The 72,089-nt window shown below is 44.4% G+C and overlaps 1 protein-coding gene across 2 annotated transcripts; it reads right to left on the bottom strand.

Annotated features, from left to right (window-relative positions):
• Positions 1-27,864: 27,864 nt before the first annotated feature.
• LOC144495679 (GTP-binding protein GEM-like) lies at positions 27,865-64,680 on the bottom strand. 2 transcript variants are annotated; one of them, XM_078215978.1, is made up of 5 exons: positions 64,414-64,680; positions 63,404-63,747; positions 56,026-56,102; positions 47,673-47,877; positions 27,865-31,739 (listed from the first exon to the last, which is right to left on the bottom strand). In XM_078215978.1, exons 2-5 carry the CDS (start codon positions 63,723-63,725, stop codon positions 31,462-31,464), a joined length of 882 nt encoding a protein of 293 aa, XP_078072104.1. In that variant the 5' UTR covers positions 63,726-63,747; positions 64,414-64,680; the 3' UTR covers positions 27,865-31,461. The 2 variants fall into 2 exon arrangements, with proteins under 2 accessions (XP_078072104.1, XP_078072105.1); XM_078215979.1 differs by having other exon boundaries at positions 28,531-31,739; positions 47,686-47,877; positions 64,414-64,538.
• Between the last annotated feature and the right edge of the window lie 7,409 nt (positions 64,681-72,089).

Here is a 72,089-nt window from a genome sequence, read left to right as displayed (position 1 = left end):
CACCATAGAAAGCATTATTTCCAGTTGTATCATAGCTTGGTATGTCTCCTGCTCTGTCCAAGACTGCAATAAACTACAAATGGTCGTGAACGAAGCTCAGTCCATCACTCAAACCAGCCTCCCATCCATTGACTCTGTCTACACTTCCCGCTGCCTCGGAAAAGCAGCCAGCATAATCAAGGACCCCCGCACACCCCGGACATACTTTCTTCCACCTTCTTCTGTCGGGAAAAAGATACAAAAGTCTGAAATCACGTACTAACCAACTCAAGAACAGTTTCTTCCTTGCTGCCATCAGACTTTGGAATGGGCCTACCACGTATTAAGTTGATCTTTCTCTAAAGTAAAGTTTATTTATTAGTCACAAGTAAGGCTTACATTAACACTGCAATGAAGTTACTGTGAAATTTCCCTAGTCGCCACACTCCACCGCCTGTTCAGGTCACTGCACCTAACCAGCACGTCTTTCAGACTGTGGAAGGAAACCGGAGCACCCGGAGGAAACCCACGCAGACACAGAGAGAACGTGCAAACTCCACACAGACAGTGACCGAAGCCAGGAATCGAACCCGGGTCCCTGGTACTGTGAGGCAGCAGTGCTAATCACTGTGCCACCGTGCCACTCCACCCATGCCTCTACAACCTAGATATAACTGTAACACTATATTCTGCACCCTCTCCTTTCCTTCTCTTTGTACTGTATGTTTTATCCGTATAGCGTGCAAGAAACGATACTTTTCACTGTATACTAATACATGTGACAATAATAAATCAAATCAAAATAAACCAGAACCTTCCTTTCAGAATGCCTATTAACAGTTCTGTTTGAATTCTTGATCTTTTATAATAATCAGTGTATCTCACTTCTGACATCATGAACAATGAAGGCATTGTTCCAAAAGGCAGTTCTGAAACTTGGCCTTCACTGGTGTTGACCTTGGATCGATGCTTTCATGCCTTTGATTGTATTGCTGTCTACTGGATCTTGCTGTTCATAAATTAGATCGTGAATGTCCCCCCCAGCCATAACAACAATGATTGCCTTTCAAATATAATTCATTGGCTGTGACACAATTTGGAACATCCTTTTTTTAAGGTTTTGTATTAATGCAAGTTCTTCACTTACTACACTGTAAAACAGGGCAAGGGAGTTTTTGGAGGTCAAATGCATCGATCACAACAGATACCAGCAGATTCCGCAATCGCATGATGGAACTGGCATCTGTAGTGGCACAATAGTAGAACATGCTGGGTGTTTTGGTGAACAAAATTAGGAGCCTTGGCAGCCAGGGACCAATATTGTTGAAGTCATTCTGAAATCCTGCAACTGCCAAAATTATGCAATGACAAACAGCATCTTAATGACTTGCTTTATGCTGGACTGTTCTTCGGCTGATAAATAAATTTAAAGTTACGTGTGACAGATTGGAAAAAGTGAGCTTCCTTACAGCAGGATGCACAATCCTAGTTCCTGGGTAAAAGCAAATTACTATAGATGCTGGAATCTGAAACCAAAAGAGAAAATGCTGAAAAATCTCAACAGGTCTGGCGGCATCTGTAAGGAGAGTAAAGAGCTGACGTTTTGAGTCGATATGACCCTTTGTCAAAGCTAAAAGGCACAGAAAGTGGGAGATATTTATACATGAAAGAAATGTCAGAGGTAATAGTGGATGCGTTAGTGGTTATTTATCAAAATTCGTTGGATTCTGGGGTAGTGCCGGCGGATTGGAAAACGGCTAATGTTACGCCACTGTTTAAAAAAGGAAATAGACAAAAGGCAGGTAACTACAGGCCGGTTAACTTAACGTCTGTAGTTGGGAAAATGCTGGAATCCATCATTAAAGAAGAAATAGCAGGCCATCTGGATAAGAATGGTTCGATTAAGCAGACGCAGCATGGATTCATGAGGGGAAAGTCGTGCTTGATGAACTTGTTGGATTTTTATGAAAATGTGATTAGTGCGGTTGACGGAGGGGAACCGGTGGATGTGGTGTTTTTGGATTTCCAAAAGGCGTTTGATAAGATGCCTCACAAAAGGTTGCTGAAGAAGATTGGGTCACACGGAGTTGGGGGTAGGGTGTTAGCGTGGATTGGGGATTGGCTATCCAACAGGAAGCAGAGAGTCAGAATAAATGGGTGCTTTTCTGGTTGGCGGATGGTAACTAGTGGCGTGCCGCAGGGATCGGTACTGGGGCCTCAACTATTTACCATTTATATAGACGATCTGGAGGAGGGGACTAAGTGTAGGGTAACAAAGTTTGCAGACGACACAAAGATAAGTGGAAAAGTGAATCGTGTGGAGGGCGTAGAAGGTCTGCAGAGAGAGTTGGACAGGCTGAGTGAGTGGGCGAGGATCTGGCAGATGGAGTATAACGTTGACAAATGCAAGGTTATTCACTTTGGAGGAAATAATAGCAAATTGGATTATTATCTAAATGGAAAAAAATTACAACATGCTACTGTGCAAAGGGACCTGGGGGTCCTTGTGCATGAGACGCAAAAACCCAGTCTGCAGGTGCAACAGGTGATCAAGAAGGCAAATGGGATGTTGGCCTATATCGCAAGGGGGATAGAATATAAAAGCAGAGATGTCTTGCTGCATCTGTACAGGGCATTGGTGAGGCCGCAGCTGGAATACTGTGTGCAGTATTGGTCCCCTTATTTGCGGAAGGATATATTGGCCTTGGAGGGAGTGCAAAGAAGGTTCACCAGGTTGATACCAGAGATGAGGGGTGTTGATTATGAGGAGAGACTGAGCAGATTGGGTTTGTACTCGTTGGAATTTAGAAGGCTGAGGGGGGATCTTATAAAGACCTATAAGATAATGAAGGGGCTGAATAGGGTAGAGGTGGAGAGATTCTTTCCACTTAGAAAGGCAGCTAGAACTAGAGGGCACAGCCTCAAAATAAAGGGGGGTCAGTTTAGGACAGAGTTGAGGAGGAACTTCTTCTCTCAGAGGGTGGTGAATCTCTGCAATTCTCTGCCCACTGAAGTGGTGGAGGCTACCTTGTTGAATATGTTTAAATCACGGATAGATGGATTCTTGATCGGTAAGGGAATTAGGGGTTATGGGGATCAGGCAGGTAAGTGGAACTGATCCACTTCAGATCAGACATTATCTTATTGAATGGCGGGGCAGGCTCGAGGGGCTAGATGGCCTACTCCTGCTCCTATTTCTTATGTTCTTATGTTCTTATGATGTGGAGATGCTGGCTTTGGACTGGGGTAAACACAGTAAGAATATTTATACTGCAGGGTGAGAGAATGAAAGATGAGTCATAGCCACAAAAACAAGGGGAAAGACTGCTAATGGCTGTCCACAGAGAGAATAGAAGGTGTGAATGGCCAAACGGCAGGGAAGCTATCAGCTTTTCCCCTTGTTTTTGTGGCTCTCTATGGACTGCCATTAGACAGCTGAAAGGAGACATGGGTGGCAGGATCCAGCAAGCAAGATCTTAAGACCATAAGATATCAGAGCAGAATAAGGCCATGGCTGATATGTTTCTCAACCCCATTCTCTCACCTTTTCCCCGTAACCTTTGATTCCCTTACCAATCAAGAACGTATCTATCTCTGTCTTAAGTATACTCAATGACCTGGCCTCCACAGCTATCTGTGAAATTCCACAGATTCACCACCCTGTGGCTGAAGAATTCCTCCTCATCTCAGTTCTAAAGGATCGTCCCCTTACTCTGAGGCTGTGCCCTCAGATACTAGTCTCTCCTTCTAATGGAAACATTCTCTTCACGTCCACTCTATCCAGGCCTTTCTGTATTATATAAGTTTCAATGAGCTCCCACCTCATCCTTCTAAATTCCATTATGTACAGACTCAGAATCCTCAAATGCTCCTCATACGTCAAGCTTTTCATTTCTGGGATCGCTCTTGTGAACCTCCTCTGGATCCTCTGCAAGGCCAGCACATCCTTGCTTAGGCACGGGGCCCAAAATTGCTCACAATATTTCAAATGTGGTGTGACCAGAGCCTTCTAAAGCCTCAGCAGTACATCCCTGCTTTTCTATTCTAGTCCTCTCGAAATGAATGCTAACATTGCTTTGGTTTCCTAACTACCAACTCAACCTGCAAGTTAACCTTAAAACAATCCTGAATTAAGCCCCCAAGTCCCTTCGAACTTCTGATTTCTGAATTGTCTCCCCTTTCCCAGCGGGCCAAACAAGCAGGAGTACTTCTTCCATAGCCTCCAGGATACACTGCCTTGATCAGTCATATGCCCAATTGCAATGAGCTGACTGCTCCCCTCTCTCGCTCACTGTTTATCTCCAATCACCAAGCCACCCCACACCAATCTCCAGGAAGATTCACAATCTTCCCCCGACCTCAAAACTTGAAACTCCCTCCACAGGAATTTCTCACCCAGTCTAGGATCTGAGGCCCGGCCGCTCCTCCCCGCAATCTCACCAACCTGTAATCTTCCTTCTGTGATGTTCATCCCCACCTGCCCATTCTTACTTCCCTCCTTTCCACTCCCAATCTATAGTCTCCTTCTCAATATGACTGCCTGGACACAGGCTGGGAAATGGGAGGAAAAAAAATAAAATGAGTTCCTTTTGCAGGTTTTCAGATGTCCCGGCTGCTAAAACCCCCGCCCTACCCTTCTGCTCTTTGCCTGCCTCCCTGTAAATGCCAGGATCACTATTTAAGAGGCAGAACTAAAATGTGTAATAAGTTGAGACTATAGTTTCATCTTTATCAGCTGGTCCCAGCAAGAATCAAGTCAAGTTTATTAGTGTCATTTGTAGGCTTACATTAACACTTCAATGAAGTTACTGTGAAAATCCCCCAGTCGCCACACTCTGGCGCCTATTCGGGTCAATGCACCTAACCAGCACGTCTTAACAATGCTTGTTTTACTCAGGTGCTCCTTAGGAGGAAGTTGGGAATTTAGGAGACATGAGGTCATCCCTTTGGACTCTTTAGGTGTTTATTTGACTCCCCACCCTCACTTCCAGTAAAATTTGTGATGCAGTTTAATTGGATCGGGGAATCAGCTGATTTGGTTTCCTCCCCCAAGTCAGACCACCCACCCCCTGGCAAAAGGACCACCAGCATTGCGATCTCCCTAAACCTCAGGAATCTCAGCCTCAAAGGTCCTCACAACAAAAACATGAATAATTATAGGGCTCAAAAACCCACCCTCGGTTTTGTTAAAGGCAAGTCTCTGTTTGTCCTAAACTAAAGCAATTAGCATAGGAAGAGGCAGGGGCCTAGGGCATGTACTCTCTGCCTGGGAGAGCCTGCTCCGTCAGCCTAGGAAACGTCAGCGAGAGGATCTGTTGCAGAATCAGCCTCGAGGAATGGCCCACCTCTGTGAGTGCTGAATACCTGGGGATTCAGGTGAAATCAGAAGATCCCTCCGAGCCCTCTATGAAGGGGGGTCTCTAGGTTATTATTAAGATGCTGTTGGGGAGGCTGCAATGAAACTCTCCCAAAGTGGTCAGCGTGAACTAGAATTCCTGGCCTCTCCCAAACAGGCAGTCACCTAATATCACCTGAAATGACTAGGAATACTGCCACTAGCATTTAAACGAATCTCCTGACCCTTGAACCTTTGGCAGCGTTGACCTCCGAGGCTCTGATGGGGACCATCCTGCCACTCAAATCTGGATACGCCTCCCGCCCGTGAGGATTTTTCATCACTATATATTTCCCAGGAACCTGTTTAAGGTTATCAATAACATCGTCTCTCATGTATTTCAATCATTTCATTAACGATATGGTCCATCAGGCCCTCAACCTCTCCCAAAAGCCACAACAATATTATTTTGACACACAGTTATTATTCTGTTAGCTTCAGGGAGGTGGCACAGGCTAAGCCTTCACAGAATTTCCTCTCATGCACGAATAAGATCCTGTCAGTACAAATGGCAGGCTGCCTAAAACTGCAAGATATATCCCTGCAGCGATATTTGAATCCAACTGTAAACTGTATTTTCCCAGATAAATTTCTGTATGTTGTGAACTGGCAAGCTTCAGATCAGATAGGTAGAAAAGAATTACAGAATCGTGACAGCACAAAAGAGGGCCATTCGGCCCATTGTGTTTGTGCTGACTCTCTTAAGGAGTAATTCACGTGCTGTCATTAACCGCCCCACCCTCATATCACACCACCCGCGCCCCCCACCCCCCCCGCCCACCCTCTCCCCACACCCTCTCCCCACACCCTTGCACATTCTTCCCTCCCAGGTGTTTTGAAAATGCAGAAACACCTTTTTAAAGTTTATTTATCAATGTCACAATTAGGCTTACATTAACACTGCAATGAAGTTAATGTGAAAATCCCCCAGTTGCCACACTCTGATGTCTGTTTGGTTACACTGAGGGAGAATTTAGCATGGCCAATGCACCTAAACAGCACATCTTTCGGACTGTGGGAGGAAACCGGAGCACCCGGAGGAAACCCACGCAGACATGGGGAGAATGTGCAGGCTCCGCCTAGACAGTGACCCAAGCCGGAATCAAACCCGAGTATCTGGCGCTGTGAGACAGCCATGCTAACCACTATGCCACTGTGCCACCGTGCCGCCACTTACGGGGCAGAAGGAGGCCACTCCTCCCATCATGTATAGCATGGAGGAAAATTGAATTCACCACATCTGGTTATAATAGTGATCGTTTCTCACCCACTCCTGCTTGGTGTCCACCTGCCACCATTTCAACAGGGCCCATTTCTTTATCTGCGGAGACATTCACTTGATGGATGGAACATTCATTAACATATGCTAACCTGAGCCATCAACAGGACCTTGCTGGAATATTAACAGCCTGCCGGGAAGGCTGAATACTATGAACACCTGCTTACTGAAATCTGGCAAGGAAGAAGGGGAAGCACCCTAAGCTAGGTCAGATACTTACCTTAGTGGGGTCAGAAGGCAGTAAGTGCCCTTCCAAGTACCACAATAAAGGTATGCACCTCTTCTGCCTCATGTTTCCTGCCCTCCCCACTCGCATCACTGCCACTGAACCTACCTTGGTGCTGGCATAAAGCAGACTGCCCCCATTATTTTAGCCTCCTTGAATCCAGCTAGCTGCCTTTTTCCATCTGTTGCAGGGAAGAGGCTGACCAGCACACTGTAAACGAGGCCTGCTTGTTAAAATCAACTGAATCTTTCCGTGAAAATTCTCAAACTTTGCCCTTGATAGATAAAATCCAGCCTCATTACTCAGCCATGAAGGCAGATAAAGAGAGAAACAGAACGGATCTGTCCAATTGCCAGATGGGATCATCATTTAGGTATGAAATGATGGACAAGAGGTTCTGCATATCATTTCTTAATCTTTGTATAAACAGCATATCCATCATTAAATCTACCCATGAAAATTGGCAGCTCAATGCTGCTAGTCAGTAATAGATAGCCAGCAGGCTTTTGGTCCAAAAGATCCACAAAAACACACCTTTTAAAGATTGCTGATGACCTAGCTTCAAGTCTCAAAAGAGATTAAAGTATTGCATGGAAATTTAGCCTTCAACAAAGTTCCTCATGAAAAGCTCTTGTTCAAACTTCACAACTACGGAATCAGGGCTGTTAAGTGGATCCAGGCCAGATGATGAAGTACAAAACAAGCCACAATTCTTTGCCTTGATAGTATGTTTATTCACAGGATTCAGCCTTACAAATCTATGCCTCCTAACTACTATCCCGTGACCCAGCTGACTCACTGGGCCCTATTTTACCATTTTGATTCTAAGTGCTGATGGACTTGAAACTGGGAGTGCTTCGGATTCGACTTTTAGACCCGTTCTCAGGCGCCCGCATACGCACTCTGCCTGCAAAAATATCAGCAATTCTGAATCACGCCCAAAATCATGCAGCTCCGGTTGGCGCCTCCAACTGCACACGCGCAGAGAAAAAAATGATAGAATGCTGCTCCCCTGCCACATCCCTCCCAGGCCAGATGATGCCTCCCCCTGGCCCCCACAGGCATTGCTCCACCCCTGCAACATTACTGACCCCCTTATTCCCCCACCCCAGTGCCACCCAGACCGATGGCGGGACCCTTCCCCCCCACTGATCACAGGCAGAGTGGCAGCAGATCCCCCTTCCCCCCTTCCCCCACTGATTTTAGGCAGAGTGGCAGTGGACCCCCCCTTCCCCTCCCCCCCACCGATCTCAAACAAAGAGGCGTCGGACGCTTGGCACCTACCTCCTTACTAACTGGAGCACACGAATCAGACATCAATGGAGTATGTCTGCTTCGTGCCGATTCTGGATGGGCGAATGCGGTGGTAAAGGGGGAAGTGCTGGTAAAGCTGGGCTTGCAGCCCATTAAGTCAATTTAAATGCATGCAAATGCATTTATGTGGCCGTTGCGCCGTTTCGGGCGCAGTCCCAATCACGGCCATTTTCAGGCCTTGTTAAAGGGGAAACCGGTGTGGAGGTGGGCGCAGATTGCGCGACTCGCCTCACGCCCGACTTTACCAAGTTTTCGCGCCAAAAAGGGCACAGTTTGATGGTAAAATTGGGCCCACCGTTTATGTGATTCCAATCCTTAGTCCAGTGGTTCCCAAACTTTTTTCACTGGGCCGCACTTTCGGAATAAAAATTTGCTCGCGCTACACCGAATTTTTTATTGATAAGAAATACATTCAAAAACAAAAAAAAACAACTCCTAGCAGTGCTTGATTCATAACATAGAACACAACTAGTTTATAATATGATCCAGACATCCAGAAAGTATAAAACAATGCAACACTTGATGCTCTTGATCTCACTTTGGAAAAATATCTATCCATGTTTAAATGTTTCTTTGATTGTCCTTGAATCTTCCCGCCACACTTGCCATCCTCTCTCGCCGCACCAGTGTGGCCCGCCTCACCCTTTGGGAACCACTGCCTTTGTCTAACAATGCCCATCATCTGTACATCTTTAACATAATCAACCAACCACCAACAGATTCCCCTTCCTTTCTTTAAACCAAAAAACATTATAACAGAAGATACAAAACACAGGAAAAAAATGGTTTTCCATAATTCTTACAACTCATCATAACCTCTCCCTTCTATAGCACCCAACAATCCCTTGGAGCAAGAATTTCCCTTTGTAAAACAGTCTGATAATCGGTGACTTGTGTTGACACATTTTATTTTAGAAATCTATTTTTTTTCCAACATTTCCCTCATAGTAGAAAGGCCAATACTCAACCTTTACTCAGTGACACTCTTTGTCGAATGAACGTTATCCCAAAGTAAACCATTTTATGGATAAACTTATATCAGAATGCCCCTCGTTTTAATTGTTTCTACTAGCACCAGTGTTTCTGCAGCTAAGGCGCCTTTGACCACCTTTATACTTTCTTAGTTTCCCAGGCCGCGGCACAACACTTTCTATTTTTTTCCATGAAGAATATGATAAACCTAACTGCGCTCAAATATCCATCTGGAAGATTGGCACAGGGAGCATTGCTAAAAAGAACTAATTTCATTTATTTCGGGACATCCAAGGCGGGAAACTTGAGTGCGCATTTCTTCAAATTTATTCTTTTATGGTTTTATTTGCCATCAAAACCTCCTCAGCTGCAACCTGTTTCATTGTAGTGCTAAGTTCCAATACATCATTATCGGCATCAGATTTTGTCCAACTGCATAACCAGTTTAACCATTCAATCAAACTCCTTAATTGGTCTGTTTCTTCCTTGGATACAAGATCATTTCTCTGTGAGGACCTGGCTTGATTTATCGGGGTACGATTAATACTTTCTAGATGTGTTTGTTGATTCAAATTTACTCTTGATCCAGTCTGATTAATGTCTAACCCTATATACTTAAAGGCACGCAAAGCATGACTTCCAATCTTAAGTTCACCTTTTATCTTATCTATAACAAATTGCTCAAATTCCACAGAACCTCCCCACAGAAAATGAGCAACATAAAGATTTCTGCAAGTTTCTCTTTGTGATGCCAGTGGATCCTTGCAGGGTCTGCTTCCAGCTGCATGCAATTTACTTTCAGCAAGATAGACCTAAGTAATACCATACACTTGATGCATCATTTAGCCAAAAAACATTTCTTTAATTTTCATAGCTTCCCTTCCACATCACCTGTTTCTTTAGGTGGTTTCAAATACACTTCCCTTTAAAATTCTTCACGCTGCCCTGAAGCAGCTTTTATATTTACCAACTTACATGTCCAAGAACATGTGAGAGAACTAAGAAAATTGTCAAGATCACTTGGAGGAATCCGTTCTAACATTTTGATTACTAAGTCTTGCACCAAAACTCCAACAAGCTTAAGCTTTAGCCTTTTATAAGTCACATCAGGAAATTTGTTCCCCCATACAAATCCAGCTGTGTGCTAAGGCTGGATGTCCCTACCTGGCACTTCAGAGCGTACACCAATTTTTTTCCAACTCTTTTTGTTTTGCATCTCTTATCAATTTATCTTCTCATTTGTTTGCAGACGGTAAAACTTCCCGATCATAAGGGATTCTGCTTCCGGTGACATTGCTTGTTTGTTGTATTCTTGTTGTTCTAGTCAAACTATGGTCTCAACTTGCCTTCCTGGACTATTACTACACGGCCTCTTTCCCCCACAATCAGAGCTTCTGTTGCCAGTACATGATCTTTTCCTAGGACCAGAGTCATTTCCAGATCCATTATGGGAACAGGCACTCTGTTTCACATTTTCATCTCATTTTGACAGTCCATAGATCTTACATCTCGAACATTCAGCCAATGTTTGAATTTGCTGATGGCGTTCGGTTTTTGCCCTACAATGGTTACACCTCTCCATTCACTGGACTCTTCTGGCATGCGTGTTACCCTTGTGCTGACATTCAGTAGTTGTCCATTGGGATAAATACTGTGTGTCAGTATTACTTTGCCTGCTGTCATCCAGCCTGTTATCTATCATATTTTGATTTGATTTGATTTGATTTATTATTGTCACATGTATTAACATACAGTGAAAAGTATTGTTTTTTGCGCGTTATACAGACAAAGCATACTGTTCATAGAGAAGGAAAGTGGAGAGTGCAGAATGTAGTGTTACAGTCATAGCTAGGGTATAGAGGAAGATCAACTTAATGCAGGGTAAGTCCATTCAAAAGACTGACAGCAGCAGGGAAGAAGCTGTCCTTGAGTTGGTTGGTACGTGACCTCAGACTGCTCCTTATAACTGTCAAACACAAGCATGTGAAGTGCATGTGACCCATCACCTTCTACTAATTGCTCAGATTCTGCAAGTTAAATTGATCAATCCCGATCAACCTAAATGAATGCACCCTAATAGTCTGACTATCATGTCAGAGAATCCCATCACACCTTACCATTTTACCAAGAACTTTCCATTCTTTCTAACCCACACTTTTATAGTAAGCTAGTTCATTAAGGTCTCATGCTAATGGGAGACCTTTGCCAATCACCCCCCATCTGCTGATCACCCCCCTTGCATACCCCCGTGGAGAGCTCCCCACCTTGCATATCCCCTGTATAGAGCTCTCCCCTTGCATATCGCCCGTGCAGACCTCCCCCCTTGCATAGCCCCATGCAGAGCTCCCTCCTTGCATACCCTCATGCAGAGTTCCCCCCCCACCCTTGCTTTCCCCCCTCCGTCGTCGCCCCACCCCCACTCTGGACCCACCCTCACTCAGGCCCCACCCCCTTGGCCCGGCCATGCCCCCGAACACTTCAATGGCCTCCAATCCAACAAGAGAAGTTCAAGAGGGCAGCTGGCCACCTCGTTCTCAAGGGCAGTTATGTATGGGTGCACGCACGCATACTTGCACGCACAATTGGCAGCCCAGAAGTGGCAGCGATTTCCGCTGCCAGCCGCGATCGGAACTGACACACGATTTCATGCTGGCTGGCCAATTAAGAGCCAACCTTCAACAAATGAGCCTGGACAATGACGCAGTGCTACTGGCAGAGCTGAGTGTTGCAGCGCTGCGTTCAGTGGGGACCCAGCAGGGGATTTAATTACAGGCAGCCTGCAGAGATCACCAGGCGGTGCATAGGACACTGAGGGAGCTGGCAGGAAAGAACTCTGCATCCTGGAGGTGTCATGGTGTCTGCACCCATTCTACACAGTAAGAAGTTTAACAACACCAGGTTAAAGTCCAACAGGTTTATTTGGTAGCAAAAGCCACACAAGCTTTCGAAGCTCTAAGCCCCTTCTTCAGGTGAGTGGGAATTCTGTTCACAAACAGAGCTTATAAAGACACAGACTCAATTTACATGAATAATGGTTGGAATGCGAATACTTACAACTAATCACGTCTTTAAGAAACAAAACAATGGGAGTGGAGAGAGCATCAGGACAGGCTAAAAAGATGTGTATTGTCTCCAGACAAGACAGCCAGTGAAACTCTGCAGGTCCACGCAACTGTGGGAGTTACAAATAGTGTGACATGAACCCAATGTCCCGGTTGAGGCCGTCCTCGTGTGTGCAGAACTTGGCTATCAGTTTCTGCTCAGGCCCATTCTACATGCCAGGCAGCAGAGCAATGCCAGTGGGCACTCTACCTCTACTTCTCAGATGATTGCCTGCTCATTCTGTTGAAGGCAGAGAGTACCCGGTGGAGGCACAGAGTTCCTGGTGAGACATACTCTTCCCACAGAGTGGCAAGAAGAGATCACCACAGCAGATAAAGAAGGCCAGAAGAGAAGCTATAATGCTGGGCATTAGGTCCTCGGTTCAGTTGGTAGTGCACTGTGGGTTGGGCATGAAGAGCTGGCAGAGGCAGCAAGTACCAGGTGCCAGTAGTCAGAGGATTGCGGGAGACCAGGACCCTGTTAAGTCCGAGGCTGGTGACAAGCCTCTGGAGGTGTTTACCGGGTGGCAGGTGCTGGGTGTCCAGCGGGATGTGTGGGAAGATCTGGCAGAGATCCCCGAGGGTATGCATGGCTAAGTCTCTGTCTTGGGGGAGTCCACGAGAAGTGTGATTAACCATTGAACCCCTACAATGCAGAAAGAGGCTATTCGGCCGTTCGAGTCTGCACTGACTCTCTGAAATAACATCTTACCCAGGCCAACCCTGCCTGCCCTCCCTGCCCTATCCACGTAACCCCGTGCATTTACCATGGCGAATCCACCTAACCCGCACATCTTTGGACTGTGGGAGGAAACCAGAGCACCCGAAGGAAACCCACGAAGACACGGGGAGAATGTGCAAACTTCACACTGACAGTCCACCAAGGGCTGGAATTGAGCCCAGGTCCCTGGCGCTGTGAGGCAGCAGTGCCGCCTGTTCAGCACAAACACAAAACAACTTCTAATGAGAGTGACAACACTCACGCAGAGGCAGCTCCAGAAACAGAGTCGGAGTTCAGACACAGGCAGTGAACTCAGGAGGTCATTGCCAGTGTGAGGTATGATTGAGGCAGCAAGTCTCCCTGCTGGGTGCAATTCCATCAACGGTAAGTAGGATGGTCCAAACCCAGCTCACGCTGGTGGATGGGCTGTCTTGTTGTCTCTGCAGGCTTCTTTCAGGGCAATCCGCATGCTAACAGCAGATCCTCCGCACGACTGTCAGTGACCATGGCATCTGATGAGGCTGTCGGAACTGAGGAGTGCCCACCCATGCTCAGGTCCCCTCTGCCAAAGGATACCACCAAGGTCATCAGGGTTGATACGACCGCGGAGTCAGCAAGCTGCCTCCAATGGTGCTGCCAGCGAGAGGTAAGGGGGGGAGGGGGGGGGGGGGTTTGGGGAGTGGGGGCAGCAAAGTGTAGCATTCATAAGTGTAAATATAAAACACTGTGAGCATACAACGGGGGTTTGACAGGTGACATTCTTTCAGTGTTATGTATTATTTTTGTGTGACAGTTATTTTTAACGTTCCTTTTTTGGTTACTCTGGAAAGGAGATCAATATGGATTTTGTTTTAATGACATGTTTTCTGTAGGTGCAGGGCATAGCAGTGACTTATGAGAGATGGCAAGGGGCTGCAAACTTTATTACAGACTTTGCAATTTGATATTGGGGTTATAGGACTGCCTCATCAGAAATGTTTGGTAAGGCGACAGCAGTTCAAAGCCATGCCTTGGCAGTCTAGCTGAAGGTGCATCATCTTTCTGGTGACACTGCCTCCCTGAAGCTTCCTTCCGTCTGACTCCATGTCCTGACCCTGTGCCTGCCCGGGCTCCTTATCCTTTGCAACCTGCGGAGCTACCTCACTGTCCTTTGCGGGGTGGCACGGTGGCACAGTGGTTAGCAGTGCTGCCTCACAATGCCAGGGACCCGGGTTCAATTCCCGGCTTGGGTCACTGTCTGTGCGGAGTCTGCACGTTCTCCCTGTGTCTGCGTGGGTTTCCTCCGGATGCTCTGGTTTCCTCCCAAAGTCCAAAAGACGTGCTGGATGGGTGCATTGGCTATGCTAAATTCTCGCTCAGTGTACCCGAACAGGTACCGGAGTGTGGCGACTAGGGGATTTTCACAGTAACTTAATTGCAGTGTTAGTGTAAGCCTTACTTGTGACAATAATAAATAAACTTTAAAACTCAGCTTCCAGTGGGATCCCCCCCACCCCTCCCACCCCCGCCTGACCAGTGCCAGATGTGCAGAATGCAGCAGACGATGAGCGGTACACGCTCTGGAGGATATTGCAGTGCATTCCGTAATTGGTCCAGTCAGAACCTCAACTTCCAAAAACCAATGGTCCTTCCAACCACCGCCCTTGTCAAGGCGTGACTCATATTACACCTCCCCTCTGCCAGAGTGTCACCCAGCAGCCATCGCTGGATGTATGCTGCATGTTTGCTGCCATGGTACCTTGCACAGGCTTGTTCAGTCTGTGCCTTTTGATCACAAACTATCTGCACATTCATGGACAGGAAGTCCATTCTGGTCATGAGGCTGTGAAGTCTCTGGCTCACTCAACCTGGCTGGATTTCTTCATCCAGAAATGAATGAATGTCTTGATCCATCTGAAGAGAGCGTCAGTGACCACAGTGAGACAGTTGTGGGCAGCTTATTGGGACACATTAAACAGATCCCCCACTGACCCCCTAGGAAAGATCTGGAGGAAAAACATTGAGGGCTACTTTGATCTTCAGAGCCACTGGCATTGGGTGGCCACCCACACAGTTGGAGATGATTTCCGGCCCATTCAGTTGGGATATGGAATTTACAGTCTCCCTGGAGAGGTGAAGCCTCCTTCAGCACTGGACCTCAGACATGTTGAGGTAGCTGGATCACTGCCTGTACACTCTGGCAGGAGGATAGTGGCTTCTTCGGCAGCCCCTTCTGCCTTGCACTCCCAACTGGCCCCTCACCCTCTGTGCCTGCACTTCTCCTCCCACAGGTCGCTTCCTCCACCCTGTCTGCAGACACCTGGCATTCTCTCCCTTCTGCCCCTCTCCTCTTCAGTGGAAGAGGTCCCACTAGCGGAGTAAATAATCCCCATTTGCTGTAACGCAGGTGGAAATGCCTTGTACACTGAAGGCTGCATTCGGCAGAAATTCTCCAAGAGAGTTGACAAAACAAAGAGTCCCCAAAACATAGCTAACAAAAAAAAGACTTCAGCAGAAACCACAGGGAAAGCTATCGAATATCAGCAAAGAATGATCAGTGAGCTCTAGTTTCAATTCCTAACAACTTGCAGAGCCAATGTTCCTTTTCTCCCAGCCTGGGATGAGAAATCCATCAAAATGGAATGGCCGCCTGCCGGCGTTGCCTGTGCAGTGAGTACAAAACCACAATGGCAGTTTAAAATACAGTGCACTTGGCTTAATGTGTTTAATTGCCTGTTTAATTATTGGCGGGCGTGCTTCTGACTCAGGGCACGTCTGTCAACCATAACATTGCACAACGGCGCAAAAACATCGGGACACAAGTCAGGCATTCTCTTGGACAATTTGATGCCAGTTTGGGTTGGCCATGTGCCTGCAAAAGCTGCTTAAAATGCTGGTCGTTGTAACATTAAGTTAAAGAAAAGAAGCATTTCAGTTATTTCATAACTTCCTTGTTTTCATTTGTTGTTGTGCTGTTACCTCGGCCTTTATTTCAGTTGCTGCAGTTTGTTTTATATCAGCATTATTACTGGCACCGATTCATTTCCCCCATGCCAATCACTTTATCCTACATGTTTAGAAGAGGATGCTCCAGCTGGAATCCTGCAGGATGGAATATTGTAAGAAGTCTCACAACGCCAGGTTAAAGTCCAACAGGTTTATTTGGTAGCACAAGCCACTAGCTTTTGGAGCGCTGCCCCTTCATCAGGTGAGTGGGAGTTGTGTTCACAAACAGGGCATATAAAGACACAAACTCAATTTACAAAATAATGGTTGGAATGCGAGTCTTTACAGGTAATCAAGTCTTAAAGGTATAGACAATGTGAGTGGAGAGAGGCTTAAGCACAGGTTAAAGAGATGTGTACTGTCTCCAGCCAGGACAGTTAGTGAGATTTTGCAAGCCCAGTCAAGTTGTGGGGGTTACAGATAGTGTGACATGAACCCAAGATCCCGGTTCAGGCCGTCCTCATGTGTCCGGAACTTGGCTATCAGTCTCTGCTCTCTGCGTTGTCGTGTGTCGTGAAGGCCGCCTTGGAGAACGCTTACCCAAAGATCAGAGGCCGAATGCCCGTGACCGCTGAAGTGTTCCCCAACAGGAAGAGAACACGCTTGCCTGGTGATTGTCGAGCGGTGTTCATTCATCCGTTGTCGTAGCGTCTGCATGGTCTCCCCAATGTACCATGCCTCGGGGCATCCTTTCCTGCCGCATATCAGGTATGATGTGGAGATGCCGGCGTTGGACTGGGGTAAACACAGTAAGAAGTTTAACAACACCAGGTTAAAGTCCAACAGGTTTATTTGGTAGCAAAAGCCACACAAGCTTTCGGAGCTCTAAGGGGCTTAGAGTTCCGAAAGCTTGTGTGGCTTTTGCTACCAAATAAAGCTGTTGGACTTTAACCTGGTGTTGTTAAACTTCTTACTGTGCATATCAGGTAGACAACATTGGCCGAGTTCCAAGAGTATGCACCGTGTACCTGGTGGATGGTGTTCTCACGTGAGATGATGGCATCCGTGTCGATGATCCGACACGTCTTGCAGAGGTTGCTGTGGCAGGGTTGTGTGGTGTCGTGGTCACTGTTCTCCTGAAGGCTGGGTAGTTTGCTGCAGACAATGGTCTGTTTGAGGTTGTGCGGTTATTTGAAGGCATGAAGTGGGTGTGTGGGGATGGCCTTGGTGAGATGTTCGTCTTCATCAATGACATGTTGAAGGCTCCGGAGAAGATTTCTTGGTTCTCCGCTCCAGGGAAGTACTGGACAACAAAGGGTACTCTGTCCGCCATGTACCGTGTTTGTCTTCTGAGGAGGTCGGTGCAGTTTTTCGCTGTGGCGCGTCGGAACTGTTGATCGATGAGTCGAGCGCCATATCCTGTTCTTATGAGGGCATCTTTCAGCGTCTGGAGGTGTCTGTTGCGATCCTCCTCATCCGAGCAGATCCTCTGTACACGGAGGGCTTGTCTGTAGGGGATGGCTTCTTTAACGTGTTTAGGGTGGAAGCTGGAGAAGTGGTGCATCGTGAGGTTATCCGTGGGCTTGTGGTACAGTGAAGTGCTGAGGTGACCATCCTTGATGGAGATGCGTGTGTCCAAGAATGCAACCGATTCCGGAGAGTAGTCCATGGTGAGTCTGATGGTGGGATGGAACTTGTTGATGTCATCATATAGTTGTTTCAGTGATTGTTCACCATGAATCCAAAGGAAGAAAATGCCATCGATGTAACTAGTGTATAGCATCGGTTGAAGGTGCTGTGCAGTGAAGAGTTCTTGTTCGAATCTGTGCATGAAGATGTTGGCATATTAAGGTGCGAAGTTGGTCCCCATGGCTGTTCTGTGTGTCTGGATGAAGAACTGGTTGTTGAAGGTGAAGACATTGTGGTCCAGGATGAAGCGGATGAGTTGTAAAATTGCATCTGGAAACTGGAAGTTGTCGGCGTTGAGAACTGAGGCAGTTGCAGCAATGCCATCGTCGTGGGGGATGCTGGTGTAGAGTGCAGAGACATCCATTGTGACAAGGAGTGCTCCTGGTTCAACTGCTCCATGTGTGCTGAGTTTCTGTAGGAAGTCCGTAGTGTCGCGACAAAAGCTGGGGATTCTTTGTACAATGGGTTTCAGGATGCCCTCGACGTATGGAATGGAATGACGGATGGAATATTGTCCAGGGATGTCTACTTTTGCAGATAAATTGATTGCAGTGATCAATTAAACTAACTGATGGGAATTGAAAATGTGAAATCCTGAGATTAGGTAGCAGTGATATGTGGATTCGATGTGAAAATGCTTGAAGCAGCAGAAGGGGACAGAGATAAGTTCACTTGGCAGTCAGGAAAGAAAATGAAAGTTTGGGTTATAACCTACTAATTAATTGTATCTAAGACTGTAATTTATAAATCTAAGGAAGTGGCACCTTGTCTTCATGGGGCCCTGTCAGGAGTCTTGTGTCCAGTCTTTAGTTTCAAGTATCATTCGAAAGGTCAAGGGCCAGATTCCTGACCTTTTCAACAAGTGACACCCATTTCCTCAATGGAACAGAACTCATAATAAAAGTAAAGTTTATTTATTAGTCACAAGTAAGGCTTATATTAACACTGCAATGAAGTTACAGTGAAATTCCCCTAGTCACCTGTTCAGGTCAGAGCACCTAACCAACACATCTTTCAGAATGTGGGAGGAAACCGGAGCAGCCAGAGGAAACCCACGCAGACATGGGAAGAACAAGCAAACTCCACACAGACAGTGACCCAAGCTGGGAATCAATTCCCTGGCGCTGTGAAGCAGCAGTGCTAACCACTGTGCTACCGTGCCGATACAAGGGTGGATCCTTTTGTCGCATTTCCACCCCTTTCCCATTGCCTCGCCTGCCTCACCTGCCCCACAGGATTTCTGTGACTTTGTCAAGGAACCGGGGCAGAGATGGGCCTGTACAAGCAGCAGACTTCAAAAACAATGCCGACCCCTATTAAAAAATCCTTAATTGTCAAACTGCAACATGTTCAAACAGTTAGTTACAGGGACCTTGTACCTTAAGCGGTAGTGATACACAACATTCCCTTGTACATATAAACAAATGGAATAAAAATTCTATAGCCTCACCTGAATTCTTAATTTGAGTGCCTCTTTACAAAGGCTGCCTGACCTGCTCAATATTTGCATCATATTCTCCTGTCATTCTTGAACCTATGTTGGATGCTCAAAGAAAACACAAGTATATAACATTCCAAGGTAGAGATTACAAATGCTGTGGGTGGAAATTGGTGGTGTTATGACCAGGTGAGAAGGGGTGAACTGCATTCCCTCTATTCAGCTTCCACAGCTGGTCACAACAAAGGTTTCAATTTCTTTTTATATTCTTTCTTTTCCAAATCAGAATGTATTTAACTATTTCAGCTGTCAGCATTAAGAAGCCAATCAAATGAGGTTTTCTTGAGTCAAAGAGAGAGCAAATGTATCAACAGCTAAGCCCAAGAAAAATAATAAAATGGTGATGTCATGCATTCGCCCCCTCACACAGTCATAAAGCTCCTTCCCCCACTCCCCCCCCCCCACACACACATGCACACACACACATGCACACACAAACACACATGCACACGCACACACACACATGCACACACACATATGCACATGCACACACAGGCACATATACACACAGATCAGAAATAAGGGGAGCTTGACTCCGTAAATAAAGAGGCAAAGTAATATATGGTGAGGTGTCCTTCAATTGTCCCTGAGGCATAGATTTTAAACAGTTCAGTCAATCTAGGATGGCTGGTTTCTTGGATGTGATTAGAAGTAGAAGGTGTTGCAATTATTACAAGATCCCAGTTCATTGGCAAGTTTCAGTTAGAGTTGGCTTCTCTAACCAGATGACACATTTACTCCAAAAGAGAGAAGGGGAGAGAGTGAGCAGCCCTCAGGTTGTTTCCTCTGCTGAAGGCTTTCTGGACACCAGCAGTGTCATTTGCAATCTCTCTTTACTGACTGGCAGCCTTGCCTTTAAATACTTCACCCATTGTGTATTTCCAGGAGGTTTTGGGTGGGTCTATCTGTGGCAGCCATTGTTTCAACATCCAGCACTTTGCATTTTTAATGTCTCTTCCTTGGACAATTATGAGTTTCGATGGGTGGTTGGATTATAGGAAATGTCCCTCCCTTCACACTCCCTTAAGGGTGTTGGTTTCCCACCTTCACCTTGGAATGTGGCCTTGCATTTTTAAGCAGTTAGTTCTGTCTCAGTTCAAAGTGCAAAAGTTCCAGTCAGATGAAAGTTGAAAAATCAAATTTCAAAACTAAAGGGGCATAGCCTCATAACAGCAGTGCATTTCATAGGAGTCCAAGAAGATGCATTATTGCATTTATTTCAGTAACCGCATTTTGGTTAAATGGAAGCACTATAATACTTTATCATTCTTAAAAGGAGAAACAGTCATATTTAGACTTTAGCAGACCAACTAGACTGTTGTTTTATTTTCTTTCAAAGGAGGTGAGCATCACTGGCCGAGCCAGCATTTATTGCCCAGCCCTATTTGCCCTTGGGATAGTTGTGATGAGTTGGTTTCTTGAACTGCTGCAGTGCAGGTAGTGTAGGTAAACCCTCAGTGCTGCTAGGAAGGCAGCTCCAGGATGTTGACCCAAAGACAATAAAGGAATGGTGATATATGCCCGAATTTTACCACCTCACCCCGAGGCTCATAAGATCCCGCCCGAGGCTAACGGAGAATGCCGTTCAGTGAGCCTAAAATTCCGGCCATAGTTGTGCAAGTGATACCTCAATACTGCTGCATCCAACCCTCCCAATTGCATTAGCAAAGACATGGTCCCCATTGAATTCCCCACCATTTTGTAGAAACACCTTCACATCTTTCAACATTCCAGGCTCCATCTTGAAATTCCAATCCCTTCATCCCTATCCATTTTTCTCCTTCCTTCACCCCTCAGTGAAAACCAATTTGACTACTGCTGCGGAAGGAGCATTGCCAGTGAATAGAAAACATCTGTTCTCATGAGATTCCCCATCACCAGTGTGGGAATCATTTCAAAGCAGGATTTAGTTCAGAGCAGTGTCCAAGGAACAGAGGCAAGGTTGGTGCTGATTTTTGCCAGCAAAAGCTGAGGTGTGAGTTGCCCCAAAACACTGAATGCCAATGTGAATTGCAATCAGTTGGCATGTATATGAAGTCAAACGCATGACCGTCTAATTTCCAGGAGCAAATTTATTCCTGTTTTTAAATGATGGGACCTCCTAAACCATCCTCTAATCCTTGGGAACTACCTTAATGGGCCAGTGTCTTATATATGAACTCCCAATTTCCTCAGGGATATATATGCATTATGTCCAGCAGCACTATCTGCATTGCATTAATTTTCACTAAAACTGTAACTGTTGTTAATCCTACTGAAGCAATTGGAAAAATGCCATTGGCCTCAGAAGTAAAAGCTGTGGCAAAATAGCTAGTTGCTTATCTTTATTTTCATTCCCAGCATGTCCTGACAGATCTATCAAAGAACATAGGTTGATTTGGTTTGATTTATTATTGTCACATGTATTAACATAGTGAAAAGTATTATTTCTTGCGCGCTATGCAGACAAAGCATACCGTTCATAGAAAAGAAAATGAGAGAATGCTGAATGTAGTGTTATAGTCATAGCTAGGGTGTAGAGAAAGATCAACTTAATGCAAGATAAGCCCATTCAAAAGTCTGACAGCAGCAGGGAAGAAACTGTTCTTGAGTCAGTTGGTACATAACCTCAGACTTTTGAATCTTTTTCCTGACGAAAGAAGGAGGAAGAAAGAATGTCCTTAATTATGCCGGCTGCTTTGCTGAGGCAGCGGGAGGTGTAGACAGAGTCAATGGATGGGAGGTTGGTTTGCGTGATGGATTGGGCTACATTCACAACCTTTTGTAGTTCCTTGCGGCCTTGGGCAGAGCAGGAGCCATACCAAGCTGTGATACAACCAGAAAGAATGCTTTCTATGGTGCATCTGTAAAAGTTGGTGAGAGTCATTGCTGAGAAAGTGTGGTGGGCTTTCTTAACTATAGTGTCGGCATGGGGGGAACCAGGACAGGTTGTTGGTAATCTGGACACCTAAAAACTTGAAGCTCTCGACTCTTTCTACTTCGTCCCCGTTGATGTAGACAGGGGCATGTGCTCCTTTATACTTCCTGAAGTCGATGATAATCTCCTTTGTTTTGTTGACATTGAGGGAGAGATTATTGTTGCCGCACCAGTTCTCTATCTCATTCCTGTACTCTGTCTCATCATTGTTTGAGATCCGACCCACTATGGTGGTGTGGTCAGCAAATTAAAAATCAAATTGGAGAGAATTTGGCCACACAGTCATTGATGTATAAGGAGTATAGTAGGAGGCTAAAAACACAGCCTTGTGGGGCACCGGTGTTGAGGATGATCGTGGAGGAAGTGTTGTTGTCTATCCTTACTGATTGTGGTCTGCGAGTTAGGAAGTTCAGGATCCAGTCACAGAGGGAGGTGCCGAGGCCCAGGCCACAGAATTGGGAGATGAGTTCCATGGGAATAATCGTGTTGAAGGCTGAGCTGTAGTCAATAAATAGGAGTCTGACATAGGTGTCCTTGTTATTTAGGCATTCCAGGGTTGAGTGCAGGGTCGGGGAGATGGCATCTGCTGTGGACCTGTTGCAGCGGTAAGCAAACTGTAATGGATCCAGGTAGTCCGGGAGGCTGGAATTGATTCATGCCATGACTAGCCTTTCGAAGCACTTCATAATGATGGATGTCAGAGCTGCCGGCCGACAGTCCAATAGGTATTCCTTGATTATTCTCCAGTTACTAAGCTGACCCATAAAGATTTTGCCGTCACGCCGGCGAGAATCACTGCTGCTCTGCAGTAGCAGAGACCAGGCATCATGGCCATGTGGGGGCTTGGCTGTGAGGGGACATGAATGGACATTGTCCATTTGGGCAGTGACAGCCTGGTATTGTCAGATGACACCATAACTGTGCCAAGGAAAGGGCCAAGGGGGTGAGGCCTGAGTGGGGGTAGGGCCTGGCCGGGGGTGGGCTATGAAGGGAGAATATGCACAATGACGCGGGAGCTCGACAAGGGGGTGGTCATGCGGGGGGGTTCTGCGGGGCGGAACATGCAGCGGGGGCCTACAGAGGTGGGCTGCGAAGGAGGTTGTGACAGGGAGGACATGTCGAGACTCATCAGGAGGGTCCCGATGCCCTGATGCTAGTGACCCATGTTGGTGTGGGGGAGGTGAGAATATCACCGATGATGGTGGTCGGGTCCGATGTCCATGAGGGGGTGGGTGGGAGGTGATTTCCCAGTTCAGTAAGAGATCAGGACACCCCATGTAACAGTGCCCAAGCGCTTTGAAGCTGGCTTCCCCCTTATACTTATGAAAAAATTCCACGCCCCATTGTCTAGTTTATGGTCTCCAAAATGATGCTATCTAAACAAGATTGCTTACTGACCGTACTTTGACTTGATAGACAACAATCACAGTGTCGATGGAACTGGCTGCTAACGAGGCTTCACATTTTGGTGCAGGAATGAATATCCACAAATGGGAACTACCCACCACAAGTCAAAACAACAACAAGCATATCACAGATGTGCCAAAATGGCCCATTCTGTGAATGAATGCTGGAGCAAGAATAGTCAATGAAAGATGAATGGCAAAAATGGGTCACATTGCAAAAGCTTATTTGGCTAGATTGATCCTCTGTATAACATTGTACAGTAAGAAGCTTCACAACACCAGGTTAAAGTCCAACAGGTTTATTTGGAATCACGAGCTTTCAGAGCGCTGCTCCTTCCTCAGATGAGGAAGGTCTCAACCCAAGTGCCCACCCCAGTCCAACGCCAGCATCTCCCACATTATAACATTGTAGTAATTGTTGTCATGACCATAGAAGTAAAGGGGGGGAGGGATGTTATATATTTAAGTGGTTGCATGATTGCTTTAAGAACTGGTCATATGATTTGATTGTAATGTCATTGGGATGTTTCTCAGGCTCCTGTTTTAGTTTCATTTTCTAGTCTGTAGAGGCAACAGCTCCTGCAACATAAACCTGTTGTTGTTATTTTGAATTTACGTTTGCAAACCGCATTTTTTTTTGTTTAAAACCCACAATCCCTAACATAGTTAGGACATGACAGTTTTTTTTCCCTAATATATATTAATGATCTAGACCTTGATGTACAGGACATCATTTCAACTTTTGTAGATGATATGAAATCTGGAAGAATGATGTACTGTGAGGAAGATAGTGTAGAAATTTAAAAGGGCGTAGACAAGTTGGAGTGGGTGAGTAATTGTCAGATGAAGTTCAATGCGGAGGAGTGTGAAGTGATTCATTTTGGGAGGAAGAACACAGAGAAACAATATAAAATAAAGGGAAAAATTCTAAAATGGGTGCAGGACAAGAGGGACTTGAGTGCATATTTGTGTAAGTCTGTGCAGCAACAATTCTGTGATAAGCAATAGGAACATAAACAAATGCAGCCAAGTATAAATGGCATGATTTTTCAAACAAACTAAACAGTGAAGGTGAAAGCTTAACCCACCAAAAACTTGTTTTTATATATATATCTTGAAAGTGAAACTTGAATTGTAAAATGACACACATACATGCACAGTCTCATTGTAGGACTCTGAATCACAAATGTTATCTCAATATATGATGATTGAACTTTGGTCCCACCATTTTTCTCTGCTATAAGAGTCTGTTACTATAGCACACATCTTGTCACATTAGCCAACAATACTTTATGGCTCCCAAGGTCAGATTCACAGTAATGGTAGAATGAGGAAATCAGATGGTAATAATGCACTTGATCAGCGGATAATATTGAGTGGCTCAGAAGCCTGGGTCCACTATAGACAGTTCATACAGGTACCATCACAAAATAGTTTTTCACCTGACACCAGAAACATGCCAGCATTTAAATCCATGGTTTATGGCCAATAAAGTATTATCTGCTAGACTGACAAAGCAAACTATTCCATTACACTGGTATTTTCTTAAAGGTGCAGATCCTTCCAAATCACTATCACTCTACTCAGTCAAAATTCAGATTTCTTAGAAGATGCCTTCCGGCTGAATGAGAATATGATACATCATCTCATTATTAAGATCTCTTTTGAAGTTAGTTAACAATAGTATACTAAGGTGACTTCCAGAAAGCACAACTTCAATAATAATATGGGAAAATGCTGAATCTAGGACCTGAGAGCCTTATACAACTGGATAAAAACTATGGCTTGAATTTTGCATATGTATCCAGCCAGCCTGGAAGCAGCCGCCATTTCCACTTCCACTTGCAATTGGAACCAAAATGTGATTTCACCCTGGCTGGCCAACATCTGAGAGCATGCAAGGTTCGGGGGGGCAATGCTGCTCGGCACTCTACCCATTGCTTTCCGGATGAGTGCCTGCGCACTCTAATGGAGGCAGTGAATGCCAGGCTGGGCATTCTCATGTGGCAGGATGGCAAGGGGAGATCACCACACTGGACAAAGAAGACCTGGTCAGAGGTGGCAGCCCAGGTCAGCAGGCATGATGTGACACACTACGCTAGGACTCTGTGCCACAAAATGTTTAATGGTTCTTTGCACTCAGCAAGGGTGAATACTGAGTTGGCATGGCACTGTGTGGATTTGTCTTGAAGGGTTGCCACCCTTTGTGGCAAAGAGGGGTGTAAGATTCAGAGTTACAAAAGGCACAATATACCTGTGCCAGCCAAGGCTGGGAGGTCTGTCCACTAGCTTCGGGGGTATACATGGTTCAGATGTGCAAAACTGACATGCACCTCAACCTGGTTCTCCGGGTGAAGTAGGGCGGCTGGGGGAGGTGGATAGGGAGGGAGGTGGAGGATGGGGGGTGGGGGGGGCAGGGTGCAAACCTGGTATGAGGTCGAAAGAGAGGGTGTACTAATGAGTGTATTTTTGTCAATATAGGGGAAGAGAAGTGATAATGCTGTGGAGCGCATGGGAATGGGCGGTGGGTTGGCCAACCTGCTCATATTCTACAAATTTGAGATGGATACCCTCGAGTCAGAGTGCAAGTGTGGAGCAAGGTCCTCAAAAAGTAGAGAGGCAAGGCTCTCGGAGAAAGGTAAGAGTCCAGTGGACAGATGGGAGACTAGTAGAGAGTGCAAACAATGTAGGGTCACCTCATCTCAAATGAGAAGTTCTACGCAAGAGTCCCCAGTGATCCTTCAACCACAGGACACCAGCACCACACTGGGTCAAAGGCCGATGATGAGCCTCTGGAGTTGTTTATCAGACAGTAGATGCAGGATATGTTGGAAGATCTGGTGAAGATCCCTGAGGGGTTGTGTGCTAGTCTTTAACGGGGAGGTTCATGCGAAGTGTGAGCACGATGTTGAACCTGGGCACTGAGTGCGCAGCCTCCTTCATTGAGCGTGGTGACTCCCATGGAGGGCAGTTTTAGAAAATTAATCAGGGGTTCCAGGTGTCATGCTTGGGCTGGCAAAAGCCACACACTGGCAATGAACACAGCAGGTCACTGCCAGACTGAGAGATACATGAGGCACCCAGTCTCTCTCGTTCAACATTCAAACAAGGCCACATTTGTATGTTCACCTTAATTATTGTTCCAGTGTTTCATAGGAACATAGAAGATAGGAGCAAGAAGAGGCCATTTGGCCCTTCGAGCCTGCTCTGCCATTCTTTACGATCATGGCTGATCATCCAACTCGGCCAGCAATTTTTCTGCAACCAATACCAAAAATCAATTAGCTGTCATTCATTTCATTGTAGCATCTGGAACCTTGTTTTTCGTAAATGTGAATTATGTTGGCCTAGATAACAAAAGCCAATATGGGCATGATTTCCTATTCTTCATTAATTCTGTGGTAATGGCACTTGACGGTTGCCTGGACTCTTTCAGCAGAACTGCAGTTGAAATCTTAAAAGCTTCCAGTTTGTCCTCCCTTGGCCAAGAACCCTCTCTGATGTTGTCTCTCAAAGTTTTTCCTGGGGTTTCTGGATCCTGCCACCCCAGATGGCTGCTTACAGCTTCTTTTATACAGTTCAAAAAGACAAAAATGGCTGCAATCTTAATTTTCAATAAGTCACTATTTCAAACAACGAGTTAATTACATTGAGATCCTTTAAGTCACTCCTTATGTGCTGTTTGGGTTATTCAATGGGCATCCCCCTGGAGGAGTCTTTGCATTTTAATCACTCTTTGTAGCCAGCTCTTCAGATAAGAGTCTGACAAGGTTTGAACACACACAGAATGGTGCCATGTTGTTTGTCCATGCTTCCGTTTTGAAAAAGGCTTTTAAACTCACTGAAAATGGGAATGTAACTTTAAAACAGTTGTTCTTAAAATCTGTAATGTCATAACTGCATGTTTGTGTCAAATGTCAAATACTTTTATCCACTTCAGACCTCTTAATCCTATACAAATAAACGCATAGGCTGTGAAAAAGCTCTTCAAATAAACAGCAAGTTATTACAAGAGAGATATCTGTCCAAAACAAAATCTCAGTTCCGTCTGCAGGAACATTGTTTGCTGAGGTCTCTAACTGCATTAGCCATTCTTGGAGCTCAGCCAGGCATTCATAATGAGGCCATCCATCAGTACCATTGGTTCAATATTCCAATATACAGAAACATGATGACCTCACTATGTGTCCAACTTAGGTGAGACTTAATTCTATCCCGTCTTCCTGGAATGAAAATATGACAGGCACAGGAATTTTTAAAGGAGACAGGTCTATAGTCAAGAAGTTCCCCAACTCAATCTTCCCATCTCTTGCATGAAAATGTGGCTTTAAATTAATTATTTCAGGTGTACAAAGTCAGTTATGATCAGTGCCCACTTCTAATCAGAAGTAATGCAAAAGAAGTAATGACAATAAAATGCGCAGCCATGCATATTTCTCTTTAAAAAACATTTTATTAGATATCTGCATATCGTTATAACTATGATATACTTAAATGATCTAAAGCAAGAATGTTCCAGTATAAACATGAAATTATAAATTTGCTCATTGAAATGCGGAAATGAAATATTAAATATAAACTAAATTGTCAATTGAATGAAGATCTTGAAACTGAGAAAATTACATTAAAGAAAATAATTTATTTCCAATAAATTTTATAGGTGGATGTTTCAAAACAGATTCAAATAGTGAAGGGCTAATTTCAGGGCCAGAATTATATTCATTCAGTCATATTTTATACCTCATTTTCTCTATTAAAACATCATGCAGGAGAATTGTTTAAAAAAGAAAACTAACAGATTTAAAATAAAGGTTCAATTGGACCAAAATAATTTGATTTTTTTCATTTCTCCAGCCTATCAAAAATAAATCGGTCATTGCACTATTTTTGTAAATGAATTCCCTTGTCATTATTTTTAGTAAATGAATGGCTTCTTACTATTTTTCCATCACTATAAATAACAAGATGCTTTTCATAGTTCTTCCTGTGTTTTTTGAAAGTGATAATCCAATTATTGAGAATCAATAAAGATGTCTGGGTTCATTTTCATACACACTGAAGGTTATTGATTAAGTAAATTCCATTCAAAGTAAAAAGTAATTGCCATTCAACATAAGCTGTTTATTCATGAATGCATGGATTAGTGATTGTCTCAAGCAACCTGAATCATTAACCAGTTTTTTATTCATTAGCTAGCTGACTTTAACTTCCACCTCATTCCCAATCAACCAGAATTACCCATACTCATTTAAGTGTCAGCATATCCCACTGAATGTCAAAGAGGAGACAGCTGCACTCAGTTTGAGACAAGTTGAACTAGAATGTGAAAAGAAATGTTAAGTTTTCCTTCAATTAATGATAGCTGTTTTGTCACCATGGTAAGAAGTTTAACAACACCAGGTTAAAGTCCAACAGGTTTATTTGGTAGCAAAAGCCACACAAGCTTTCGAGGCTCTGAGCCCCTTCTTCAGGTGAGTGGGAATTCTGTTCACAAACAGAACTTATAAGACACAGACTCAATTTACATGAATAATGGTTGGAATGCGAATACTTACAACTAATCCAGTCTTTAAGAAACAAAACAATGGGAGTGGAGAGAGCATCAAGACAGGCTAAAAAGATGTGTATTGTCTCCAGACAAGACAGCCAGTGAAACTCTGCAGGTCCACGCAACTGTGGGAGTTACAAATAGTGTGACATAAATTCTGATTCTAGGATCGCATGATAAAGACTCAGGAGGAAAAAAGCAGAAATATTTATGTGAAATAGTGTGACATAAACCCAATATCCCGGTTGAGGCCGTCCTTGTGTGTGCGGAACCTGGCTATCAGTTTCTGCTCCGCGACTCTGCGCTGTCGTGTGTCGCGAAGGCCGCCTTGGAGAACGCTTACCCGAATATCAGAGGCCGAATGCCCGTGACCGCTGAAGTGCTCCCCAACAGGAAGAGAACAGTCTTGCCTGGTGATTGTCGAGCGGTGTTCATTCATCCGTTGTCGCAGCGTCTGCATGGTCTCCCCAATGCATGGGGCATAGGTTGAAGCATCTCTTACCAAAAAGCTCCTATTCAGCAGTGAATCGCACATCATTGTTAACATTAATTCCTACAATGTTTAACTTCAAGAATCCATAAGAGTGTGTATTATGAAATGAAAGATGAAATTGTCGAGTAGTTGATAAAAAAAGAAAAATAACATTCATGTTAAATTTCTTTCCTGCGCTAAAGGTTCTCTGTAACCGATTTGGAGAATTTTTGTAAGTTACTTTGTCTGGAGAGGGTGGACTAGGTTCAGTTTGAGAATCCAGGTTAATGACTCGAATGCTTAGAAACCAACAGTTTCAACAGATCTTCCTATGCGATTACACACAAAGAATTGTTCAAAGTACAAACCAGCATACTTTAGGCAAAGAAATACATTGAAGGTAATAACAATGTTTCATAATAACATTAATAAAGTACATTATTTTGCTTGAAAGTAGAATAAGTAGAAACTTACAAAATAAATACAAAATATTGTTATAAAACACATCTGGTTGAATTGTTGGTAATAAATAGACAAATCATATCTGGAAAAATATAGTAGAATATATCTAGTAACGTAGTTAAAACTAATTTATAAGGGATATCATGTAGTTCAGAAAGACATTAGTTTGTTCATCTTATTTGCTCACACAAACAATTGTGTTTTAAATGGAACACAAGCTTAATACTGACAGTAAGAAGACTGAACATCTACAAAGATCTAATATACATCAATAAATGAATGATAGCTTTCAGGGGGTCAGAACAAAGATACAAGTTTTTTGGGCTGAATACCCTCCTTCTATAGTATAAAAATCAACAATTCTGTTTTCGATCTTATGCCCTTAACATCCATTTTTCTGTCTAATATGGCTTAGGGCATAGCATGTTAAGATATGAATGCGCCAAATAAGCAGATTCACTCCTCTCTTTGCAATTCCACATCTAGGCCACTAGAGATAGGTTGAACAATAAGATCTTTGTTTTGTCATGGAAGGAGATGGGAACAGTCAGATATTCCCCACTTTCTTCCCAGTGGCTGGTTTCAGACCAACAATATCAGAGATCTTGAAACAAATCTCTTATTCACCTTCTTAAGTGGGGAAAAAAATGCTGGAAATTGACAATCTTACAACTGTGGCAAGTTTTTGTCCAACAGGCACTCTCTGGATAAAAACTCATCTTGGTTCACTAGGAACACATGCACCCTGCGGTTTTATTGTTGACATTTCCAATCACTAGCCGTTGGTAGTATGGTCTGAATTCTCAGGAGAGCTTACCATGTCTGACAGAGCTCAACTTATTTGTCACTTTTAACAATAATCCACTACCCCAACACTGCTTAAAAGTTCTTTCACTTGTAACTAGAAAATAATGATCTAATGTGATAATGTGGTCACTGAGCTGAACTATAACTGTTGTGTTCCACCTTGTGTGACAACACAGAGAATTTGTGACCAGAAAGCATGTTTAACCTTCTCTGAGCAACCAGATATACAATGCACGACTTAGAGAATACCACAAGCAAGTGAAACCTCTATCTCACCTTCTTGGTGATTCTCTCTTTCTATAAACAAAAAGACACTTTATCAGGTCGAAAAGCCTTTTCATGACAGAATTGCATATAGTTTAAAGCTTTACTGCTACAATTCATTTTGGGAACACGTAACTCTAAGCAAGTCCACCTATCAGGCACAATATCATAACCTGATATTGAAAGTTCCTTCTGGACAAACAAGGTGGGAAATTCACCAACACAAAGTTGTGCCATTATTAATTCAAACACAACTGTAAACCAATTGCGTCCAACAGATTGAAATCTAATATAGATTGATTAACCCATAACCCTTCCAATAATATGAGAGCAGGAGGCTCGGATGAAAGGGTATCGACCTGAAATGTTTCACTCTCCACAGATGCTGCCAGACCTTCTGAGTATTTCCAGCATTTTCTGTTTTTATCCCTCACTACAGCTCGACGATTTAACAGTCACCATTTTAATTACATTTGTCGATATTTCTTATAGTACAGAAAGGTCATGGCAAGATTTTGATCTCACTTTATAAGCCATCTTTTTATTGTTCTTTGCTACTAGTCTATCCAAAAAGCGTCGGGCTTTCCTGGGAAAGCTCTCTCTTCTTTTGTACTGGGCCATTCTTCGTTCATTGACTTCTTTGCTGTCCCTCCTGAGCCGCACCTGTCGCACAATTCCTTCGAAGAGTTCTTGGACGTTATGCTGGACTGCAGCAGAGGTCTCGATGAACTTGCAGTCAAAAACAACAGCACAGGATCTACCCTCTGCAGATGAAAAAAAACATTTCAAGGCTTATTTTTCAAAACAAACACACACACGTCTTCTGCTTATTAAAGTAATGTGTGCTTTGCTCTTTGGCTGTGACCAACCTGTTGCTCAATAAATGCTGCCACAATTCCTAATGTGAGATTTTTTAAAATATAAATTACAAACTCCTTGAGATGAAGGTTAGCTTTGTTTTACTTCGAGAAGAAGGGAGATAAAAAGCTACTATATTCTGCCAAATAAAGTGATTGCGACTGGAAATAAGCACGATTTAACTGTCCGTGAACTGTGCACTATGACTATTACTAGGGGTGGCACGGTGGCAAGCACTGCTGCCTCACAGTACCAGGGACCTGGGTTTGATTCCCGCCTTGGGTCACTGTCTGTGTGGAGTTTGCACGTTCTCCCTGTGTCTGCGTGGGTTTCCTCCAGGTACTCCAATTTCCTCTCCAGTCCAAAAGATATGCTGGTTAAGTGCATTGACTATGCTAAATACTCCCTCAGTGTACCCAAACAGGTGCCAGAGTGTGGCAACTAGAGGATTTTACAGTAACTTCATTGCAGTGTTGATGTAAGCCTACTTGTGACAATAAATAAGTTTAAAAAATACACTGGTGGCTTGCTCATACATTGATTGTTAAATCATGTTTAAGCACTGTAATAGTAATAAAGCACTTGCATGTATATTGTGCTTTATCATGTCACAATGGGGGCGATCTTGAGCCTGCGCTCTGCGTCCGTCGGAATGGCGAATGGGTTCAAGATCCGGCGAAACCTGAAATAGGGAATCTCGTCAGCAGGCATGAGCCTGATTTTAATACATTTCAATGAATTTTAATATAATTAAATGCAGGTAATTGGGATTAGTTTAGGGGTTTAAAAAAAGGGCGGCATGGACAAGTTGGGCCAAAGGGCCTGTTTCCATGCTGTAAATCTCTATGGCTCTATGATGCTAAAGAGTCCCCTTGCTGTATATATTGAGCCACGCCATATTTTCATGAATGAGACTTGAACCTGTCGTGGGAATCCTCTCAGGAGCATAAAGGTGAGTATAGCCCCCAGAGAGAGGGACTATGGCCAGGCAGTGCCCTGGCACTACCCCCTGGCATGGGTTGGCACTGCCAGGTTAGCACCATGTCAACCTGGCAGTGTCAACCTGTGCCGGGGGCAGTGCCTGTGACTGACCTAGCGGCAACCTCATGGAGGGGGGACACATTTATTTGTGGTGGTGGCAGGGAGCAGACAAGGGAGTGATGGGGATGCTGGCAGTGGTTGTTTGTGGGGGGAGGGGGAGGGGGGGCAGGGAGGTGGTGTCCAATGCTGGTGATGTTTGGAGGGAAAGGGAGGTACGGACGTCAGCGATGATTGTTTGGGGAGAGATGCCACCTTTGATTGTGTGTGTGTGTGTGTGTGTGTGTGGGGGGGGGGGGGGGCGGGGGGGGGGGGGGGGGCGGGGGGGGGGGGCGGGGGGGGGGGGCGGGGGGGGAGAGGGGCGGTGTGCGGTGCGGAGATGCTGGTATTAATTGTTTGGTGGAGAGAGTGAGCAGATGCCAACTGTGATCACTGTGGGACTGGGGGGAGGTTGATCTCTGGAGAGAAACACAAGGTTTTCAGTCAGCCACTGACACTTTGCCATTAATAAAAGCAAATTACTGCGGATGCTGGAATCTGAAACCAAAAGATTTGCTTTGCTTTGACAAAGGGTCATCTGGACTCGATACGTCAGCTCTTTTCTCTTCTTCCAGATGCTGCCAGACCTGCTGAGATTTTCCAGCGTTTTCTGTTTTGGGCACTTTGCCATTTTTTGGTAGGATTCTGCCCAAATGTAATAAGAACATAAGAACTAGGAGCAGGAGTAGGCCATCTGGCCCCTTGAGCCTGCTCCGCCATTCAATAAGATCACGACTGATCTTTTTGTGGACTCAGCTCCACTTACCCGCCCGCTCACTATAATCCTTAATTTCTTTACTGTTCAAAAATCTGTCTATCTTTGCCTTAAAAACATTCAATGAGGTAGCCTCAACTGCTTCACTGGGCAGGGAATTCCACAGATTTACAACCCTTTGTGTGAAAAAGTTTCTCCTCAACTCAGTCCTAAATCTGCTCCCCCTTATTTTGAGGCCATGCTCCCTAGTTCTAGTTTCACCCGCCAGTGGAAACAACTTCCCTGCTTCTATCTTATCTATTCCTGTCATATCTTATATGCTTCTATAAGGTCCCCCTTCATTCTTCTAAGCATCTCACACAATGAATGACTTTTGGAGTGCAGTGCCAATTTTTATGCAGGCCAACAGCCAATTCCTCCACAGCCTCCAATCTCATAGTCACCCAATCTTGCACAATCCACTTGTACCTCCTTCACAAAATCCACAAACAGAGCTGCCCCACCAGATCCATTGTATCAGCTTTTACCTGGCCCATGGAACTCATTTCTTCCTATCTTGACTCCATCCTCTCTCCCCTCGCCCAATCTCTTCCCACATACATTTGTGATTCCACCGATACCCTACATCATGTCAACAATTTCCAGTTCCCTGGCCCTAACCACCTCCTCTTCAATATGGATGTCCAATCTCTCTACGCCTCTAACCATGGGGGTCTGAGGACTTTCTGCTTCTTCCTTGAACAGTGGCCCGAACAATCCTCATCCACCACTATTCTCATCTGACAGGCTGAACTTCTATCACTCAACCATTCCTTTAACTTATCTCATTTCCTGCAAATAAAAGGTATGGAAATGGTTACCTGCAAGGGCCCCAGTAAAACCTGTCTTTTTGTGGAGTATCTGGAACGTTTCTTGTTTTAGTCCTTCTCAAGTCCCTCTCCAGTAACTCTTTTTCCATTACATTAGTAATTGTATCTGTGCAGTTTCATGCTCTCATTTGGACCTAGAAAAATATATTGATTTTATTCCCAATTTCTAAACCTCTCTCACCTTCACATGGTCCATCTCCAACATTTCACTTCCCTTCCTTGGCCTTTCTATCTCCATTTCCAGTGATAGACTGATCAACAATATTCATTACGAACGCATCAACTCCCACAGTTACCTTGACTACAGCTCTTCATACCCCACTCCCTGTAAGGACTCCATCCCATTCTCCCAGTTTCGTTGCCATCCTCAAATCTGTTAATGTCTGTCCTTTCTCTTAATCAAGATTTCTCCCACACTGTGATTGACAGGGCTCTCAACCATGTCTGACCCATCTCCCATAACTCTGTCCTCAACTCTTCCCCTCCTTCCCAGGACGATGATAGGGCCCTCCCCCCGGTCCTCACTTTTCAGCCCACCAGCCTCCGCAACCTCTGCCATTTTTGCCAACTCCAGCATGATGCTACCTCTAAACAGATCTTCTCCTCAAACCTCTGTCATCATTCCGCAGGTACCGCTCCCTCTGTGACACTCTGGTCCACTCCTCCACTCAACCCCTTCCCATACAATTACAGAAGGTGCAACCTGCCCCTTTACTTCCTCCTTCCTCACCGTCCAAGGTCCCAAATGCTCTTTTCAGTCGAAGCAGTGCTTCACGTACACATCCTATAATCTGGTCTTTCGCACTCGCTACTCCCAATGTGGTCTACTCTACGCTAGAGAGACTAAATGCAGAGTAGGTGACAGCTTTACAGAACACCTTCGCTCTGTCTGCAAGCATGACGCCAACCTTCCTGCTGCTTGCCATTTCAACTCAGCATCTTGCACTCATGCCCACACATCTGTCCTTGGCCTGCTGCAATGCTCCAGTGAAGCAGTAACGATTTGGATGAGAATATAGGGGGCGTGGTTAGTAAGTTTGCAGATGACACCAAGATTGGTGGCATAGTGGACAGTGAGGAAGGTTATCTCCAATTGCAACGGGATCTTGATCAACTGGGCCAGTGGGCTGACGAATGGCAGATGGAGTTTAATTTAGACAAATGCGAGGTGATGCATTTTGGTAGACTGAACCAGGGCAGGACTTACACAGTTAATGGTAGGGCGTTGGGGAGAGTTACAGAACAAAGAGACCTAGGGGTACATGTTCATAGCTCCTTGAAAGTGGAGTCACAGGTGGACAGAACGGTGAAGAAGGCATTCGGCATGCTTGGTTTCATCGGTCAGAACATTGAATACAGGAGTTGGGACGTCTTGTTGAAGTTGTACAAGACATTGGTAAGGCCACACTTAGAATACTATGTGCAATTCTGGTCACCCTATTATAGAAAGGATATTATTGAACTAGAAAGAGCGCAGAAAAGATTTACTAGGATGCTACCGAGACTTGATGGATTGAGTTATAAGGAGAGGCTGAATAGACTGGGACTTTTTTCTCTGGAGCGTAGAAGGCTGAGTGGTGACCTTATAGAGATCTATAAAATAATGAGGGGCATAGACAAGGTAGATAGTCAATATCTTTTCCCAAAGGTAGAGGAGTCTAAAACTAGAGGGCATAGGTTTAAGGTGAGAGGGGAGAGATACAAAAGTGTCCAGAGGGGCAATTTTTTCACACAGAGGGTGGTGAGTGTCTGGAACAAGCTGCCAGAGGTAGTAGTAGAAGCGGGTACAATTTTATCTTTTAAAAAGAATTTAGATAGTTACATGGGTACGATGGGTATAGAGGGATATGGGCCAAATGAGGGCAATTGGGATTTGTTTAGGGGTTTTGAATAAAAAGGGTGCCATGGACAAGTTGGGCCGAAAGGTCTGTTTCCATGCTGTAAATCTATGTTCTATGTAAACCTCTATGACTCTAAGCCCAATGCAAACTGGAGGAAGTGCATCTCATCTTCCAATTAGGCAAGTTACTCTCAAAGATGTGCAGGTTAAGTTGATTGGCCATTCTAAATTGCCCCTTAGTGTCGGGGGTAAATACATAGGGTTGAGATAGGGCCGGAGTTAGATTGTTGTTGATGGAGGCTCGATGGGCTGAATTGCCTCCTTTTGCACTCGAGGGATTCTATGAGAACAGCCTTCTGGACTCAACATTAAGTTCAACAACTTTAGGTTGTGACCTTTCATCTCCATCTTGACTTTGTTTTTTTGTCCCAACTAAAACCCTGCCCCCTTCCCCACAGGACCATCTGTCACTTGCTCTTAAGTTTTGCCTTCACTCAGCACTGACTTTTGTCCTCCCAGCAATACCTTCTGCTATCTTACCTTTATGCTGCTATCACACTGAATTAACACTTCTTTTGTCTTATGGCCTTGATGTCTTTGTGCAATATCTCCAAGCTTCCACCGACCTCTGACCTTCTACACCTGCCGCACCCTCTCTTATACAGTATATAATCCATTACATTCTCCCTCACAGCTCTGAAGAAGTCATACAGGCTCGAAATATTCATTCTGTTTCTCTCCATTGATGTTGCCAGACCTGCTGAGTTTTTTCAGCATTTTTCAGTTTTGATTTCCTCTTTCCAGCATCCACACGCAATAGTAAAACAGCCAATCCGGAAGAATAAAAAATAATCATGAAATGAAAACTACAAATCAATCTATTTTTTGATGATATTTGTTAGGGAAGAATGGTTGCCCAGGACACAAATAGAGTGGCACGTGGCACAGTGATTAGCACGACTGCCTCACAAAGCCCGACTCGATTCTGGCCTTGGGTGACTGTGGAGTTTTCATATTCTCCCCATGTCTGCATGGGTTTCCTCCAGGTGCGATGGATTCCTCCCACAGTCCGAAGGTGTGCAGGATAAGTGGATTGGCCATGCTAAATTGCCCCTTTATTGTCCAAAGATGTGTAGGTTAGGTGGATTAGAAATGGTAAATGCATAGGGTTACAGGAACAGGGCAGGTGGGGGGGGTGGTGGTGTGGTTGTGGGCCTGGGTAAGATGCTCTTTCGTAGTGTCAGTGCAGACTCGGTGGGCCGAATGGCCTCCTTCTGCACTGTAGGGATTCTATGATTCTATAAACTCGCTGGTCTTCTTAAATAGTGATGCAAGATGTTTAACATCCACCTCAAGAAGCAGATAGGAACTCAGATTCATGTCATTATCAAATAACAGCACCTCTTTCAATGTTGTACTTCCCCAGTACTGCACTGGAGTGTCAACCTAGATTATGTCTCCGGCCTAGTATGGATCTCAAAGGGGTCTCTGTGCCCTGTTTGAGAGCAGATTTCCACTCCATCTGACGAAGGAGCAGCGCCCCGAAAGCTAATGGTATTTGCTACCAAATAAACCTGTTTGACTTTAACCTGGTGTTGATAAAACTCTTACTGTGTCTCAAAGGGGTAGACATAGAGATAATTTAAATAAAATATATAGGATTGTTGCTACATTAAAATGCATGATATCCTATTCAGGTAGTCACAGCTTACAATACTCCATTCCCAGAGACAAGATGATTAATAATAAGAACCATGACACTATCATTTTAGTTGCTGGAACCCCATATTATTGGCACGAGGCTTAAGGCCCGCACTATGCCTGCTGCCCCAAGTACAGTAAGAAGTCTTACAACACCAGGTTAAAGTCCAACAGGTTTATTTAGTAGCAAAAGCCACTGGGCCCCAAGTACTGGCAGGAGGTGTTTAAACCACTGTACAGAGATTAATCATGGCTACATCTGCAATGCAAATGTGCAATTATGACTCAAAAGACTAATTTTTCCAGATGACATTATAGTCCACCTCTCAAGGAAACTGCTATTCTATTTAATGTACCAAAAGCTTTATACATGCCACTGTCAGTAAAAATCCCACCTTCACACTTCTGTCATGAAGAACATACTGGCAGCAACATTTAACATTCAAAAAAGCTGACATCGCAATCCCATTGCTGATACAACAGGACTGCATTATCAGTGCTGGAAACACACCACAACCTCACAAAGTTGAAAGGTTATTGATAATTATCTTGATAGTTCTGTTTATTCACTGAGTAACTGAGCCATACAGATGAGCAAGCCCCGGGAGTAATCAATACTGGGTCAGCTGACATTGGACTGATGGTGGAGGCACAACGCTTGGCCTTAGGGCTTCTGAGCTAGGAATAAATAACACAGCTCTCCGCTCGAGAATGTTATCCAGTGACCCCTGGTGGAGGTGTGAATCTCTGGATCTTCAACAATGGCACAATATGGACATGGCTAATAGTGTCTCCCCAGACAAACAGCCTTCTGACGCTTATTGTCAAGGTTGATAAATGAATAATGCTAACTTGGGAAAATAACAAAGAGCTTCCAGTGCTATGGAATCCAGTCAGGAGATAATGGGCGGGATTTTACCGCCTCGCTTGAGCGAGACCGGAAATTCCGTTATTGGACTCTCACCTGCTCCGATTCCGTGGCGGGCGAGGTGGTAGAGTTCCGGTGAATATCTTCAGGAGTAGGGGAATGTTCAACACTGGTGGTCAATAGTTGGATAAAAAAGAGGGGATCCATTAAACCAGGGGATGTATAGAATGGTTGGAGAATTCTTAAATTGATTGAAATGACTTTGAAGTTAAGACTCTCTGTGCAATAATAATTTTGAACACTGGTCGTGAATCTTTAACAATAATTCCTCCAAGATACCAGAACAACCACACACATTCCTGAAAATTGAAAAATCCGTGCAAGTGCTGAAATGCATTCATCCTGACTCAATTAGATTCCGTGGGGAAAGTCCAGCGTTTACATCTTTGGTGGTTTAGGGTCTAATCTGGAGCATTTCTCTTGCTGGAGAGGTTGGGAAATCGGGATAGAGTCCTGGGTTGGAGTAAAGTGACAGACCTCTTATAAAAGCGACTCTTAAATATAAAAATGAAACACATTAACTGTTTCAATCTTTTCAAATACTTTTTGTTTATTCATCCATGGGATGGGAGTGCTGTTGGCTAGGCCAACATTCTTTGCTCACCCCTATTTGTCCTTAAGACAGTGGAGGTGAGCAGCCTTCTTGAGCCACTGCAGTCCACGTGGTTTATGGTACACCCACGGCGTAGGGAGGGAGTTCCAGGGTTTTAACCCAGTGATAGTGAAGGAATGGTGATGCAAACTGTAGGTGGTAGTGCACCCACACATCTGCTGCCCTTGCAGGTTTAGACGGTCATCTTTCTTTGCATATTGCTACACCTTCCCTTTCAAGTGTTCCACACAGGTTCTACCTTGAGAATTGAAGACCTTGAACTCTAGTAGTAGAGGGCATTTCAGGAGATGTTTCATTGCGTGGGATGCCTCTCCCCAGTCACAGTTGACAGAATTCATTTGGCAGTATCTTCATTTTTGTTCAGGACCTTGCAGCAGCCAACAGCAGTTCTGAGGGAATTGAGATACAACAATGTTTCACTGTCTCCTGATGGAAGGAGCTCCTCTGGATTATTATACATCTCCTGTTCCATCATCCCAAGATGTGTTGACCAATCAGTAGCCATGGGTGGCGGGTTACAGTCTCGGGACTGGACGTCATTTACCTCCTTATGGCAGGTGAAACAATGCCAGCGAGCAAGTTTGGATCATCCACATTAGTAGGCTTCAGCCATCCAGCAATAGCTCTGCAAGCTGCACTGAGGACAGAATCCAAATTCTTGGCATGGGGAGAATGTCCCCAAACAGGGCAGGCATATTCAGCTGCTGAGCAGCACAGGGCAAGGGCAGTTGTCTGTAATGCTCTCAGATAAGTTCCCCATTTAGAGTTGGCCAGCTTCCTTATGTTTCCGGTTGTGGCCTTTGCCTTTACATTGATGACATGACCATTAAAGCTTTGGGCACAATTTAGCATTATACGGAAGTATACTGGCTTGTGCCAATATTCACTCATCCCAACATATGTTAAGTTCTTGATCTGCATCTGTATTACTAAAATAAAAAGAACTGATGTGTCTTTTCAGGGTTGTGCGTGGAGATTGAGTAATTGCATTGTCATTGGCTGGTTCAGCTTTAATGAACTCTTGGTCCTCAAATGTTAAGCAAAGGTCATCAGCGTGGAGAAAACCTCAGGCATGTGGATTAATGGGTTTGGCCGTTGGTATAAAGATTGAATAGCAAGGGTGTGAGAACACTATCTTGAGATAGGACATTTTTCTGTCTGCTTTGCTTCCCATTTAGGTCAACAAAGAAACTGTTTTCTGTCTGTTGGCTAGTGCGTTGCTGTATGGTATTACTTCTGTGCAAGGATCGGATGGATGATTGACCATGTCATGTGCAGCAAACAAATCCATGAAGACTGTGCTTATTATTAGTCCTGTCTTGTACCCATCCTCAATGAATTAACTGAGAATTAGAAGTTGGCTTGTGCAGGATTTCACTGGCCTGAACCTGCTTGTTCAGGAATGAGACATTCATCCACAAAGAGGGCTAAACAATCGGGATGAGTTTCTTGAAGTCTCCAGCTGTGGCATAGCAGGGAGATTGGCCTGAAGCCCTTAGGGCTGATCTTTGCCTGGTTTCCGAATTGCCACATTCTTGCTTGTCTCCACAGCTTTGGAATCATGTTGGCGACTATAGTTACATATGTGGAGTCACCATAATACAGCCACAGGTGTGTTCACATTAAAGAAACATCAGGTCAGGGGTTTGGAAGCCGCTATCGATGGATGGTGTAGGAAATGTATGTTTGAACTGTTGAATGGGGAGCCAATCAAACGGGCTGTTTTGTCTTGGATGATGTTGAGCTTCTTCAGTGTTGTTGTTGGATCTGCACTCATCCAGCAAGTGGAGCGTATTCCATCTCACTCCTGACTTGTGCTTTGCAGATGTAGGTTTTGGGGAGTCAGGAGGTGAGGCATGTCATAAAATTCCCAGCCTCTGACCTACTCTTGAATTTATATGGCATTTCTGATTAAGCTTCTGGTTAGTCTCACTGTCCACAGGGATGGTGCCAGAGGACTGGAGAGTGGCGAATGTTGTTCCTCTGTTTAAGAAAGGGAATAAAAATGACCCTGGTAATTATGGGCCGGTTAGTCTTACTTCGGTGGTTGGTAAGTTGATGGAAAAGGTCCTTAGGGATGAGATTTACGACCATTTAGAAAGATGCGGATTAATCCGGGATAGTCAGCACGGATTAGTGAAGGGCAAGTCGTGCCTCACAAATTTGACTGAATTTTTGAGGAGGTAACTAAGTGTGTTGATGAAGGTAGGGCAGTTGATGTCATATACATGAATTTTAGTAAGGTGTATGATAAGGTCCCCCATGGTCAGCTTATGATGAAAGTACGGAGGTGTGGGACAAAAGGAAAGTTGGCCGATTGGATAGCTATCTGATCGAAGACAGAGGGTGGTGGTGGATGGAAAATTTTCGGATTGGAGGCAGGTTGCTAGCGGAGTGCCACAGGGATCAGTGCTTGGTCCTCTGCTATTTGTGATTTTTATTAAAGACTTAGAGGAGGGGGCTGAAGGGTGGATCAGTAAATTTGCTGATGACACCAAGATTGGTGGAGTAGTGGATGAGGTGGAGGGCTGTTGTAGGCTGCAAAGAGACATAGATAGGATGCAAAGCTGGGCTGAAAAATGGCAGATGGAGTTTAACCCTGATAAATGTGAGGTGATTCATTTTGATAGGACAAATTTAAATGTGGATTACAGGGTCAAAGGTAGGGTTCTGAAGACTGTTGAGGAACAGAGAGATCTTGGGGTCCATATCCACAGATCTCTAAAGGTTGCCACTCAAGTGTATAGAACTGTGAAGAAGGCCTATAGTATGTTAGCTTTTATTAACAGGGGGTTGGAGTTTAAGAGCCGTGGGGTTATGCTGCAACTGTACAGGACCTTGGTGAGACCATATTTGGAATATTGTGTGCAGTTCTGGTCACCTCACTATAAGAAAGATGTGGAAGCACTGGAAAGAGTGCAGAGGAGATTTACCAGGATGCTGCCTGGTTTGGAGGGTAAGTCTTATGAGGAAAGGTTGAGGGAGCTAGGGCTGTTCTCTCTGGAGCGGAGGAGGTTGAGGGGAGACTTAATAGAGGTCTATAAAATGATGAAGGGGATAGATAGAGTGAGCGTTCAAAGACTATTTCCTCGGGTGGATGGAGCTGTTACAAGGGGGCATAACTATAGGGTTCGTGGTGGGAGATATAGGAAGGATGTCCGAGGTAGGTTCTTTACTCAGAGTGGTTGAGGTGTGGAATGGACTGCCTGCAGTGATAGTGGAGTCAGACATTTTAGGAACATTTAAGCGGTTATTGGATAAGCACATGGAGCACACCAGGATGATAGGGAGTGGGATAGCTTGATCTTGGTTTCAGATAAAGCTCGGCACAACATCGTGGGCCGAAGGGCCTGTTCTGTGCTGTACTGTTCTATGTTCCAGTGGTAACCCACTGGATACTATTAGTGGAACATCTGACAATGGATTGACATTGAATGTCAAGGGGAGATGGCGCGATTATTTCTTGTTGGAAACAGTCATTGGCTGGATCTTGTGTGGTGGAATAGTACTTGCCGCTAGCAATTTATTACAAGCCTGACAGGTCTTGCTATGTGTAGACACCAACTGTTTCAGTGTCTGAAAAGTTGCACATGCTATTGAACACTGTGCAATCATCAGGAAATATCTTAACATCTGATCTTATGTCTGAGGGAAGATTATAGACAAAGCAGTTGACGGTAGTTGAGCATAGGACACTAGCCTGAGGATCTCCTGCAGTGATGTACTGGGACTGGGACGATTGGCCTCCAACAACCACAACTACCTTCCTTTCTCACTCCAAAAAGGGAAAGATTTTTTTCCCTGATTCCCACTGGCTTCAATTTTGCCAGGGCTCTTTGATGCCAGACTTGGGTCAAATGCTGCCTTGAAGTAAAGGAAATCACTCTCGGCTCACATCTGACTGCTGGAATTCAGCTCTTTTCTCCTTTGGACCAAGGCTTTAATGAGGTCTGGAGCCTAGTAGCCCCAGCAGCGTCCAAACTGAGCACTGATGAAGCAGGTTATTGCTGAGTCTGTGCTGTTTCAGAGCATTGTGATGATCCCTTCTATCACTTTGCTGATGATTAAGAGTACTCTCTGATAAGGCAATAATTGGCTGGATTAGATTTGCCCTCCTTTTTGTGGAAAGGACATATCTGAGCAATTTTCCACATTTTCAGGTAGGTGTCAGAGCTGTAGCTATACTGAATCACTTTGTTAAGGAGATAGGATACTGTCAGAGTCTTTGTTCTATCCAATACCTTCAGCCATTTCTTGATATCAGGTGGAGTAAAAGCAGATATCATCTGTGATCTTGGGGACCTCACAAGGAGGCTGAGACAAGTCACTGACTGTATTTCTAGCTGATGATCACTGCAGATGCTTCAAACTTGTCTTTTGCACTCACTTGCTAGGATCTGTCACCATTTGAGGATGGGGAAAGTTGAGGAGCCTCCTCCTCAGTTAGCTGCTAATTGTCTATTGTCATATTTCCAGCATGGAATTTGATTTGAACTGCTGGATCTGTTCTGGATCTATTCCAGCTACAACAGAGATTTAACATGTTTGCCCTTCAAAGCAAAGATGACCACATTCAACATAGAATCATGGAATCCCTACAGTGCAGAAGGAGGGCATTCGGCCCATTGAGTCTGCACCAACCACAATCCCACTCAGGCACTATTCCCATAACCCCATATATTTACCCTGCTAATCCCCCTGACACCAATTTAGCATGGCCAATCCACCTAACCTGCATATCTTTGGACTGTGGAAGGAAACCAGAGCACCGGGAGGAAACCCAGGCAGACATGGGAGAATGTGCAAACTCCACACAGACAGTGACCTGAGGCCAGAATTGAACTCGGGTCCCTGAGACAGCAGTGCGAACCACTGTGCCACGTGCCACCCCAAAGACATCTGGGATGTCTTGGGAGGGTTCCGTTGGGTACGTTGCTAAAGCAATTTGCACCTGGAAGATTCCACTGGAAATAGGTCGGGGATACTGCAGAAGAGTGAGTATTGCACAAGTTTCCAGCTCTGGATTTTCCCTCCTTGTGTTTTCTCTTTGCCTCTGATATGCCTTTGAAGGAGGCAGCACCATTCTTTAATTGGTTACATCAGCTGTGGCAATCCTTGGTGAGCTTCAAAATGCCCAAGTGAAGTCGTCAGTGTCATTGTAGCACTTCCTTCGTCCACCACGAAAGTGCACCCCAAACTCACGCTCGCCAAAGAAGATTCATTTCAGTAAGCAAGCATCATGCATTCTGGCTATGTGAGCAGCCCAACTGGTCTAATTGAGGTGTACAAAATGATAAGGGAGATGAACACTGTAGATATAGAGAGGGCATTTCCTTTTGTAGAGGAACCTAGACAAAGAAGTCACAGTTTTCGGATAAGGGGGTGACAGATTTATAACAGAGATGAGGAGAAATTCCTTCTCTCAAAGGATCACGAGCCTGTGGAATTCACTATCCCAGAGCGTGAGGGATGCGGTGACATTGGAGTACATTTAGGAAGAGGTGGACAGATTTTTAATTAGTAATGGGTTTGAAGGGCTGTGAAGAACGGGCAGGAAAGTGGAGTCGAGGCTGAGGTGAGATCAGCCATGATCGTATTAAATGGCGGAGCTGGTTCGAGAGGCTAAATTGTATAATCCTGCTCCAGGTTCCTACGAACTTAGTTGTGACCATCTCATTATTGTGTGGATGCTTGGCATGCCAGCTCGGGTGAGCATCTCAGTGTCTGGTACTTTGCCCTGCTACCTGATCTTTAGAAGCTTCTGAATGCAGCTCAAGTGGAAGTGATTTCCGCTTCTTGACATGACGCTGATACACAGTCTACGTTTCACATGCGAGGAGCAGAGTGAGCAGGACTATTACTCAATAAGACTCTTAGTAGGCAGACTTACTAGTCCTCATTCCCAGACTGATGTTCAAAGTCTGCTGAAGGCTACACATGCTTTGACAATTCTTGCATATGTCTTGTCAGAATAGACAGCTCAAGAGAGAGAGAGAGGAAGAGGGAGAGCTGCTGAGATAAGTGAACTTATCCACTGCTGACAGGTTCTGGTCATAGACTGAAACCTTGGGCTCAAGATAAGCCCTACATGGAGGAGGCTGGTACATTACTTCAGTTTTCTTTGTGGTGTCAAAGTTGTCACATTCATTGGAGAACAAGTCCATACTACATTGCATTGCAACTCTGAAATGGCAGCTAGTGCACAGTCATTGGCAAACAGGAAATTGCAAATTCTATCCTTGGACATCTTGACCTTTGCCTGGAGTCATCTCACATCAAGCAGCTTCCCATCCAGGTGATATGTCATTTCAATGCCAGGATCATGGTGATGGAAGGCATCAGAAAACATGGCGGAAAAAAACATTGCTGAAGATGTGCTAGTATGCAACCCTGTTTAACCCCATTGGCGACTGGGAATGGGTCAGAAGAGTCACCACCATGCATAAACATGCTGTCGTGGAATCATTGCACTATTGTGATGAGTTTTTCAGAGCAACCAAATTTCTCCATTATCTTCCAAAGGCCCTCATAGCTGACTTTTCAATGGCCTTGACCAGGTCAACAAACACGGTGTAGAGGTCCAACAGCAGCACTGCCACATATAATGATGGAAGGTGTCCTCAGTGTGAGGTGTCCTCAGTCTCCAGAAGGATTGTGAGGTTGTTTCTCCTACCAATATTGTCATGCACAGATACATACGCGCCAGGTAAATTGGTGAGGACGCAGTCAACCATTTTCTCCTTGTTGTTTACCTCACCACCTTCCACAGGCCCAGACTATATCAGATATGTCCTTCAGAACGCAGCCAGCACGGTTCTTCCTAGTCTTTCTAGGTGATTGACATTAAAGTCCCCAACCCAGAGTATGTTCTGTGTCTTTGCCACCCTCAGTGCTTTTTCCAAGTGGTGTAACATGGAGGAGTAGTAATTCATCAGCTGAGGGAGGGCTGAAATGGCAATTAATAGCAGTTATCTTTGCAAAGGTTTGACCTGATGCCATGAAACTGTATGGGTTCTAAAGTCTATGTTGAGAACTCCCAGGGCCACTCCCTCCTGACAGTGTACTACCAGTGTACAGGGTCTGTCCTGCCAATGAGATAGTACATATCCATAGATAGTGATGGAGGAGACCGAGACATTGGCTATAAGGTATGATTTGGTGAGTATGACTACATTAGCTTATGCTTGACTAGTCTGTGGGACAGCTCTCCCAATTTTGGCACAAGTTCAGAGATGTTAATGAGGAGGAATTAACAGTTTCGACTGGGCCATTTGTGCCTTTGTTGTGTCTGATGTCTGGATTAATGCTGGGTACCCCACCCAGTTCTTTTCCTGCTATATCCAATCAAAGTCCAATTCAAAGTCTCAACCAGTGAGACATTACAGATCCAAGCTGACAAGACGGGCAAGCCTTTTCCTGTCTTGGGCTTGATCTACATGATCCAAGCTGATAGGAGCAGGCATTGCACCCCCTCCAGTGCTTGATCTCATTTGCAAGGGCCGTCAAGTTTTATTCTTATTCAACCTTTCTATAGTAATTTGATACAAATTACTTTCTAGACTATTTCAGAGGGCAGGAAAGAATCAACCACATTGTTGTGGGTTTGGAGTCACATGTAGACAGGACTGGATCAGGATAGCAGGAGGGTGTAATGACCTCAGCGCAGCCCATGAGTTTGGCATCTCGGAGGCGAGACTCCCTGATTGGGCAGGCAATCATTACCTTAATCAGGGAGGTCATGTTCCAAGAGGCCAACCTTATGGGCCTCGTTGAGGTCATTACAGAGGGCTTTTACAACAAGTTTCATTTATTGACACTAGCTTTTCATTTCACAATATTAATGAATTAAATTTCAATTCCCCCAGCAATCATGGTGGAATTAGTCCAGGCCTCTGAATCGCTGGCCCAGTAGCATTACCATTATACTATAGTACCCACAAAGAACTTCAGGGATCCGAGCCTGGATCTGAACCCAGCCTAAGCATCCATTTATACCACTGACCTCATTAGAGTCAAGTGAAACCTTTGCCCTCACAAAGTCAAAACTCAACATATTCAATCCCAGTCTAGATTACTGAGTAAAATAGAAAATATACCTGCCACAGATACCTCTCGACATCGCACAAGATCACATTTATTCCCAACTAATATAATTGGAATATCCTCAGCCTGCCGTGTCCTCCGGAGCTGGATGCGAAGCTCTGAAGCTTTCTCAAAGCTTGCTCTGTCAGTGATGGAGTAGACAATGAGATATGCATCGCCTATCAGCATACAGTGATCCTGGGTCCAGTTATCTTCATCCTACCAACAGACAAAAGTGGACAATAAAATGTCAGCATCTTTTCTATTTTTAATATTTATTTATTAGTGTCACAAGTAGGCTTACATTAACACTGCAACGAAGTTACTGTGAAAATCCCCTAGTCACCACACTCTGGCTGGCGCCTGTTTGGGTACACTGAGGGAGAATTTAATACAGCCAATGCACTTAACTAGCACGTCTTTCGGACTGTGGGAGGAAACCGGAGCACCCAGAGGAAACCCACGCAGACACGGGTAGAACATGCAAACTTCGCGCAGACAGTGACCCAAGCCAGGAATTGAACCCAGGTCCCTGGCATTGTGAGGCAGCAGTCTAACCGCTGTGCCACCCCTATTTCTGGAATCACCATAACCATCGGATCCAACAATCGACAGGAAAACATTTTACAGTTTACAAGCTGCTTAGATGCAGTTTAGAGTTTTAACAACACCAGGTTAAAGTCCAACACGTTTATTTGGTAGTAAATGCCATTAGCTTTCGGAGCGCTGCTCCTTCGTCAGTTGGAGTGGATATCTGCTCTCAAATAGGGCATACAGAGACACAAAATCAAGTTACAGAATACTGATTAGAATGCGAATCTCTACAGCCAACCAGGTCTTAAAGATACAGACAATATGAGTGGAGGGAGCATTAAGCACAGGTTAAAGAGATGTGCATTGTCTCCAGACAGGACAGCCAGTGAGATTCTGCAAGTCCAGGAGGCAAGCTGTGGGGGTTACAGATAGTGTGACATAAACCCAAGATCCCGGTTTAGGCCGAATTCATCAGGCGAATGAGGCTGCGGGAGTTCTTCCACAAATCCCAAGAGGCCAACAGCGAACACAATGAGACAGCCAATCAACCGAAACAGCCGACAGAGAGATCCGCAGTGCAACCGAAGAGGAAAGAGTCGAATTGGACTCCCTTGGGAGGTCGCTGCCCTTGACTTGACATGTATGCCCAAGCCACCAGGAGGTGCGTCAACATCAAATTCATCAGCCGCACTCACAAAACAGCCCCGACATCACCCAAGCACAACGCAACGCCATCCACGCTTTCAAGACCAACCACAACATTGTCATCAAACCAGCAGACAAAGGAGGGGCCATCGTCATACTGAACAGAGCGGATTACTGCCAAGAAGTGTACCAACAACTGAACAATGAGGAACACTACAGACAGTTACCTGCAGATCCGACCAAAGAACACACCCGTCAACTCAACACTCTGATCAAGACCTTTGATCCTGACCTTCAGAGCACCCTCCGTGCTCTCATCCCACGTACTCCCCGCGTTGGAGATCTCTACTGCCTCCCGAAGATACACAAGGCAATGGGACCCTGTGCGAGAACCTCTCCGGCTATGTCGAGGGCATCCTGAAACCCATTGTACAAAGAACCCCCAGCTTTTGCCGCGACACTACGGACTTCCTACAGAAACTCAACACACATGGAGCAGTTGAACCAGGAGCACTCCTCGTCACAATGGATGTCTCGGCACTCTACACCAGCATCCCCCACGATGATGGCATTGCTGCAACGGCCTCAGTACTCAATGCCGACAACTGCCAGTTTCCAGATGCAATTTTACAACTCATCCGCTTCATCCTGGACCACAATGTCTTCACCTTCAACAACCAGTTCTTCATCCAGACACACAGAACAGCCATGGGGACCAAAGTCGCACCTCAATATGCCAACATCTTCATGCACAGGTTCGAACAAGACTTCTTCACCGCACAGGACCTTCAACCGATGCTATACACTAGATACATCGATGACATTTTCTTCCTTTGGACTCATGGTGAACAATCACTGAAACAACTATATGATGACATCAACAAGTTCCATCCCACCATCAGACTCACCATGGACTACTCTCCGGAATCAGTTGCATTCTTGGACACACGCATCTCCAGTAAGGACGGTCACCTCAGCACCTCACTGTACCGCAAGCCCATGGATAACCTCACGATGCTCTCGACTTCTCCAGCTTCCACCCTAAACACGTTAAAGAAGCCATCCCCTACGGACAAGCCCTCCGTATACTCAGGATCTGCTCGGATGAGGAGGATCGCAACAGACGCCTCCAGACGCTGAAAGATGCCCTCATAAGAACAGGATATGGCGCTCGACTCATCGATCGACAGTTCCGACGCGCCGCAGCGAAAAACCGCACCAACCTCCTCAGAAGACAAACACGGGACACAGGTGGACAGAGTACCCTTCGTTGTCCAGTACTTCCCTGGAGTGGAGAAGCTACAGCATCTCCTCCAGAGCCTTCAACATGTCATTGATGAAGACGAACATCTCGCCAAGGCCATCCCCACACCCCAACTTCTTGCCTTCAAACAACCGCACAACCTCAAACAGACCATTGTCTGCAGCAAGCCAGCCAGCCTTCAGGAGAACAGTGACCACGACACCACACAACCCTGCCACAGCAACCTCTGCAAGACGTGCCGGATCATCGACACGGATGGCATCATCTCACGTGAGAACACCATCTACCAAGTAAACGGTACCTACTCTTGCAACTCGGCCAATGTTGTCTACCTGATACGCTGCAGGAAAGGATGTCCCGAGGCATGGTATATTGGGGAAACCATGCAGACGCTACGATAGCGGATGAATGAACACCACTCGACAATCACTGTTCTCTTCCTGTGGGGGAGCACTTCAGTGGTCATGGGCATTCAGCCTCTGATCTCCAAGGCGGCCTTCACGACACACGACAGCGCAGAGTCGCTGAGCAGAAACTGATAGCCAAGTTCCGCACACATGAGGACGGCCTAAACCGGGATGTTGGGTTTATGTCACACTATCTGTATCCCCCACAGCTTGCCTCCTGGACTTGCAGAATCTCACTGGCTGTCCTGTCTGGAGTCAATACACATCTCTTTAACCTGTGCTTAATGCTCCCTCCACTCACATTGTCTGTATCTTTAAGACCTGGTTGGCTGTAGAAATTTGCATTCTAATCCGTATTCTGTAACTTGATTTTGAGTCTCTGTATGCCCTGTTTGAGAGCAGATTTCCACTCTATCTGACGAAGGAGCAGCACTCCGAAAGCTAATGGCATTTACTACGAAATAAACCTGTTGGACTTTAACTTGGTGTTGTTAAAACTCTTACTGTGTTTACCCCAGTCCAACGCCAGCATCTCCACATCATAGATGCAGTTTGTCAGAGCAACCAGTCCCTCAAAGAAACTCAACTGAACAGAAACTGCAGCTGGTAGTATTTACTCAATTCAATTGTTCCATTGTTAGGTTTAACATTTCCTGGCACGGTCCCCATAAAATGAAGTGCCGTATTGACTATATAATTAACCCTTTCCCACTTGATTTTCTTATCATACTGTTCTCCTGGATCATTTTCTACGCACTGCAACTTCACCGTCATTAACTTCAAATTAATACTGGATTTAAGGGAACTAGTAATCCAGTGACCCAGGGTAATACTCTGGGGACATGGATTCGAATCCCACCACAGCAGATAATGAAATTTGAATTCAATAAAAGAAATGGAATTAAAAATCTAACGATGACAATGAAACCATTGTCGTAAAAACCCATCTGGTTTCACTGATGTCCTTTAGGGAAGGAAATCTACATGTAACTCCAGACCCACAGCAATGTGGTTGGCTCTTAACTGCCCCTTCAAGGGCAACTCGGGGTGAACAATAAATGCTGACCCAGCCAGCAACACCCACATCCCATATTTTAAAAAATCATGACCAAATTGTGTTTTTAGCAGTAATTATCTATAAAAATACAATTAAAAACCGTTGCACTGTAGTAGACATATATGGTACATTACTGTCGTCGTAAGTAGTCCCTCACAACACCAGATTAAAGTCCAACAGGTTTATTTGGTAGCACGAGCTTTCAGAGCGCCACTCCTTCATCAGGCGAGTGCAGGATTTGTTTCATAAACAGGGCAATATATAGACACAAACTCAATTACAAGGTAATGGATGGAATGAGAGTCTGAACAGATACAGACAATGCGAATGGAGAGAGGGTTAAGCACAGGTTAAAGAGGTGTGAATTGTCTCCAGCCAGGCAAGTCGTGGGGGTTTTTGATAGTGTGACATGAACCCAAGATCCCGGTTGAAGCCGTCCTCTTGGCTGAATGCCTTTGACTGCTGAAGTGTTCCCCGACAGGAAGGGAAAACCCCTGCCTGGTGATTGTCGTGATGTGGAGATGCCGGCGTTGGACTGGGGTAAACACAGTAAGAAGTTTAACAACACCAGGTTAAAGTCCAACAGGTTTATTTGGTAGCAAAAGCCACACAAGCTTTCGGAGCTGCAAGCCCCTTCTTCAGGTGAGTGGACCACTCACCTGAAGAAGGGGCTTGCAGCTCCGAAAGCTTGTGTGGCTTTTGCTACCAAATAAACCTGTTGGACTTTAACCTGGTGTTGTTAAACGTCTTACTGTGGTGATTGTCGAGCAGTGTTCATTCCCATGTCCCATGTTTGTCTTCTGAGGAGGTCAGTGCGGTTTTTCATTGTGGCGTGTCGGAACTGTCGATTGATGAGTTGGGCGCTCAGAAGACAAACACAGGATACGACGGACAGAGTCCAGTACTTCCCCGGAGCGGAGAATCTACGATATCTTCTCCGGAGCCTTCAACATGTCATCAATGAAGATGAACATCTCGCCAAGGCCATCCCCACACCCCCACTTCTTGCCTTCAAACAACCGCGCAACCTCAAACAGACCATTGTTCGCAGCAAACTACCCAGTCTTCAGGAGAACAGTGACCACGACACCACACAACCCTGCCACAGCAACCTCTGCAAGACGTGCCAGATCATCGACATGGATGCCATCATCTCACGTGAGAACACCATCCACCAGGTACATAGCACATACTCTTATGACTCAGCCAACATTGTCTACCTGATACATTGCAGGAGAGGACGTCCCGAGGCATGGTACATTGGCGAGGCCATGCAGACGCTACAACCGATGAATGAACACCGCTCGACAATCACCAGGCAGGAGTGTTCCCTTCCTGTCGGGGAATACTTCAGCAATCAAGGGCATTCAGCCTCTGATCTTCACGAGACACGACAATGCAGAATCGCTCAGCAGAAACTGATAGCCAAGTTCTGCACACATGAGAATGGCCTCAACCGTGATCTTGGGTTCATGTCACACTATCTGTAACCCCCACGACTTGCCTGAGTCATAGAGGTTTACAGCATGGAAACAGGCCCTTCCGCCCAAGTTGTCCATGCTGCCCTTTTTTTAAAAAAAAACCTAAGCTAATCCCAATTGCCCGCATTTGGCCCATATCCCTCCATACACATCTTACCCATGTAACTATCTAAATGCTTTTTAAAAGACATCTGGTTTCACTGATGTCCTTTAGGGAAGGAAATCTACATGTAACTCACAACACCAGATTAAAGTCCAACAGGTTTATTTGGTAGCACGAGCTTTCGGAGCGCCACTCCTTCATCAGGCGAGTGCAGGATTTGTTTCATAAACAGGGCAATATAGACACAAACTCAATTACAAGATAATGGATGGAATGCGAGTCTGAACAGATACAGACAATGCGAATGGAGAGAGGGTTAAGCACAGGTTAAAGAGGTATGAATTGTCTCCAGCCAGGCAAGTCGTGGGGGTTTTCGATAGTGTGACAAAGACAAGATTGTACCTGCCTCTACTACTACCTCTGGTAGCTTGTTCCAGACACTCACCACCCTCTGTGTGAAAAAATTGCCCCTCTGGACACTTTTGTATCTCTCCCCTCTCACCTTAAACCTATGCCCTCTAGTTTTAGACTCCCCTACCTTTGGGAAAAGATAATGACTACCTATCTGATCTATGCCCCTCATTATTTTATAGTCCTCTATAAGATCACCTCTCAGCCTCCTACGCTCCAGAGAAAAAAGTCCCAGTCTATCCAACCTCTCCTTATAACTCAATCCATCAAGTCCTGGTAGCATCCTAGTAAATCTTTTCTGCACTCTTTCTAGTTTAATAATATCCTTTCTATAATAGGGTGACCAGAATTGCACACAGTATTCCAAGTGTGGCTTTACCAATGTATTGTACAACTTCAACAAGACACTCCTGTATTCAATGTTCTGACCAATGAAACAGAGCATGCAGAATGCCTTCTTCACCACTCTGTCCACCTGTGACTCCACTTTCAAGGAGCTATGAACATATACCCTTAGATCTCTTTGTTCTGTAACTCTCCTCAATGCCCTACCATTAACTGAGTAAGTCCTGCCCTGGTTCAATCTACCAAAATGCATCACCTTGCATTTGTCTAAATTAAACTCCATCCGCCATTCGTCAGCCCATTGGCCCAATTGATCAAGATCCCGTTGCAATTGAAGATAACCTTCTTCACTGTCCACTATGCCACCAATCTTAGTGTCATCTGCAAACTTACTAACCCTGCCTCCTATATTCTCGTCCAAATCATTAATATAAATGACAAATAACAGTGGATCCAGCACTGATGCCTGAGGCACACCGCTGGTCACAGGCGTCCAGTTTGAAAAACAATTCTCTCCAACCACCCGACAGAAGCCAATTTCGTATCCATTTAGATACCTCACCCTGGATCCCGTGAGATTTAACCTTATGCAGCAACCTACCATGCGGTGCCTTGTCAAAGGCCTTGCTAAAGTCCATGTAGACAACATCAACTGCACTGCCCTCATCTACCTTCTTGGTTACCCCTTCAAAAAACTCAATCAAATTTGAGAGACATGATTTTCCACTCACAAAGCCATGCTGACTGTCCCTAATCAGTACTTGCGTCTCTAAATGCCTGTCTCTTAAAATACCTTCCAACAATTTACCCACCACAGATGTGAGACTCACTGGCCTGTAGTTCCCAGGCTTCTCCCTGCAGCCCTTTTTAAACAAAGGCACAATATTTGCCACCCTCCAATCTTCAGGCACCTCACCCGTGACTATCGATGATTCAAATATCTCGGCTAGGGGACCTGCAATTTCCTCCCTAGCCTCCCACAATGTCCTGGGATATACTTCATCAGGTCCCGGGGATTTATCTACCTTGATGCGCTTTAAGACTTCCAGCACCTCCTTCTCTGTAATATGTACACTCCTCAAGACATCACTATTTATTTCCCCAAGTTCCCTAACATCCATGCTTTTCTCAACAATAAATACTGGGCTTGCAAAATCTCACTAAATGTCCTGGCTTGAGACAATTCACACCTCTTTAACCTGTGATTAACCCTCTCTCCACTCACATTGTCTGCACCTGTAAAGACTTGATTACCTGTTAAGACTTGCATTCCAACCATTATCTTGTAATTGAGTTTGTGTCTATATATGCCCTGGTTGTGAACCAAACTCTTCATTCACCTGATGAAGGGGCAATGCTCCAAAAGCTCATACCAAATAAACCTGTTGGACTTTAACCTGGTGTTGTGAGACTACTTACTGTGCCTACCCCAGTCAAACACCAGCAACTCCACATCATTGCTGTGATCAGCAGTTAAGGAGGCAGCATAATCAGAAATTCCTCAAACATATCGAATACTTCACGCAGTTTTGAAAGTTATTTGCCATAGTCTGATCAATACCTTTTCGGAAAAGTTTACATTTTGCTTCATTCAATTATTGATCCAGTTAGATGGGAATCTTCCAATATAATTGTGCAGAACAGAACATTACTGCCATACGTGAAACACATAATATTTGCATTTATTTACCTTTCATAGAATCATAGGATCCCTAATGGCAGAAGGAGGCCATTCAGCCCATCGAGCCTGCACTGACAACAATCCCACCCAGTCCCTGTCCCATAACTCCATGAATTTATCCTGCTAATCTCCCTGACACTAAGGGGCAATTTAGCATGGCCAATCCACATAACCTGCATCATCTTGCAGCAATTCAACATATTTTACATAGCTAATTATTTTTTCCCAGGTGTAGTGGTTGTGTAATGTTGACAGCGTTGATAGGATTAGGTGAAAGTTTTGATTTTGACAGTGACTTGTGGCATCCATGGAGCTCCAAGTGGTATTAAATGCAGCTAAAGCACCAATATTATCCTTCCAGACAATAAGGAACATCCGCCACTATATACTGCATGGCCAACATAGATACTTTCATTCCCATAAGAAATTATTGTGCTACCTTATTATCCCATGTATCCATCACAATAAGGGTAGCTCCCTCTCCATCAACAGTGATTGTTCGCTCGTATGTGTCTTCTATAAAAATGAGAGAACAGATATTTATAAATGAACACACCACAGAAATTCAGCAATTTAATAAATAAAGCAATGCCATGCACCACTGATCATTAATCCATATAGGTAGCTACCGAGATAGGATTTATGAGAATGACAAAACAGCTAGAATTCTGCTCCTCCAGTTTTGGTCTTTTGCGTATTCCTAATTCTTGTCAGTCCTATATTAGTCGCTGCACCTGCAGCTGATTAGTTATTAGTGGGATTCCCCCCATAAACCCCTCTGCCTCTCCACCTCTCTGTCTTTTAAGTCACTACTTAAAACCTACCTTCCAGACTAAGCTTTTGGCAACTGTCCTAATATCCCTTATGTGACTGGGCATCAACTTTATCTGCAGCCTTTCTGTAAAGGGTCTTGGTTTCTTTACTGCTGTAAAGGTGCTAAATTCTTGCAGTTGGTGGAAAGCTTTCAACGGATATCTGCAGTACTTTAGAATTTTAAATGGGATCACACTTGGAGGGACATTGAGGGTCCCAACATTTTTTTAAAATAATTTATATTTAAACAAACATTAAATATGGAATGCTGATGGTATAATTAGAAAAAGTATTTTGAGGGGGTTTCTGAGAAATAAAATAGAACAACCCTCTTTCTGAAATTCAGGTTCAGCAATAAGCACCCATCACTAAGGTACAGCACAGAAAGTTGCAGGGTAAATAAAGGTGCTACGCACTGAGTACAAAGGCTATGGATCCTGACAACATCCCAGTTATAGCACCGAAGACTTGTGCTCCAGAGCTAGCTGTGCCCTGAGCTAATATAACTACAAAAGTGGCATTTTCCTGACAACTTGGAAATTTGCCCAGGTATGTCCTGTCCATAAAAACCAAGGCCAATTACCACCCCATCAGTAATATATTGGAAGGTGTCATTGACTGTGTTATGAAGAGACACCTACTCAGCAGTAATGTGTTCATCAGTGCTCAGTTTGAATCTCAGCAGTATTTCCCAGCTCCACACCTCATTACAGCCTTTATCTAAACATTGAGCATAGAGCTAAATTCCAGGTGTGCGGTGAGAGTGACTGTCCTTGACATCAAGGCAGCATTTGACTCAGTGTGACATCAAGGGCCTGAGCAAAACTGAAGTCAATGGAAATCGGGGAGAAAACTCTCCACTAACTCTTCCCTTGACATTCAACAGCATTACCATGACTGCATCTCCACTATCCACAGCCTAGTGGTTACCATTAACCAGAAGCTTATTCAGATCAGCTAAACAAGTATGGTGGTTACAAGAATAATTCAGAGACTGGGAATCCTGCAGTGAGAAACTCACATCCTGACTCCTGAAAACATTTCCACTATCTACAAGGCACAAGTCAGGTGTGAAATGGAATGTTATCCTGAATGAGTGCAGCTCCAACAACACTCAAGAAGTTTGACACCCTTCGCCCACTTGATTGCCATCCCATCCAACACCTTAAAAATTCATTCCCTCACCACCTGTACACAGTGGCAACAGCATGTACCATCCAAAACATGCACTGCAGCAACTCAACAAGGTTCTTTTTAATAGAATCTTCCAAACCTGTGACCTTTACCACCTAAAGGACACATGGAAACACCACCATTTGAAAGTTCTCTTCCAAGTTATAAATTTCCCTGCCTTGGAAATATATTACTATTCTTTCATGTCACTGGATCACAATCCTGTAACACTTGGCAGCACTGAGGGTGTAACTACACCACGTGGATTGCAGTTAAAGTTTAAAGTTTATTTATTAGTGTCACAAGTAAGCTTACATTAACACTGCAATGAAGTTACTATGAAAATCCCCTAGTTGTTGTTCAAGAATCCCCTAACAGTTGTTCAAAAATGTGACTAATCTTCTTCTTCTCAGAGTCAATTAAAGATGGACCCAAATGGTGGTCTTGCCACTGACACTCACATCCCATAAGAAAAACAAATTTAGTACAAAGTCCTGTGAAATTCCCCTTTCCCATTATGTTTATAGTTTATGAGTAAGATTTTTCAATTTTACACCCATTAGACAAAGTAAATAGTTAAACAACTATTACTAAAGATTAGGGTGTTATTCCTAGAATATTTTTAATGTCTTGAAATTGCAAGTTAATTTGGCTCCTCACTTTGTCAACTTCCTACAGCAAGTTTTAACAACCACATCATCATGCTTCTCCAGTGGCTTGCTGAGGTTAACCAGTTAACGACTGAGTCATACCAAACACAAAACAATTCCAGTTTAGAACCTTTGTCTGTGCTGCAATCGACTTTAATGCCCCGAGGTTAGGCGGGGAATAACCTGCCTTTGTTCCTTTTTCCTTCGCACAATTGAATGATTCAAGGTCGTCTGCAAATTGTTTCTGCTAGATCAGATGTGCAATCATGCTTACACTTCTTTCAGTAATCTGCATAGGCTTGATAATACCCCACATCTTCACAATTAATCCACCTTTGTCAAATAAAATGTTTTTGAAAATTATTTTATTCAACAATGGCAGCTGCACTAAGTCGAATACATCCAGATGTACTGTTATTACTCAAACAACATTTAAGGGTCTTTGAAGAAGCCAGGTGAAACTTGTTGGAGGATTCCGGAATGTTCTGCCAGCATGTTTACATTCAATTTTCAATTGCAATAAATTGTGGTTAGTGGAAACAGAAACTAAGGGTGGGATTTTTCAGCCCTTCCTGCCGGTGGAATCTTCTGATCTGGCTGAAGCTGGCCCCCACACTATAGTCTTTGGCGGAATCAGGAAATTCTGCTATTTGTGAGCCGCGTCTGGCGCAGGAGAATCTGCTACTTGGAATATTCCGGCCTACGAGATGCTCTCTCATTAGAAAAATTTACTTTTAAACATGCTATATTAAATGTTGAACTGAATAATTTACTTCAAATCATATCCTGAACATGCTGGTTCAAACGCTAAATGAATATTTTAGGGCCTATGATTTAAAAAGGCAACAATATAAATGTTGATCTGTACAGTGCAAAATAAATATCTCAGCCCCCTAAAAATGGACTAAGGAATTATTCAATTAGCCCATTTAAAAGCCTTACCACAAATTGTGTTTGACATATACTTGTATTTGCACTCAATTGTGTGGAATCGCACATTGTGAACTGCAAAAAAGGCAGCTAAAACGCAGTTACATCTGTAAACAGATCTCTCAGATTGAGCCCATAGCATTGCAAGAGACTCCCAAAAAGGAGGCAAGCTTATGGTTCTGATTCTGTATTTAGCAGCAAATTATGCTTGAGCTATTGAATGTCAGTCCATCGGGTCCATGCCAGCTTTCTGTAGAGAAACCAAACAGTCCCATTTCCTTGCTCTATCCCATAGTTCTGCAAGTTTATTTCCCTCAAGCACTCATCCAATTTCCTTTTCAGATCACGCATGTATATTGCAAAAAGAGATGCACAAGTACTGGGGTTTTGAAGGGGAAGAAGGAATATAGTTATTTCTCAGATATGTTTTTAAACGCAGCATTTATTGACCATCCCTAGTTGTCCTCGAGAAAGTGGTGATGGAACCTCTTCTTGAACTGCTACAAGTCCTCCACGCGGCGATGGATTTTTCACAATACTGTTAGGTAGAGAGTTCTAGGATTTTGACCCAATGACAATGAAAGAATGATGTCTAAGTTAGCATGGTGTGTGATATGAAGAGACTGCGGGAGAAGCTTTGTCGACTTCTTTCAGTGCTTTCTGTAAACAGTATATTGCACCTATATATAGCATGCCATTGGTAGTGAAGATGAATGTTTAGGCAAGTGATCGAGCAGACAGATCAAATGAGCAGATTGGTTTAACCTGAATGATGTCAAACTTCTTGGCCAAGGTTGACTCGAAAAGTATGTTAAAATATATAATGGTGGTATTTAAAGAATTAAAACATAATTTGCCACAAACATGCATTCATTTAAGGTGCAAAAACTTCACAGAAAATGTGGTTCAGCCATGGCTAACAAGAATGAAAGATAGTAGTAGATAATGTTGCCAAAAAGAAGAGTAATTCTGAGGATTTGGAAGATTTTAGAATTCAGCAAAGGAGGACCAAGAAACTGATAAAGAGAAAGAAAGAATTGAGAGTAAGCATGAAAAGAAATTGTAAACATGTCTATAATTATGCAAATAGGAAGAGATTAATAAAAGTAAATGTGGCCCATTAGAGACAGAAACGGGTGAAATTATAATGGGAAATATGGTAACAATAGAAGTATGAAAGAACTATTTTAGGCAGGACTTTTCCTGTGAGCTTCTGAAATCCCCCTTCAGGCTGAAACATGTGTCAGGCATTCACATCGTTTGGAAAAGTCACACAATGTGATTTTCACTCAGGCAGAGATGGAGAACCCTCGTTCAAACTTTCTGAAATTCAACCTAAACAAATAAAATGCCTTTTGCGGACACTACTATGTTGTGGGTGGCATTTGGAGAAGGTGTGTGTTGGGGGGAGCCCCTCTACAGGGTGGCATCCAAGGCCGCTCCTGCACTCAGGCAGGCAGATGGGGTCTATAGGCCTGCCCTGAGCACTGGCCCCTAGTCTGCCACTAAGTGGTCATCTCCAAGCAATCTCCTGGTGACCACCACCTCCACCTGAAGGCCAACTGGAAAATCTTTTGATAGGTTTTTAACGAACCATGTTGGCTCCCCACTGTGACAGGGTGAATAGTCCTGCTGCACCATCCCCCATTTTAGTACCAAGTTAAAAGGTAGTATGGAGTTGGGGAAACAGCATGCAGAGTGGCAACACTACTTTTAGCACCCAACTGCCCCCGATCCTGGCCAATAACAGGGCTGAAAAATCAAGCTCTTTGCAATAGAAGTCACAAAACCAAAATGGGGAACCAAAGGTCTAATGAGAATGAAGAAGTTAAAAGAAATCACAATCAGTAAATAATACTTTGTAGATTAATGGGATTAAGCGCCAAAAACCCCTAAGACTGAGGACCTACATCCAAGGGTTTTAAAAGCGTAACTGCAGAGGTAGCATGTGCATTCACTTTGATCTTCAAAATTCATTAGATTCTAGAACAAGTCACAAACATAACCCAGTTATTTAAGAAAGAAGGAAGAGAGGGTATAGGCTAGTTAGCAAAATGCTAGATCAAGTATTAAGGACGTAGTAACGAGGTACTTAGAAAATCATAATATGATACAACTGAGTCAACACATATTTATGAAAAATAACTAGCAGGGTAGATAAGGGAGAATCAGTAGACTTAGTATATTTGGATTTTCTAAAAACATTTGATATGGTGCCACATAAGAAGTTTTTGCACAAACATAGAACTCATAAGATTGGGGGCAAAATATTAGCATGGATAGATGGACAGAAAGCAGAGAATGAACAGTATATTTTCAGGGTGGTGGGCAGTAACCAATGGAGTACCTGAGCCTTGGCTATTTACAATCTATATTAGTCATAGAATCATAGAATCATAGAAACCCTACAGTGCAGAAGGAGGCCATTCGGCCCATCGAGTCTGCACCGACCACAATCCCACCCAGGCCCTACCCCCACATATTTTACCCGCTAATCCCTCTAACCTACGCATCCCAGGACTCTAAGGGGCAATTTTTTTAACCTGGCCAATCAACCTAACCCGCACATCTTTGGACTGTGGGAGGAAACCGGAGCACCCGGAGGAAACCCACGCAGACACGAGGAGAATGTGCAAATTCCACACAGACAGAGTCACGTAGATGAAGGGGCTGAGAGCAACATAGTTTTCTGATGATACAAAGTTAAGTGGGTAACCGGCGTACCTGTAATATCATTGACAGATTTTATAAAGGTTAGGGTTATTAACTTTACTTTGTAAAATCTTTTGACATACTAATACAAAAGTAAATCACATAATATATCCAAGACACCAATCGAAATGTCGTACAGCAACAGCATTTAGTTGTGCCCTTTCCTGCAAAAGAATATTGCAAAAAGTGCTTCACAAAGACATGAGTGAGAAAAGGGACACTAAAGCCCAACAAAGTGAATATTCGGAGGTAACCAGAAGCTTGACCAAAGAAATGAGTTTTAAGGAGGTTCAACAAAGGTGGGGAACCAGGTTAAAGTCCAACAGGTTTATTTGGTAGCATGAGCTTTCGGTGCATTGCCCCTTCATCAGGTGAGTCACTGATGAAGGAGCAGCGCTCCGAAAGCTCGTGCTACCAAATAAACCTGTTGGACTTTAACCTGATGTTGTGAGACTTCTTACTGTACCTACCCCAGTCCAATGCCAGCATCTCCACATCAAAGATGGAGAAGTGACTGCATTGAGGGGTGGAATTCCATGGCCTGACATGAGAAGAGAAGATGCACAGGAAGCCAAAAGGAACAGAAAGTTCAGGATGGAGAACTGGTTGTGAAGCTGAAAGAAATTACAGAGATGGGGAGGGATTTAAACATGAAGATTGAGGATTTAACATTTAGGGGTCAGAAGCATTCTCAGATCATTCTCAGTTTGTGAAGATATAGTGAGGGAATATAGTAAATAGAGTTTTGGAGGGGCTGAAGTTACAGAAGACATAAGAGCATTAGAATAGTCAATATGCAGGAGGTGAGGATTACAGCAGTAGATGGGCTAAGGTGGAAGTAGTTAAACTGAGGCCATGCTTGCCCTCCCAACTCGGCATAAATCATAGAAAATCATAGAAACCCTACAGTGCAGAAGGAGGCCATTCGGCCCATCGAGTCTGCACCGACCACAATCCCACCCAGGCCCTACCCCCACATATTTTACCCGCTAATCCCTTTAACCTACGCACCTCAGGACTCTAAGGGGCAATTTTTAACCTGGCCAATCAACCTAACCCGCACATCTTTGGACCGTGGGAGGAAACCGGAGCACCCGGAGGAAACCCACGCAGACACGAGGAGAATGTGCAAACTCCACACAGACAGTGACCCAAGGCGGGAATCGAACCCAGGACCCTGGAGCTGTGAAGCAGCAGTGCTAACCACTGTGCTACCGTGCCGCCCTATAAAGTTCCATGCCCCTACTTAAAGAGCAGTGACTTCGCCCCACGTCCTGACCCACCATTTATTCCTCAATCAGAATCAGTGAAACAAATCGTGCCAGTGATCTCATTGTTGTTTGTGGAACTTTGCACAAATTGGCTGTGGTTTTTGCCCCCCACTTTAGAACAGTGATCACAAAATATGGGCTGTGAAATCTGGGACGTTATAAGAGGGGGGGGGGGAGGGGGTGAGGAACTATATAAAAGGAAGGCGCTATATAAATGCAAGTTCTTCCTCTGCCGCAAATGGAGGGTGCAAAGCATGAGAATTCTTACCCCCTAAAATGTCCCAGTTCTCCAGATGATTTTGCAAGCCAGCAAATATACTTGTCAAAGTCGACTTCCCGACTCCGGCTTCTCCGATCAGGACCACTCTGTACAGGTTGTTGCCGGAATCGGTGGAGATAACCGAGTCCGAGGAGTCTGAGGACCAGCTCCCTCTGCAGGGTTCCCCGGGGCTCAGGCAGGATTTGGATCGCACCACATGTGCACTCCCTCTCCACAGCCGCTTGGCGTCGGCGGGGATGCTCCAGCGCTGCTGTGCGGCCACCGGGCTCAGCGCTGAACTATTGCGCCGTCTGCTGTCGTTTAAAGTCATGGTCAACTCTGCACAGGAGCCACTGGCGACAAAGATCAGAGCAATATTAATAGAGTGATCACCGGAATGACCGTATTCATGCCGAACAATTCAAAAGCAATCGGAGTGTGGAGACAAGTCACCACCAATCCAACATTAGCAAAATTAAACATAAACCCCGGACTCCGCTAAGTATATTAAAAATAACGATTCACTGAGATTCTTCCCAGATCTCTCCCTCTCTCCGATGCAAGTTGTTCGCAAACTTTTCCAACACACCGTTAGTCTGTTTCACTGGATTAACATTTTGGGGTTTATCGGCACTAACTGATCTTCACATTGCAGCACTGGACTAAACTAAACGAGATTGCCCCTGAAAGAAAAATAATGAAGAGAATGCAACTGTGGAGCCATAACTCAAACTTTTTTCCCCCCACATTCGCTAATATTCTGCAAACTTGTACCAACTCTTTGACATTGTTAAAGTGAAATGTTTTAAAATATAAACTCGCATCCACAGAGGAGAAAGTTTCATTTAGCATTTCCAACTTGATAATCGCAGTTCTTAAGTGATCTGACAAGTGCGTTAAGATCTTTTTTTTATTAATTAGAAAATGCTAAAACAAAATCTAACTAAAGTACAGTCAGTACATTGTTACATTATGGTACATTGATCTGAGCACAGTTACTAGTGGGTGAAGTGTCTTACCCTGTAGTCTTTCTCCCCGTGTACTCCGGTGTTCTGGTTTAGTTGAGAATGTCTGGGGTAGGGTGGAAGGGTGCTGATTAATGTTTAATCCTCTCTGATGGCCTGTCGCTCCGGCTCTAATTCCCTGTGATCTCTCCTCTGGTTTATATTAAGCAGATCAGATCAGAGCAGGGCTTTTCCGTGATGTCACTAAAACTCCAAGTTCCCCTGACAGCTCCTGGAGATTTTAACTCTGACCACAAATCTCGTCTTCTCCCTCCCCCCTCCCTCCAGCAGCAGCAGCAGCAAGCAGCTGCAGGGTGAGGACGTTACAAAAAAAGTTGCAAGATGATTCTGACATGCATTGAGAAGCCGAAGGGAAGAAAGTAACGGCCCAGGCGCGATGTAATTTAACCTCAGAATAGTTCCCCCAAGTTCAAAATACAGGCTTTAGCAGAAGTTTCGTTTTAATGAGAAAAGTGGTGAGGTAGAGTTAAGACAACATATTTAGCGATGCTTTTGACGAAGTGCAGAAGCAGACTGCAATATCTGCAATGTCCCGGGTCCAAAACAGTGCAGCCTTTCCGGGCTGGGCTGCAGCATAAAACAGTCAACAATCTCTCATCAATGATGTCCCACCAAACCAAAAAATTCCTGCTCATCCCCAGTTTGATCGGGATCCTCCTTACCAGCGTCGAGACCCATACTGCCTCCCTCGGAGTCAGGTTCATACCCAACACGGTAATAGTGGTTCTGTGTCGATCAGAAACCGAACCCAAATATCTTTCTCAAAAAGATTTGCAGACCCACGGACGAGCGAAAGCGAATAAAAGGAGCACAACTGTGGCGCAAAGTGACATTTTTTTCATGCTACATTTTGCAGAAACATCAACAGAAAATGGATATACAAAACCAATTCGCACACATTCAATGATATAAAGCAGTATCGCCATGGTCTCCTGCACTTGACCAGGGTGGGTCCTTGATTAACACATCTAAGTTTGGGTCGACAATACAGTTGGATTGAGCTCTAGCTTTGACAAAGGGTCATCTGGACTCGAAACATCAGCTCTTTTCTCTCCTCACAGATGCTGCCAGACCTGCTGAGATTTTCCAGCATTTTCTCTTTTGGTTTCAGATTCCAGCATCCGCAGTAATTTACTTTTATATGGATTAAACGCACAGTGGCCAGCGCTGCTGCCTCACAGCGCCAGGGACCCGGGTTCGATTCCCAGTTTGGGTCACTGTCTGTGCGGAGTCTGCACGTTCTCCCCGTGTCTGCCTGGGTTCCCTCTGGATGCTCTCGTTTCCTCCCACAGTCCGAAAGACGTGCTGGTTAGGTGGATTGGCTATGCTAAATTCTCCCTCAGTGTACCTGAACAGATGCTGGAATGTGGTGACCAGGGGATTGCAAAGTAATTTAATTGCAGTGTAAATGTAAACCAACTCTTTGAGAACATTACATGCACAGTGGACAATGGGGAACCTGTGGATGTGGTGTATCTGGATTTTCAGAAGGCATTTGACAAGGTGCCGCACCAAAGACTGCTGCATAAGATAAAGGTGCATGGTGTTACGGGTAATGTATTAGCATAGATAGAGGATTGGTTAACTAACAGAAAGCAAAGTGTGGAGGTAAATAGGTGTTTTTCTGGTTGGGGATCAGTCACTACTGGACTGCAATTGTTTACGATTTACATAGATGATTTGGAGCTGGGGACCAAGTGCAGTGTGTCAAAATTTGCAGATGACACTAAGGCGAGTGGCAGAGCAAAGTGTGCAGAGGACGCTGAAAGTCTGCAAAGGAATATAGATAGTCTAAGTGACTGGGTGAGGGTCTGGCAGATGGAGTACAATGTTGGTAAATGTGAGGTCATCCATTTTGGTAAGAAAAGCAACAAAATGGACTATTATTTAAATGGTAAAAAATTGCAGCATGCTGCTGTGCAAAGGGACCTGGGTGTCCTTGTGCAAGAATCACAAGGAGTTGGTTTGCAGCTGCAGTAGATAATTAAGGAGCCAAATGGAATTTTGTCCTTCATTGCGAGAGGGATGGAGATTAAAAACAGCGAGGTTATGTTGCAGCTGTATAGGGTGGTGGTGAGGCCACACCTGGAGTACTGTGTACAGTTTTGGTCTCCTTACTTGAGAAAGGATATACTGGCACTGGAGTGGATGCAGAGGAGATTCACTAGGTTGATTCCAGAGGTGAGAGGGTTGGGTTATGAGGAGATACTGAGTAGACGGGATATGCTCATTGGAATTCAGAAGAATGAGGGAGGATCTTATAGAAACATATAAGATTGTGAAGGGAATAGATAAGATAGAAGCAGGGAAGTTGTTTCCACTAGCGGGTGAAACTAGAACTATGGGGCATAGCCTCAAAATAAGGGGGAGCAGATTTAGGGCTGAATTGAGGAGGAATTTCTTCACACAAAGGGTTGTGAATCTGTGGAATTCCTGCTCAGTGAAGCAGTTGAGGCTACCTCATTGAATGTTTTTAAGGCAAGGATAGAAAAATTTTTGAACAGTAAAGGAATTTATGGTGAGCGGGCGGGTAAGTGGAGCTGAGTCCACGAAAAGATCAGCCATGATCTTATTAAATGGTGGAGCAGATTCAAGGGGCCAGATGGTCTACTCCTGCTCCTAGTTCTTACGTACTTGAGACTAATAATAAACTTTACTTTGTAAAGGTGGAGTTTTGCTCCTGTTCCCTAGAGGACAGGATTTTTAAGGATAGAGTCATAGAGGTTAACAGCATGGAAACAGGCCCTTCGGGCCAACTTGTCCATGCCGCCCAGTTTTTACCACTAAGCTAGTCCCAATTGCCCACATTTGGCCCATATCCCTCTATAGCCATCTTACCCATGTAACTGTCTAAATGCTTTTTAAAATACTAAAAATTGTACCCACCTCTACTACTGCTTCTAGCAGCTCATTCTGGACACTCACCACCCTGAGTGAAAATATTGCCCCCTGGACCCTTCTGTATCTCTCCTCTCTCACCTTAAACCTATGCTCTCAAGTTTTAGACTCCCTATCTTTGGGAAAAGATGTTGACTATCTACATTATCTATGTTCCTCATTATTTTATAGACCTATATAAGAGGTCTATAGATCTCAAAAAATTCCCTGAAGGACAGGATTCATAAGGATGCAATAAAATAGAAAATGCTGGATAAACATAGCAAGTCTGGCGGTATCGTATGGACTCTCCACAGATGCTGCCAGATCTTTTGAGCTTATCTGGCATTTTTCTGGTTTATTTCAGATTTCCAGAATCCACAGTATTTTGCTTTTATTAGTAAGGATGGAGTTCTGCTCCTGTTCCTAGGCAGACAGGATTTGTAAGGAAGGAGTTCTGCTTCTGTTCTTTGGAGGCCAGGATTTTGGTTCCTTTCTGGCATGGTTCCTCCACATTAAATAGCAGGTCAACATTCACTTCTGGTTCCTAGTTAAAGAAAGGACACTCAGGATAAAGCTGCAGCTGATGGAAAGGCAGCTTGTGTAAGTCAGAGAACAGGAGAAAAATGCTCTTAAAAACTTTAGAGTAGAATTTAAATTGTTATGCTGGTTTTGGAGCTCTATTTATGCCATAAATGTTGGTGACGATCTACATTTTGTGATACCTTTGAATTTTGAAATAATTGTAAATAAAATCAGTTAAGCAAAGTCATGTGTCAAATTTAAAAGATTTGACAAATTATGTTTTTTTTTGTTAAATCAGGTTGAATATCTTTCCAGTGTTGAGTTACCATTAGATTAGATTATGATTGGAATTAGCTTATTACAAAGGTTAAGTTAATCAAAAGCGATTAAAATTAGCGAGTAATTATAAGCAACAAAAACAGAAAATGTTGGAAAATCTCAGCAGGTCTGATAGCATGTGGAGAGAGAATACAGCCTGTGTTTCGGGTCTGGATGACCCTTTGTCTCTTTTGTCCTGTCCAGCTTTGACAAACGGAAATTCTGTCGGAGAGAAGAGCAGTGTTTCCTCAGGGTAGGCATCCCTGGCAGAGAAGTGACAGTGAGTTAAACACTAAGATAAAAGCAAAATACTGTAGATGCTGGAATCTGAAACAAACCGAAAATGCTGGAAAATCTCAGCAGGTCTGACAGCATCTGTGGAAAGAGAACAGAGCCAAAGTTTCGGATCTGGATGATCCTTCATCAGAGCTGGTAATTATAAGATTTGGATAGGGGACTGGAGATTTCCTAATACCAGCTATTCCAGTCATGCTAAAATTGTCTTCACCAAAAAAATTGAGAAATTGAAATATTGCCATAAATAATAAATAAAATACAAAATCAAACAGATAAATAAGCATTTAATATTATTGTAATTCAATTATCTGTCTTTCTAATGCTTTCAGAAATGAGGTCCTCAAAGTCACTATCTGAGTAGCTCCAGTGGCTACAGTTTGAGAGTTAGTAAACATCCTCGGAGGACACTTCAGATGACCAGCTCTGCTTCCTGAGAGCCTGGCTGCTGATTACAGCATTTTACTAAATGCTGGGGAAACTTTGTGCAGCTATCTAAGTGGCACTAACAAGGGCAGTGACTGAGAGAGTGCTGGTGGGTCCAACATGCTGTCATCCTGAGTGAGGATGGCAGGTGCCTTTCCTTTGTATCCTGTGAACAATAGAATAGAAACCCTGCAGTGCAGAAAGAGGCCATTTGGTCCATCGAGTCCACAACGACTCTCCAACAGAGTATCCCACCCAGGCTCTCCCCTCTGCCCTATCCCCATAACCCCGGGCATTTGCCATGGCTAATCCGCCCAACCTAACCATCTTTGGACACTAAGGGGCAATTTAGCATGGCCAATCCACCCAACCTGCACATCTTTGGACTGTGGGAGGAAACCGGAGCACCTGGAGAAAACCCATGCAGGCACGGGAGAACGTGCAAACTTCACATTGTCACCCAAGATAGGAATCAAACCCGGGTCTCTGGCACTGCGGATCAGCAGTGCTCACCACTGTGGCACCGTGTCACCCTGCTGTCTCAACACTCCTCCAGTTCTGTACAAGACAAGAGTGCAGGAGTGATGTGACACTCTGGAAATCCCTGTCAACACTGAAGCTAGAACCATTATAGCTATAGCAGCAGTGTTAGCTGCCACGAAAACTGTCAGGAGAAGTTCCGTCACGTTGGAAACCGCTGTCTTTTTTGTGGAGCTGAACACTCCATGATCTGCAAAACCCTGACACAGGTTGAGGCTTCTCAAAGAAGCTGGTAAACCTAGAAGGTGTCATTGTCATCCAACTATACTCCTACCCCTTCCCTTTCAAAGGGTATCAATTAGGCTTCTACCCATATTCAGCACTGGCCAAGTTACTAACAGCTCATTGATTAAGGCTTGATTTCATGTCTCTCATGTTCCCCTTTAGCTTTCCTCCTGAGGTATCCATCATCATTGATGCCAGTCTTCAACCAATTCAATTCACACCACATGATATCAATGGCTAATCACATTGCATACAACATCCAGGCTGATTGTTCTGATCATTTCTAATGAAAGGTAATGACCTGAAATGTCAACTCTTTCTCTCTCCACAGATGCTGCCAGATCTGCTGAGTGTTTCCAGCATTTTCTGTTTTTATTTCAGATTTCCAGTGTCAGCGGTATTTTGCTTTTGGATAATGTTGCCTCAAATGGTTTCTTCTCCATTGCCTTCAGTCACTCAAGAATTCTAATTTTGGTTTCTCCTCATAATTTATGTGTTAATCTTTAGCAGTGTTATAGGATCATCTTTCATGTGTATGCTGGTGACATTCAACTGTAAATCCTCTATCAAACCCATAAACATTGCTATTCTAACAACCTATCCAACAACCAACACCTGGATGAACCAAAGCCTCTTTGGGCTTAATTTTGGTAAAACCAAAGATATCCTTTAGTTCCTGAAAATCCTTACATGCCTTCAGTCTCAACTCTGTCCTCCTCCTTTGTTATCACCTCAAAACTAGGAGGTGCGGAATCTTGGTATATAGCTTGATCCTGATCTTAGATTACTCCCCCACATCTTTCACTATTACATTATCATTCATCTTTGCCAGTGCCTCTGAAACAATAATCCATACTTTTATCACTCCATGACTGGACTTCTACAATGCTCTACTTGCCAGTCTCCATTTGTTACATTCCTAAAATACAAGTTCTTTAGAATACACCAGCCCATGTCCTCTCTTGCACTAGCAGGTTAAATCGAATGCAAAGAACTCCGAAGTGATTCATTTTGGTAGGAAGAATGAGGTGGGACAATATAAAATGAAGGGTACAATTTGAAAGTGGGTGCAGGAGCTGAGGGCCTTGTAGATTCATGTGCATAAATCATTGAAGATGACAGGACAGGTTGAGTAACATGAGGAGAAACATTTTCACCCGGTGATGGTTAATACACTGCCTGAGAGTGTGGTGGGGGCAGGTTCAATTGAAGTGGAATAAAAGCAAAAAGTGCTGGAAAAACTCAGCAGGACTGGCTGCATCTGTTAATGTTGTGAGTCTAATGTGACTAAGAGTCATACATGCTGAGTTTTCCCAACATTTTCTGTTTTTATTACAGATTTCCAACATCCATAGCATTTTGCTTTTATTCAAGGGGGAACCGAATTATTATCCAAAAAGGAAGAATATGCAGGGTTACAGAGAAAAGACGTGAGAATGGCACTCAGTGCATAGCTCATCCAGAGAGCCGGTGCAGAAATGATGGGCCAAAAGGCCTCCTTCTGTGTTGTATCATTTCTGTGATTAAGACCCACAATCCCATCACCTGTTTTTTTTTAAACAAAATCCCACTAACTTCCCATATCCCAGGGAATTTACTAAGCATCTTATCTTTGGTTTTAAATTTCTTCACTTGCAGTCCAGTCTTCTAGATCTATGTCCCTTGGTGCACCTTCTATATACCAGCAACAGCCTCATTCTTATTCCATCAACTCCAGTCGGCAATGTTACTTCGACACTAATCTCAACAGTGCTGCAAGATGCCTTTTTATGTAAACAGCTGTTGAGTACTGTGCAGTTTTAGTCCCCTTACTTGAGGAAGGATAGAACAAGAACAAAGAACAGTACAGCACAGGAAACAGGCCCTTCGGCCCTCCAAGCCTGTGCCGCTCATTGCTCCAACTAGACCATTCATTTGTATCCCTCCATTCCCAGACTACTCATGTGACTATCCATGTAAGTCTTAAATGATGCCAGCGTGTCTGCCTCCACCACCCTACTTGGCAGCACATTCCAGGCCCCCACCACTCTCTGTGTAAAAAACGTCCCTCTGATATCTGAGTTGTACCTCGCCTCACTCACCTTGAGCCCGTGACCCCTCGTGATCGTCACCTCCGACCTGGGAAAAAGCTTGCCACTGTTCACCCTATCTATACCCTTCAAAATTTTGTACACCTCTATTAGGTCTCCCCTCATTCTCCGTCTTTCCAGGGAGAACAAGCCCAGTTTACCCAATCTCTCCTCATAGCTAAGACCCTCCATACCAAGCAACATCCTGGTAAACCTTCTCTGCACTCTCTCTAAAGCCTCCACGTCCTTCTTCACCACCTTCTCCACCTGTGCTGCCACCTTCAAGGATTTGTGGACTTGCACACCTAGGTCCCTCTGTGTTTCTATACTCTTGATGGCTCTGCCGTTTATTGTATAACTCCCCCCTACATTCGTTCTTCCAAAATGCATCACTTC

Source organism: Mustelus asterias, chromosome 7 (genome assembly GCF_964213995.1).
Source record: "Mustelus asterias chromosome 7, sMusAst1.hap1.1, whole genome shotgun sequence".
NCBI lineage: Eukaryota > Metazoa > Chordata > Chondrichthyes > Carcharhiniformes > Triakidae > Mustelus > Mustelus asterias.
The sequence above is the reverse complement of the archived record's forward strand: the minus strand, read 5'-3'. Positions and strand labels throughout refer to the sequence as shown.

Bases quoted from the DNA above. Each gene is read 5' to 3' on its own strand.
- LOC144495679 (XM_078215978.1), bottom strand. From the start codon at position 63,725: ATGACTTTAAACGACAGCAGACGGCGCAATAGTTCAGCGCTGAGCCCG. The intron at 56,103-63,403 runs GTAAGAATTCTC...TCATTTTTATAG, and splicing joins GAACTGGGACATTTTAGGGG to AAGACACATACGAGCGAACA. The intron at 31,740-47,672 runs GTATATTTTCTA...TTTCATCTGCAG, and splicing joins TCGAGAGGTATCTGTGGCAG to AGGGTAGATCCTGTGCTGTT.